The 72,089-nt window shown below is 37.5% G+C and overlaps 1 protein-coding gene across 1 annotated transcript; it reads right to left on the minus strand.

The window, feature by feature from the left end:
• Positions 1 to 30,832: 30,832 nt before the first annotated feature.
• LOC149783846 (uncharacterized) lies at positions 30,833 to 39,639 on the minus strand. Its single transcript, XM_089933171.1, has 3 exons — positions 37,995 to 39,639; positions 35,983 to 36,094; positions 30,833 to 31,792 (listed from the first exon to the last, which is right to left on the minus strand). The coding sequence occupies exons 1-3, from the start codon at positions 39,489 to 39,491 to the stop codon at positions 31,473 to 31,475; spliced, it is 1,929 nt and encodes a 642-aa protein (XP_089789297.1). The 5' UTR covers positions 39,492 to 39,639; the 3' UTR covers positions 30,833 to 31,472.
• Positions 39,640 to 72,089: the final 32,450 nt, after the last annotated feature.

A 72,089-nucleotide genomic window follows, 5' to 3' on the forward strand; every position in this document is an offset into this window, starting at 1 on the left:
CTTGTAAAGGCACCATATTCTTTGTTGGTTTTATAACTTTTTGTGATCATCACTGCAATAAAGCGGAGGCTTTAACGTCTCATAGTAACACGGAATCCAATTCTGGCAAACTAAAAACTGCTTTGGTAGAGGAGATGGTAAAGAGAGAATTAAGATGACGTTATGCATATGGAAAATTGCCCAATGCAGAATTTCTCTAAATGTTTCGTTAGCATGGAAACACCCTGATTGGAAGCTTATAAAGACAGGTAAAAATAACATATTTGGCATAGAATCACGACCAATATATACAATGTCTGCATATAATGTCATGCTTGTTTGGGAACTGGCACAGTCGGAATATGTAAAAGCCAAGTTTAATAGTACACAAAAACTGGTGCAAATCCAGCTTATCTGCGAATATAGTTCATAACAATCACAATTGAACTTATTCTTGTTAACACGAGAAATAAATTTGAATTCACACATGAAGCTGCATGACCATATATGCGACAGCGTCAAGGAACCTAAGTAACAATTATCTGTTAAGATGCGTCTAATGTACGTTGGTGAAGGAATTGTTTTCTCCTTATATAACTGAGAGAGAGAGAAGAAACGACAAAGAAAGATGAGCTTATAACGTAAGAGATCACTCGGTAGCAAACGAAATGACCACAAACATCCAATAATACAACAAACAATTTGCTTGATTTAGAGTTTTATTAATAGCGTATAAAAAATTCATTTTCGTCTTCATGAATGCATCAATTTGCATTTAAACGATTGCATCCAATCGTTACATCAGAAATAGTATTGTAATAATATACGTGAACGCTCTCGGTCGCTACATGCTATTTTCCCTCAGAATACTCACGGAGACGTCACGTGACCATGTTACTCATTGTCATGTTAAATTTTAGATAATGAAACTCTATGTATGTCTAACATTTCCCATTTCTAAAAGGCGTTTTGTTGCATTGGACAGAATCTTTATTGCATGATTTTTCGGAAATTTGAATCTGAAAAATAAAATTCAGATCAAAATTTTAAAACAAGCTATATAACAGTGTTCCTTAAAGTACAACGACTTATTTTATCTGTTGACATTAATAATAATGACAATTTGTGCAATTTTTTTTCGATCCTACCACATAATGTGACCGGTGTATTTGCGCAGATACTATATTATATATATGTAACTGAAGCAGTATATCTATAAAAACAAAATTGGTCAATATACTTGAAGTAAATTATTGTTGGGTTTCTTTGATAGCAATAGTCTGACTTTCAGTTTTTTTTTTTTTTCTACGTTTCCGCTGATCTCTCAGCTCTCATGTACGGGAAGCGGAAACGAGAAAAGATATCATAGATAAAAGCTGCTGATTCGCTTGGTGAGAGATGGGGATACTATTCTCGTATTTTAACATTCTTTTGACCTGCATAAGAGAGTGAAAGACAGTCCAGTAATGCGAGCATACCATTTGATTTAATTTGCCTCGGCTACTCAATTCTGTTATTATGCTCAACCTTTCTTTATGAAATTGAGAACGGAAGGCCAATAAGAAATAATCGGTTACTTCTGGAAATAAATAATCCCAAAATACCCATGTGGGCTCAGGTCCCAGTGATCCGTTTCGGGCCACAACTCGCAAATCCTTTTCATGGCGGTATTTATTATACATTACTTGTATATCCAGCTTTGTAGATCTTGATAATTTACTGGAAAATTAAATACCACGTACCGCAAAGTGAAGTGACCATCAGTCGTGGGTGTTTACTAGCAGTTATACTGCTTCTATTTTCATGCAAATCAGAACAACTTGTATTTGTATCAGTATTTGTTGATTGTTGTATAAACACTATTTTGATGCAATAAAACTTTTGACTTAATTTTTATTTTATTTTCCATAAGCCAGACTTAATTCCCAATTGTTATTTCCAAAGTTATATGTCAGTGCGCTTGGGATAAGTATAAGCAACAGGCACGTAAAGCAATACCCAATTGTCTTTTAATCGAGCAGCGAATTTAATACTTGTTCAGTGCCAAGCAGACGTATGCGGCTTTCTGTGCATGGTTGGCCTTAATCCATTAGCTTGTAAAGGCACCATACTCTTTGTTTTCCACACAAGTAACTTAAGTTGGTTATTGGAACTTTGGGTAATTATCTGTGGGAGTCATTTAATCTAGGGTATTATTGTCTGGGGTTGATTGTCCGGGGGTTATTGGTCTGATGTTACGGTATCATCAATAAAATATATTCTTATAGTGTGCACTGATTATATACTTAGTGCGAGTCGAGTACACTGTTTAATAAATAATTTGTCTTGTATCAAGATACAAAAGAAAGTCCTATATTGAATTTTAAATTATCGCTGAAATAAAAGCGGAGGCTCCGGCGTCTTAACACATAATTCAGTTCTGGCAAAGTGAAAACTGATTTGGTAGAGGAGATGGTAGAGAGAGAATTAAGATGACGTTATGCGTGTGGAAAATTTCCAAACACAGAATCCCTCTAAATGTTTCAGTAGCATGGAAACTTTAAATGAACATCCTTCTACCCGCCCTGAGATCAAGCTTTTAAAGAAAGATAAAATATTGCATATTCGACATTGCGTCATAACCAGTATGAACAAATGTCTGCTTTTAGTACCATGCTTGTTTGGGAATTAGCGCAGTCAGAATATGTGAAAGCCCAATCGAATAATATAATATAATAAAATTGGTGCCAAAGAAGACGCGAAATATTGAATGAAACATGAAATCAATTCAAAGGAAAGATTTCCTCTCTTCACACTTATAATTTAGTGCAAATTTAAATGTGTATTCTAATAATGAACGAGCATGATATTCTGTTTAACGATGTCGCGCCTGCTTCGCATGTAAAATAGATAAATTCAAAACCTTGGTGCAGCCAGTTTATCAAGAAATGTGGGTTATAACAATCACAATTCCACTTATTCGCATTGACACGAGAGATAAATTTGAATTCACACATGAAATTGCTTGACCATATATGCAACAGCTTCAAGGAAACTGAGCAACAATTATGTGTTAAGGACCACTCCGCTGGCCTAGTGGTTAGAGCGTCCGCCTCAGATGCGGGAGGTCGTGGGTTTGAACCCCCGCCGAGTCATACCAAAGACTTACAAAAATGGTACTAGCAGCTGCTTCGCGTGGCGCTCAGCATTAGGAAGTTAGTGTTAGGACTGGTCGGCCTGGTGTCAGGATAATGTGACTGGGTGGGACATCATGCTACATGTCTGCGGCATGATGCCCCAGTGCTAGACATCACTATAAACTGCCACACTGCAGACATCGTAGCAACATGGCTGAAAAATTGTTAAAGCTACGTTAAAAATCCAACTCACATCACAACACATAATGTGGTAAGAAGTGTCTGACGTATTTCGGCTAAGCAATTGTTATCTCTTGATAAATCTAACTGCGAGAGAGGGAAGAAAAGAAAAAGTGTGATAACGATTCAATTTAAATATTCGTTCCGTAACAAACTGAATGACCCATCATTCAATAATACAATAAAAACTTGCTTTTGTTTATAGTTTTAACAATAGTGTACAAAACTAATTTTCTCCTTGATGAATTCAGTCATTTTACATTAGAACTATTTCATCCATTCACAACAGCATTAGATAATTTCGTATTAATGAACGTGAAAGCCCTCTAGAGATAAGTGCTATTTTCCTTCAGAATACGCGTGAAGGCGTCACGTGACCATGTTACTCGTTGTCATATTCAGTTTTTAGATGGTGAAACCCCGTACGTGTCTAAAGTTTCCCATTTCCAAAGGCGTTTTGTAGCCGTTTTACACAGAACACAATCTTAATTGCTCGAATTTCCGAAAGTTTGAATCTGAGAAAACAAATTCAGATTAAAATTGTAAAACAAATTATAAAACAGTGTTCCTTAAAGAACAACGACTTTTTTTAACTGCTAACATTAATAATAACGACAATTTGTACAAAACCTGCTAGAGCCTACTACATAAAGTGACCGATGTGTTTGCGCAGATACTATATAATACAAATCTAACTGAAGCGGGATATCTGTGCAATAAAAACGGTCCATATACTTTTGAAGGAAATTGTGTTTGGTTTTCTTTGATAGCAATCAGTTTATTTTAATGTCTTTCCTTTCTAAACTTCCGCTAACCTCTCAGCCATCGTGTGCAGCAAACGGAAACGGGAAAAGATATCATAGATAAAAGCTGATAATTCGTGAGAGACGGGTACACTTTTCTCATATTATAATATAGTTTGACCTGCATGAAAGTGTGAAAGACATCCATTATTGCAGGCATACCATTTGATTTACATCGTATCTGCCTCAGCTACACCCTTCCGTTATTATTAAACCGCTCCGGTGGCCTGGTGGTTAGAGCGTCCGCGTCGGATGCGGGAGGTCGTGGGCTCGATCCCTGTCCGAGTCATACCAAAGACTTACAAAAATGGTTCTAACAGCTGCCTCGCTTGGCGCTCAGCATTAAGAGTTCAGTGTTAGGACTGGTCAGCCTGGTGTCAGGATAATGTGACTGGGTGGGACATCATGCTACGTGTCTGCGGCATGATGTCCCAGTGCTAGACATCACTATAAACTGCCACATTGCAGACATCGTAACAATATGACCGAAAAATTGTTAAAGTTACGTTAAAAATCTAAATCACATCACACCATTCGGTTATTATGGTAAGCCTTTCTTTATTAAATTGAGAACGACAGTCCAACAGCAGTAAAATTTTACTTCAGGAAATAAATACGTCCAAAAATGCTCATATGGACTCAGGGTGCAATGATCAGTTTCGGGCCAGTACTCACGAACTTAGCCCCAGTCTATTTGTATTGCAGTTAGTCCTCTTTCGTTTGGTGGTGATACCTGACTTTGATTTAGGCATTCGTGGTATTGACTTGTCTATGCTTTACAGACACGTGACAGGAAGCAAAATATATGACCTATTGCATGTTGAATTGTTTCTATTGCAGCTTCTCCAACATACCGGATAACCTTTGGTGCCAATTTCACAGTGAGCTCGTCATTGAAGATACTTTAGATTAGCGTGATTTAGTACAATTTCGACAACATGGACAGTTTAGTACTGATAAACAAATGTAGAGACCATATAGCAAAAATAATTCTGATCGAGTCCGCATTAATAAAAGCAAGCAAAACAATGTAATAAAAAAGTATGCAGTAGCATCCTCTAGAAATAAATTATGCGACTGGATTAGGACAACTCTGAATCCATAGAGCATTTCTGATATGTCTTGGCACTGACTAATCCGGCATACATGTGACTTACAAATGAACACTAGGAAGTAACAACAGGGTTTATCTAAGCGAAGAAGAATTTGAAAATAGTTTCATACAAGGGAACATTCAGAGTTATATAATGGTTTATTGTGTCAGTAAATATTAAACGTTCCGGCCAAGTAGATCTGTGATTTGGGGTTCCACAGGGTTTTGTTCTTGGACCAATTCTCTTTGTCATATAGACTCAGTCCCTCTCAAGTGTCATAGATCATCATCCATTGTCTCATGGACAAATCTATCTATGGCCACATGCAATAGTGATCTTAAAACTCCTCCAAAGACGGCTGCAAGAACATACTGAAAAAGATTTTTTTATCTTGATAATACTTTGCCATGGTTTTGCTTGTAATTTCACAGTGTTTGTTCTTGTTATCTTGTCAGTATTAATTTACTAAGTTTGTAAAGCGCTTAAAGCTTCTAAAGATTAAGAACTCTACCTCGTTAATATTAATATTAATGTTAGTATTATTATAGATTTTTGGTTTTGTTATTATTATTATTATTATTGATGTTGTTGTCGCTGATGATGTTGGATTTGTTGTTCCTATTATTGTGTAAGCCGATTTGGCATAGTTCCTAATCTGCCAATTATGTGCTGAAACATATGTGTCTATGCTGTTTGTTATTTGCTTAATTTTACATGGCTGCACAAGATCTTGGAAACAACCCTGTACTGGGACAAAAAAGTCTCCACATGACACAAATGTCCCTAACAGTATGATGTAATTGAAGTGAAAACTTCAACAAGGGCTATAACCCACTACGGCACAGCTAGAAACAATTCCAATTCAACCTGACCCAGGTAGTTTTGATGGGGAAAGACCATGATGATTTTCTCTCTTTATTACTTGATAGATATTAGCTTTGTATATATGGGAATGAACAAAGTTCTTAAAAACGTATCCTTACGGAAATGTTTACTTCAAACATTTTAAACCCGAGTGTATCACCATATTACAGAGGTAAAATATATAGAGCTAAAGTATAATGAATGATATGAAAACATCATGTCAGTGGTTTGTTACATAAAAAAGTCGGTTTCTCTTCACCGGAGGAAGGACGCTAAAACCACCGACACAAGGGAAGATACTGGCAAGAATACTCAAAAACGCATATTGGCCGAGCTCGAGACTCGAACCCACACGGACAAAAGTTAGATGTCAAAGATTTTGTACTGCGGAACGCTTTAGACAACTTGGCTACCATGATCTCCAAAGTACTGTGTGATTCATGGCATTGTATACATTGAAGCATTTCGTGAAAGGTGTTTTGCTTTGTATAACAGTGAGATCAAAGTATCTTGCCAAAGGACACAGCATGGCATAAAAGGCATTCCTCAGTTTAACATCAGTTTGCTATATTTCTCCACTCTTTGTACAGCGTTATAGTGTCCCATAGTAGTAAGGTGTCCTTGGTTTTACAAGCTGGATTTATAGCCAAATATATATTCTTTCAATGGTACTTGATTATTTCTAGTTCGTAATTTTTTTAATCATCATCTTTATTTTAATCTTATTGGAACATAATTGTATTCCTTATATATATATATATATATATATATATATATATATATATATATATATATATATATATATATATATATATATTGGTTTACATTTCGTCAAAGGGGAATAACTCGTTAAACTCAAACCTGTGATCTCACTAGTTATCATCATGGGTTAGTTCCCTTAGCTCACTTAGGCCATTGCAAACAAAAAACTGCATTCCGTATGAATTTACTGTCAGGGCCGCTTTAAATCAATAAGCGAATTAATTGGCCGTTTAGTGCGCCAGGATCCGGTGGGTCGGGTGGGGACAGCAGCAGAGGGGGCGAATCGGACATTTTGTCCAATCGTCATTTGGTTTAATTGATACTTTTCTGCACTCAGCGGATCCAGCGTCGTCAGCGCCTGGTAAAAAAAAAAAACGACGTCGTCGTCGGGGGGTGGGGTGGGTAAATCGAACGTCATTTACTTTAATATACTTTCTGCGCGCCGATCCCAGCGTCGTCAGCGTCCGGTAGAAAAGCGCGACGACCGCGTCGATGTCATCGCCCCCTCTGCTCCTAAGTGGCTATTTACAATGAGGATCCTTTATGATCTTACAAACAGAGTGATCACTAACTCCTCCTCTTGTAGATCAATTAGGTTATTTGACTGATCGGTAAGTCTGAAATTAATTCTTGTTAAAAACCGATTATGGCATCGCATATAGACCGGATTAATTGGACTCTCAACGATTAAAAATCCCGGAGGGGCTGTTGGTGAAAATGAATAAAGGATATACCCCTGTTGAGCCTGATTTGATTGCTTGGTATCCACCTGATAACTCCCTTCGATAACATCACACACTAAATTGATTGCTATCACCGATGCAATATTTACGTTGTATGGAGCAATATGCCTACCACCCTCTCCGTTATCGTGTCTGAGGATAGTTGATGGACCGAGAAAATCATTAAGAGATTTTCTTAGTTCTGGCGCATTGTATCCTGGAAGCTTGAAATCGGGTAAATCGGCTTCTGTGATATTATACTCGGTTAGGAATTTTTGTTTATTATCATCGCTGTTAGCGGATATTGTTTTAACGATTCATTCATTGATATATTCCATGTCTGATATAAGTTGGTTTAACACCTCAACGTGTTTTCGTGCTTTTGTTTTCCGTAGCTGTTCTAGTTGTGATCGGTAATAACGATTAATCTCGGCAAACGCACCAGTGATATCATTTAAATTAACTGTGACCACGGCGGACGATTCAGGAGTTTCCTTATATGGAAAATACCATTGCATGGTATTCCTGTCTTGAAATATAAACCTGTTGGGCAATAACGTGTTTTTTATAATAGACAAATCATCTCGATAACTGGGATTAATTTCATGATACGATTGCGCATTCGTGTGCAAGTCCGCGGGGGGTTCATGAGGTGGATTCTTAGGCCATCCTAGTATGGTTCTTATTGAACTGTTATAAATATCAACCATATACCCCGGTGTGCTTATTTCAATCGTCGACGATAACGTCGGTTCATGAACCGCAATATCTATTTTTGATTCTTTTCCTGTGATTGATTTTATCCTGCGTTGAAATTCTTTATTGATTTGTTCTATTTGGTATGACCCAGTTGGTATTGTAACCTCCTTCCAGTCTGGGGTCCCATTGGGTTTATTTGTCCATGCAAAAGCCAGCGAGTTATTAGGTTGTTGTCCGTTAAATGCTTCCGCTCAGATATTAGGCCAACTGTGATATACTCGCAATTTTGCCAGCGCTATTTCCTTTACTGGAACCGATGATGGGAAGTTCACACTGAATTCGGGTTTTGTTGACGTTATTGATATCATACTTGTTTGTACCGGAGTGGTGTTCTCCGCGATCCGTTGAAGTAATTGAAACCCTTCGGGGTTCAGCGACATTATTATTATTCGCTGTTTTTAGTGTTCAATTTCAACACCGAATATTAACAACCTGCTTGTTTTCAGGAGAATGTTTTAAGCCCATTGGAGTGGTTTCAGCAACGTGGTTTCCAGCTTCCAGTGGAAAATCCTCGATTTTTGACATCGCGGAGTCATACAACTGGACCATCGTGGAGAATTTAACATCGGATATGAACGAATTATCGATCGACAACGAGATCAACCCGGATAATTTCGAGTACGCGTCGGATACTATTTGATGCTTTACTGTATACTCGTTGAGTTTTTTCTGAGAACACGATGATATCTTTCTAGTGATTGCGTTGGCGACTCCAGCAATTGTTGTCGCCGCGGAGATAGCGATTGGAACAGCGATCGGGGCCATCATGGTCACCGTGGATAAAATGACACCGGTACCAGCTACTATACCTGACACCGAGTACACGGCCGCGTCGATGGCGGTTATTTTTCGACGGTATTTTTTTATTTTTACACGGTATTGTTCGGAAAGCGTTTTCAAGTTCGCGGAGAATTCTTTTGCGGTATCGAATCGATATTGATGTGACGTCGGTGATACCTCTGATTCAATTACCCTGGTGGTCATTTTATTTTAAAAGAGCTAGTGTTTTCAATTACTTACTTAGATCCACTACAAATTCCACATACCATGTAATGTTTGCCCTGGCTAAATTTCTATCAACGGCATAAATTGTAAACCGTTCAGTTGCGTCCTTGTCTATAATTGTTGATATTGTATTGTTAAACCCGGATGAACTCGACGATGATATATTAAACTGCATCATTGAAACCAGTGTCAATCGATAAATGCCCTTAACAGTTGCGGTAATATTTACTATATTCTGTGTAGAAGCTGTCCAAGTGAATGATCCATGCCGAATTGTGTATACCGTGTTGATGGTGTTTTCATGAGGGATTTTTATTTTTTCAAATTGCCCTGTCATCCCCGGTAGTCTGTCTTTGATATCTGTAACCTCAGCTCTAATTATTCCTATTCCCCGCCAACCCTAGTCTACATCCCTTCTGTTCGCTGCAACATCAGTTTTGATCGTTCCTATTTCCTGTGTATGCGCGTCTACATTTTTTTTGTTCGCTGCAATATCAGTTTTGATCGTTTCTATTTCCCGTGTATTCTCGGTCATACTTTTTTTGTTCGCTGCAACATCAAGTTTCATTGTCCCTATTTCATATGTATGCCCGTCTATACTTTTTTTGTTCGCTGCAACATCAGTTTTGATTATTCCTATTCCCCGCCAATACGAGTCTACATTTTTTTTGTTCGCTTCAACATCAGTTTTGATTGTTCCTATTTCCCCTGTATGCGCGTCTATATTTTTTTTGTTCTCTGCAACATTAGTAATGAGTATATTTATTTCCTGTGTAGACGCGTTTATACTCTTTCTGTTCGTTGCAACATCAGTTTTGATCGTTCTTATTTCCCCTGTATGCGCGTCTATATTCCCTTTGTTCGCTGCAACATCAGTTTTGATCGTTCTTATTTCCCCTGTATGCGCGTCTATATTCCCTTTGTTCGCTGCAACATCAGTTTTGATTGTTGTTCCTATTTCCTGTCCATACGCAGTGATATCATTTATAGTTGTTGTAATTTCATCCAGCTTGGTATTTTTTTTACCAAAGAATTTATCAAAGTTGTCATCGATCCTGTTAACATTTTTTCGTAACGCGTAAAATTGTCCCGACAGCGTTGTAAACTCCGAAATAGTATTTTTTATTCCTGCAAGATTTGGTTCGGTTACCGTCGGGGTCCCAAAAAAACTAGCGGTAGTGAGTTGTATACCTGTGACAGACTTTTCCACCTCGGCGAATTTGTTCACCTGCGTGTCAAGTTCGGTTACCAATCTATCTAACCTTATAAAACCGTCTTGGATTAATGTTACCCTATCCTTTATTGTCGATAGATGTTCACCCGGTTTGAGTCGTCCGTCGCTGGTATACAACGCGATAGTGTTCTCGGCGGCATCACGCTGTCGTATTAAAACGTCGTCAAGTGACACATTACTGGATTTTAATTTACCCTGGCAGTCTTGAAATACAACTATTTCGCCTGGGTCAACACTGGTTAGATTTAACGTCTCAGCGATTTCATCCTCGATTAGTTTTTTTATGTCATCGGTGGCGAGCGTTTCCGTGGGGTCTTTCAGCGCCGAAACCGGTCGTCCCCAGATATCAATCATTGTTATCTAATGTAATTGTCTCTAAATTTCCCACTAGTGTATTCGTTTACAACCACATGAGGTGGTTTCCGCGATGATGAAATCGCCGCAAGTACGTTCAATACCTCACGGCCGCATATCGGTGGGTCACTTAATCGCTGTGTTGGCAGCGTGGAATAAAAAACCGGGGCTGAACACGCCCGGATATACCGCATGAACTCGTTTGGCGGGGCTAGCCCGTATGAATCAAAATAGACGATCGCACGCGGATCAATCGCGTATGCAACCCAATGAGTTCCCGCTCCGGAGGATTTATCGAGGTTAATTATACCGGTTTCAATATTCCTTGGTTTTGTTGGTAATTGATCCCTCATAAAACACCTCTAAAGTTTTTTATCGCTAACGCGTCTGCTGCATCTATTAAATCAAAATTGGATAACGGAACCATAGACTCTTGCGTTAATAAACGGTTCCCGGTAGTCTTAGACCCTTCCCCGAGTACCATGAATACGGGGTTCCCGGTAGTCTTAGACCCTTTCCGGCTACGGGTCGTCCTCGTTTCTTTTTTTTATAGCCTCTCCCGGTTGCCTTCTTCAATGCCATTCCCGCCGCGGTACCAACGGCCCCCAACGCTGCCGCCTTCGCCACTGCTGGGACCGCCGCGGCAATCAACGCCGGAATCGCAGCTAACAGCGGAAATATCCCACCGGTCTTTTCCATGTTTTTGATTGCTGCGGCTGAGAAAGTTATTTGAATACCCTTTTTATTCCTCATTGCATCATTGAAATGTTTTATTTGACGTGTCGTCAACGATATCTTATGATTACCACCTGCCATCTGCGACGGCTTTAACGTTATTGTGGTCCCGCATTGTTAAGCCGACTTTGACTGTAATTTCTTGACTTGACCATCAGTCAGCGTAAAACCGACAACACCATACGACATTTTATTGTAAACGCGTTTGTGTTTTCAATTACATATTTTCCACTGGCGCATCAACGATTCTCATTCGTCCACCAACACCTTCCAACAGCATTGATTTATCGCTGAGAATGACAGCAACCGCTCTATAATCAGCACCACCCGGGGCTATACGAGCTCGGAAGTGTATATCAACGACGGACTGTCTCGTTAAATCAAGATGTTCCAACGAAAAGTAATAAATCGGATACAGGTTTTTAAAATCAAGTTGTGATATTTGCAAACCAGTGTCGACGTTTTGATCACGACCCATATATGACAGCAATCGATGGTACACACGTGCGATATGGTTGTCGCCGTAATTAAGCTGTATATCCTCGGATGGTTCCTGTTGTCCGTTTATTCTCAGCGAAACATCCCTGACTCCTAATTGATCAAATATCATATGGCTGCGTTCTTGATTACCCAATCGATCCCTATTCTGTAGCGCTATAAATATATGACGCGGGGCTGAAACACCTTGTTTTGATGCCAAGTGCCATGTAAATGTATCAGCGACATTATCCTCTTTAGCATCAGTTGTTACCGCTAGCCAACTCAACAACGATTTTCCCCCCTGTTCCATAAATGATAACAATCGTGCTTCCGTGGTAACTGATGGAGTCAACACCGGCATCCACAATGCTATTTTAGTTAAAACGACTTTACCGTTATCGACGCCAGCAGCACGCCATATTGCATTGTTATCATCGCCCCTTCGCACGAGTGCTACTGTATGCTTAGCCCCATAGATAACTTTTCTGACATTTCTACAAAATCCGAATATGTGATGGAGTGGAATCGCGCATGAAAACTGTCGGCGTTGTCCTTGCAACATCCCTACTCGTGTTGCAAATCCTAGATTAAAATTACCGTTAGTACTTTTTATAACAGTGAAATCAGCGCCTGGTCTTGCCCTGCGGTCTGGGTTGGCTGCTTCAGCCTGTGGGTCAACTGCGTTATCTCTTCCCGTCAGCACGTTAATGTACTGAAGGTGATCAGCGTTATTAGTGGTGTCCTTCGCGAACATCATAGATGGGCCCGCCGATCTTGTATAATCATCTGAGTATCTTGCTAGCCCAATTATCGTCGTTGCAACATCAACCTCGCGTTCTATTGATTCAATTTCTCGCCCGTCAATAAGATATCTGGCACTCTCAAATAACGCCATGATACCGTTGTTGACGAAGCCAACTCGAACAAGAGGGTCATCTGCGTATGGTGTATTAGCGGCAACATTTGTCACGAGTTCTCCCTCGATTTCGATAAACGCTTCACACGGCAAAAAGTATCTACTGGTATCTTGGACTTGAAGTTCAATTCGCGTTCGTAGGTTGGGTTGTGGTGATTGATAGGAATAAAATTGATAATCACGGACAGAATCGTCCTTGCGCACTGGGGCGTCCATATCAAACGCGGGATCAGCGGTTCGCGCAAACATTTTATTATTTATCATGTTGATGTTTTCAATTGCAAACTAATCTACGATTTTCAGCGTCGTCTTCGTTTCGGTTTAAGACCACTTCCCGCTATCGCGTTCATGATCGCGTTGGTTGTTGCATCAGTGGATGGCTCCGCCATCAACGACTCCGTCGTTGCCATCAACGACGACGGGGTCGTTGGCGAAGCCATCAATGGCGAAGCCATCATTGGCGGAGTCGCCAGCGATTGAGTCGCCAGCGGCGAAGCCATCGACGCTAGTTTTTTTTTCACCGCGTTATTTATTACCCTGCTGACATTTGCAGGCATCACTGTTGTAGAACGCAGCGGCGTTTGTTTTTTTCTTCTCACCAATGACATTAGTTTGTCCTTTGCTGCAGAAAACGCCTTTCCGGCAACATCTCCAATAGCGCTAATTCCCTTATCACGAATAACATCAGTGGCTTTCATAGATAATTGTTTAGCTAACGGCGCCACTTTTGGAGCCATTCTTATAAATAACCCCGCAATGGTGCTACCGAGACCATCTCCGTACCACGCGCGGTATACAGGCAATCGTGAGTTTACCACGTAGACGCTGACTGGTTTATCATGGTTGTAGTGTATAATCATCCTGTTATAAAAAACACCAGTTTTCCAATTAGTGATTGATCACCAGTGATTGATTGATCAATCATCCACGAGTTCGTCTATGAGCGTTCGATATACATTAATGTCCATGATACCGCCTGCAAATAAACGCCTGCAAATATCAGCGGCCTCATTGATTATTTCCGGAGAGTTATTTCCGGCTCGTTTTCCTCCGATTAGTACTTCCAGCCGTGATATATCACTGAGAACATTACCAGGACAAGTAACAAAACCGTAGGATTTTTTACCAGAAAAGTTTCCAACAGAGTATCCTTCCCCTCTTTTTGGTCTCTTATTTTTAACACTCTCGTGGAATGCTTTGTAATCGGTATCACCAAGTGGTATTATATCTTTATATTTACTTGCTAAATACACTATTCTTGTCCAATCCTTTAACGTCCTTATATTTCCCCAGCGACCGCTTTTGATATACATCTCTCGTAAACTCTTAGCAAAATTTATAGCAGTAAAATTAACTAATTCTTCATCGCTGTCGAAGGCTCTAATTGTATCTATTGTGCTCTTTTTAAGTACATTACGGGGTATATTTTCCCCTCTCTCTTCTTGTTCTTGTATTTCTTCCGGTATTTCTTTCGGTATTTCTTCTTCTGGTGCTTTTGCAGTAGCACCTAGTTCTTCTTCATCAGCCATTGTAACATAAGGTTCTTGTGGGTCTGTTATAGCGAGTGGTGGTGGTCTTCGCCGCTGGTGTGTTGTAGCGACTGCTATTTCCGCAGGAAGTGTTTCCAGAGACTTTTTTGTTTGTTCGGTCTGAGCTGCTATCTTTTCAAGCGCACCGAGGACGGGTACGGTTGCGCTTTTTACCGGGGCAAAGAGTTGTTCGCTTCCAACAGCAAAATCAGTTTGTAGTTGTTGCCGCGTTTGAAGTTGTTTTCGGACCCTGTCTCGTAACGGTATGAACTTTTTAAGCGCTGCTAGCCGCTCTCTGGCTAGCCGAGTAGTAAGTGATTCGCCTACCATTATTGCAAATCGCTCCGCAATTTCTAATTTCCCGCCAAGTCATCCTGTGGCAGGAATATACCCGAACACCTGTCGCGTCAGACGCAATCGTCTTACTATTTTAGTATTACAATTAAAACGTTACCACGACCTATCGGGGGGAAAAAAATGTATACAACGTAAAAATTCACTTCCGTTACGCTACCATTAAATTGGGGGCTCCACGGGGGTTTAGTCTATAATTTTTCTAATGCTTTTAATCTTACTAAAAATCTCCCGGCGTCGTTCATAGGCACGTCCAAGTTTTTTTCGTATTGTTTCAACGGCAGTGAATAGCCCAATGAATGCATTTACGTACAATACATGTTATGCATTGAGGTACAGGTTTTCATTAATCGTATGTTGTAATCGTTTTATAAAAGCGTACTCGCGGGCCAGGGTAAAACTTCCCCGTTTCGATTGTTCGTTAATAATTTCATAATCGGATAATATTCTTTCGCTGTTGAGACTATCAGATAATTCAGTTCCTTGATTTTTTAATTTTGAAATCTCGGTTAATATATTATTGATGTCTTCGATATTCATATTCTTATAAACATCTTATTTCTAATATCAAAAAAAATTATTTTTACAAAATGATCTCTAGGCACATAAAGGTGCTGTTAACATCTTTACTGCCTAGAGAAATATGTACTTAATTAAGGGACGGCACCAATACCGTTTGGTAACCCCGCTGGCGCCTTTTGACGTCAGAGAGGCCCATCGGTTACATATACGACAATACATCTTTGGAACTCCTTGATTGCCACCGCATTCAAGCAAAGCCCGAAGACACCCGAAGCATTAGATCCCCATAGGGAAGTCTAACTCGGCAAACACCGTGTTAGGCCTCCCAGAGGATATGCTTTGGGAGGTGACGATACAAGACAGACTTCGGAACTCCTTGGTTACCACCGTATCCAAGTAAGTCCAAAGGGTAATGGGACGGCACAAGATGGCACAGACATAAAACGGCGGGGCGGAACTCTACGGTCAATTCAACCAATCAAAAGCAACCCAATTAAATTAACCCGGTTGCATGATTGTGAACAAAAGACAACCACACGCCCGGGTCAAGAGCGTGGGTTAGTTTTGATTGGTTGAATTGGCTTTCGAAAGCCCCAGGCTTATAACGAGTCGGCTTATATATAAGGTGACTAATACAACCACGTCAGTCACAAGGTGTGTTATTGTACTTTGTTAAATTACTTAAAAAACGCTATCAATAGCGTTTAAACAACACTAAATACTTCGATGAAACTTAAAACAGAATATTACAGTTGTTTGTAAAGACAATTTATTCCATCAGTTTTCTTTAAAACAGACAATTTATTAATTGTAATAGACTGTAGCGTTCACACTGTCGGTAACTTCGTCACTCGGTGATATACCATCACGAGTTATTCCCCTTGATGTTACATATGAAAATCGAATTCTGTGTCCGGTCTTTTTTGAGATCGCTGTTTTAGTTATATTCTCTGCAACATCTCGAACTGAGGTTCTACAAATATCGAAGTACCTACCAGCCGCATTCATAGAGCGAAATATTTTTTCTTCGTGCGTTATTGTATCAAACGATTTGACACTTTTTGCTTTTTTCCGTGTTTCCCTGTTTTACCTTTTTTGATATTCTGACTTTGAGTAATGGATTGCAGGTTTATAAGAGAATTATTTAGACAATCAGAATCAATGTGATCAATAACGAAACCATCCTCGATTGGCCCCTTAAACATTTCATATACCATCCTGTGAACAAGATAATTTTTTTTCCAGCACCAAACATCAAATACCCCTGATTATTTTTCCATCCAACTGGATTTTTTAGTCTACGGTTTCGAACAACGCCGTCGCGAGATGCCTCGTAATTAACAAGCACAGGGTGAGGTCTGAACTCTTGGTTCATTTGTATAATAATACTACTTGTCTAATTCATTATTTGGTTTAATTATAAACCTTTCAATGTAGTCCTGAGGAGTTTTGATGATTTTGTCCTTGACGGAGTCAGCGGTGGGGTCAATGACGGCGTTTTTTATTCGTTTATCGTAATAACGTTTTAACTCTCAATATCGCTTTTCGCCACAATTGATACACAACTGCGATTTTCCTCTTACACCAACGAGGCAAATCAAGCACGGAAGGGGGCCAAGAGAACCATTACGAACGCTTTGTAAATGATGCCCGCAGAATTCACCTCTACATGATTTATTGCACGGGGTTGTCGACCCAATCATCAACCATTTGCATTTATTCATTATACTATAGTCTTTAATTTAAAAACTTGTTTTAATTATATGGAGGAGGAGTTCAAGAAATTAGCAGCAATTAAGCCCTGGAAAAATATTAAGTTCAATCTCGATAGAGCCCTCAAGGACGCACCAAAAGCGTTAATAAACGATAAAACCCTGTTAAATAAAATCCGTGATTGTATCAATGAATTCAAGCGTGATGGTGCATCTCATAGTTGGTCAACATTTCGAATTGATGGCGTTGTTGATGCTACCATGAACGACAAACGCGCAGCAACGATAATATCACAACTTGACGGTAAAAAGTATTTTTTCAGAGTAAAATTCATTGTCCGGGTGGAATCAGGTAATTGGATCATACGTGATACATTTGAACCAGTTCTCAGCGACAAGAAAACAGTCATTGTTAGCCGCGACTCCAAGCCGGGGCTGTTAACCGGAATTGACAAACTATACTATGAACGAGCGTATCCTGAAACAGCAGTTGTTTATGGAATATACCCGTTAAATAAGAAACCTGATATCGGAAAACTAGCGCCGATGAAACAGTCAACGGGGATAAATTGTGTAGCAGAACGAATAATAGAGCATTTTACAAATGCATGCCGAGGAAACAAATTGACTGATTTACGACGTAGCAAAATCAACCAATGGGGGGAGACAGTGCGCGAGCGAGGAGCAACCATCAGCGACATAGCGAGATTAGAAACATCGCTGAGATTTCCAATAACCGTTACAAAGATAACCGGTGAAGTATTATACGAATCAAAGTATAGATCAAAGGGAGCCCCAATCAAAATTATTGATCATAACGAACACGCATGGACGCCCGCGATCACAATATTTCCACGGGATAGAACAGTAAAGTATATCCCGGGGGAATTTATACAGGACGGTTTTCTCGCGGAAAGGAAACTATTTGATGCTATTGCTTGTTTGTGTAAAAACGACCCTGTGTCAGTGTGGTTACTTCGCAGCGCTGAAAACGATGCGGATACCTTTGATCAGTTTGTAAGACCAAATGGCGAGTTATATCGCACTGAAGCGTTTCACAACAAGATGAAAAAAACCGCCATGGAATTTGGAGAGCATAGTGAACAACTGCTAACAAATTGTTTTACAATTCCATCGGTTGCAGCTCATTTTGCAGCAAAGAAAAATGCGTGGAGACCAACACGCAAGGAATTTCTACCGGATGTACAATCCAGTTGTTTGGAATACTATCACGGTGGACTATGGAACACTAGATACAACCGCGACGCTATGATTTCCGTTGATATGGTTGCTTGTTATCCAGCGAGTTTTCTCGGGTATGGATCCGCCGCTGAGTACTTTAAACGATTTGGACACCCCAGACATGAAATGACTCGTGTTGCTATTAATGGACCACTGCCTGCTTTTGATTTAACCGGATTCGCTCGCATAGTATCATTTGAATTCGCGGCAGGACTCCATCGCTGTTGCTATATTTGGATCGGTAGACACATGACTGAAAAGAAGTGGTTGCCAATAGCGCTGCTACGGTATATGATTGATTGTAAAATGCTAGTTTCGTTGATTGTCAGTGACGCGATTATATCATACCGGGCGCAGACTGAAGTCTGGTTACCAGAACCGGAGCGTCTAGAATGCATAATTGACGAGTCCAGAAAACACATTGATGCCGACGAGGAATATATCATCGAATGGTCCAAAAAGATATTCAACCAACGAAACAGAGAGGCAAAAGATCTCGGTAGAAGAATAATTGGCAAGTTCACACAAGGTGGAAAAAACTGCGATTACAAACGATATTGCTCACGGCTGATTATAGATGACGCAGAATATGATTTCGTAATCAAGGACGCAGTGGCGAAAAATAGAAACGTGAACTGCAAAACAGCTTTCTTGTCCAATGGAACAAGGTTGGGTACAGTTGTTACTTACAGCGACGGAGACAGCCCAGCATATCCACATTTGAGGGCGTCTATGCTGGGTTATGCAGCTATCAATTTATTCTCGATGATAAATAGATTTCCCGACACCGCAGTTAGAGTTGCGATTGATTAATTTTATATTGACGTAAAGTATAAGGGAAACGTAGCCGAGTTTACTAGTCCGGACGAGAGTTGGGGTACATGGAGAATTAAAAATGAAATACGACGCGATTATTCGCCATCAGCAGATGTCACCGTTGAGAACAATTACTTACGCGGTGATAAATTGTCAGAATGGTCTAATGCACCACCGTGTTCTGATCCAATTTGTAGATACAAAACAGTTTATTTAAGCGGCTGTGGCGGGTCAGGAAAGACGACTCGGGCAATTGAATTATTTCGAACGCGGGCAAGTATGATCGTGCTTACACCGACCCATAGACTAGCACGAGAGATAAAACAACGAAATGTTGACGCCGTTACTTATCACAGCTTTTTTCGATACAGCGGCGGTGAGTGGACTCCTGATCGAATGGGTGAAAAATTTATTCCTGAGGTTATCATCTGGGATGAGATATGTACTGTTTCGTTAGATGTTTTACAAATGTTTCTTGAGTGGTTGCTGCGCGCGAATACAGCGGTGATAATGTGCGGAGATCATGGCCAACCACCGCCATTTGTCGGCGAGGGTCCACATGATTGGTTAAAGGGTTTTGTGGACTATTATGAAGAAACCGATACTGATTACCGAGCACTTGATGAACAACTGCGCGAGGTTAAGAAATTAATCAGATTACAGCCGGATAGAGTTCAATGTGAAATAATCCGCGAGGTGATTCCGGAAACGCCGTTAAATGAATTCTGGGAAACATGGAGACCAAATGATTTGATTGTAGCGAGTAGAAAGATAGTCAGAGACACACTTCAGCAAAAGTTGTTTACGTTGCATAAGGAAAAGTTTCCAACGCGCCCAGTGCCGTTATGTTATAGATCCGCGGATACACGGCGGCAGAACATTGAAGTTGAAATTCCAGGCCCGTTGATATCGTTGATATCGTTGATATCAGCGTCGTCGAGGACGCGCTACGTGCTGATAAATCCCCGTGGACGCTAGGATACGCAACAACAATACATTCCTCGCAGGGACTAACCATCACGGACACAATTGTTTGGATAGTTGATAATCGCATCGAATGGTCAAATCTAGTCTATCTTGCAGTGTCCCGAGTACGGAGGATAAATTAGCTTCGAAGAATTGTTATTGACGAAGCCGGTGACAAAGTCACCGACAAAGTCACCGACAACGACATCATCGATGCAAGCGTCATTGATAGAAAACTCTCGGGTTGCCGCCAACAGGATAAAAAAAACAGCGGCGTTTTGATATTGATGCCGAATTAATAATTGCGTTACGACAACAACAGAATAATCACTGCGCGAGTTGTAATTGCGTAATGCGCTGACGTTATTCGGATAAAGACGCTCGCCAATTTACCGTGGACAGGATCGATAACAGTCTCGGTCATGTCAAAAATAATGTGAGGTTGACCTGTCTTGAGTGCAATAGACGCAACGGCGCTAGTTAAGACCACGCGGGGGTAATTGAGTATCGTCAGGTATCACTTGTAGTTGCTCGCGTGTAAACCCCCGCTGTGGGGCAGTTGAATCCAGTCTATAGATCGGTGGTCTATCAGTTGATCGTGTTATCGTTGATATGTTATGTGTGGTAACACTCCAGATAGGATCAGTAGCTCTTTTTTTACCGCCTTCAAGCTCTCCTGGTTCATATAGATATCTAACAGTGACATCGCCGAGAATCGGCTTGGAAACGCTATTTATTTTTGATCTTCCGGGTATATACTTTTTTTTCAACGCGTCGCTGGGCTTCATGTTGATTGCTCGGGTAATCTCGTTATTTAACGCTGCAATTACGCCTGGCAACCTTTTGACCCATTCACGAGATCGTTTTTCTTGGATAAATTCTTTTGGGTACTGATATCCAAATAACCGTTCAGCAAGAGTCCGATTGAATCGTTCAACAATTGCCTGATCACGATGTAGCGCAGTATGACCTCGTCGTACCGCGACGCTATGACGTTTCAGCGTTGATAGAACAGCGCCGCGAAATTCACTACCAGGATCAACTTGTAATAGATTTGGCCAGCGCAGAGGACCTCTTCGATAAATTCGCCCAAACGCATCGGCTACTTCAGTTGCTGACTTTGTTTTTAACGGTTCCGCTTGTTTGTATCGACTCGCAACATCAACTACGGTTAGCGCGTATTTGTAACCGTTGTCATGCGGCAGAAATAGTATATCAGCCTGATGAACTTCATTGGGTACGCTGACATCAAAGCGCGAGAAGTTGATTTGTTTAGGCGGTGGTAGATAAATTTGCCATATAGCCTGTTTGGATAACCAATTAGCCGCAGTGGCCCTCGTTACCTTTGCAGCGCTTGCAAGCTTACCAATTGCGGCCTTCCCCTTCCAGTATCCTCTCGGAGAATAATAGATGGATTCCATGTTGTTATTAATTACCAGCGCCCATCATTAATTTACCTTTCATAGCCGATTTTACCAACCATGAGGCCAATTTTTCTTTGAAGGATTTATCAGGAATAGCATTTAACGCGTGAATTAATTTTACATCCGCGATATGACGCTGTTGCAGATCGCTACTTTTGTAGTAAGCAACATCATGAGCATGACACGCCTTATCGATAGCGTTTATTGGATACTCACCGGGTTTGGGCTGATTTTGATCATCGAGTCTGATATCTAATCGTGTTCCGGGGCCACAGTAGTTATATCCTGGGAGGTGCTTTTCTCCTGGATACTTTGCCCACGGGGTTCCGGGGAGTTTTGATAACTTGGCTGCAATATCACCTCCTCGTTTTTTTTTAAAACATCCCCGGGTCTAATAGAAATAAATCTAAACTTCTTTGTACCGCATTGTACACACTTACCAGTAAGTGCCGATCTGTTATTTCTTGTTGTAACGGTTGTCATATCATTTGTGCCAGTACGCACTCTACACTTTACACAATATAGATCCATAATTTATGTATAGAGATATGAATATAATTGATTTTTCGGCGACTAAAACAAGAGAACCAGTGAAGCATGTTGCAGCGTTACCAAACTCGATCCGGATGATTATCATCGGACCATCTGGATCCGGCAAGACGCAATTGTTACTTAATTTAATAATGAGATGGATGAAGTGGGATAAGTTGTATTTAATCGCCCCTAGCGTAGATGATCAACGATGCTACGAGGTGTTGAAAGATTTTAATGAGAATGCATCAGCGATCGCTGAAAAAAATGTTATTGAGTTTATTGCAGATATCAATGATGCACCAGGTATTGATGATATTGATGGCGACGTTAACAATTTAGTCGTGTACGATGATGTAATGTTAGACAATCAAAAAAACCCAGCTAGGATATTTTCCAGAGGCAGGCATAAAAACACTGACGTGATATATGTCACTCAACGATACACTCAGATTCCAAAAGTAATCAGAGATAACTGTAATATTCTTGCTGTATTCAACGGCGTTGATACACACACGCTACGAAATATTTGGCAGACATGGTGCGGCGGTGACATGGACTTTAATGTTTTTCGAAACTTTTTTAGTCATGCTCAGTCGACCCCACATGGATTTGTAACGATAAATTTACATGACCCTCGGACACGATATCGTATCGGACTTGACCAAATATTCGGTTAAATTGTAAATAATTTTCATCGTAAATAACTCCTTAGCAGCAGAGGGGGCGATGACATCGACGCGGTCGTCGCGCTTTTTTACCGGACGCTGACGACGCTGGGATCGGCGCGCAGAAAGTATATTAAACTAAATGACGTTCGATTTACCCCCCCCCACCCCCCGACGACGACGTCGTTTTTTTTTTACCAGGCGCTGACGACGCTGGATCCGCTGAGTGCAGAAAAGTATCAATTAAACCAAATGACGATTGGACAAAATGTCCGATTCGCCCCCTCTGCTGCTGGGACTGGGAGCCAAAATCGAAATGCACTGTCAGGTCATTCATTTATTATCATTACAAATGTTGACACAATAACGAAATTAATCAATTATCAAGTCGAACGTGTATTAATACTAATTAACAGTTTATAATAAGCAATCCCCCGGAAGGGGAGGAGGCGCAAGGTGGAAGGTTCACCGTGGGCGCCAAATGCCCTCATCCAGGCCCAAAGTGCTAACAAGCTCAGCCAATCAGATCCAAGATTACGACATCAATATGTGTTGATCCAACTCAAAATTTTTTTGATCCAGCTCACCTCTGTGTTGATCCATCAAACTGTGTTGATCCAGCTCAGAATTAAACTCATCTCAGAGCTTGATAATCAGTTTTACTGAATTTTCTAAACGTTTAATCAGACATTGCAACATCTAACGTGGCAGCAAGCTAATACATTGAAATCGAAAGTCAACTCATTAATATGTATGGGTCTAGTTTACTTAGTTCAGGCGAGATCTTGACACTTTCTTAATCGTTGTCAGCTTTAATTTGTTATGTAATTCCACTGTATTTGTTTTTGTAATCTTGTCATTGTATACGGTTTTATGTGTTATCTATTATTGCAAAACGCGTGGAGCTCCTACATGATGATGATGATGATGATGATGATGATGATGACGATTTGTATTATTATTGTTATTACGATCACCATCGTTAGCATCATCATCATCATCATCATCATCGCAAGACTGATCAAAATTGGGTGAGAACTTTTGCTTCCAGTGTTTTATCAATTATAGCCACTCAGATGCAGGATCACCTCATCATTAATCTGCATGGTTCTTACTCTCTGGCAAGCAGGTCATAAATATTGCTTCCAGAATCGTAACATGCTCATAGAAAATATAATCTCGCTGCGTGTAGATATGGCCTCTTATTTAACTTGTCTAAGATCTTGATGATATAAGCATATGTTCCATGTTGGATCAAAGACGGATCAAAAATGTGTCTTCCACTGAGGTAACAAGAGTCCCAAGTTTGCATGATATTATTCACGTGACTTACCTAACTTGACAGTTGACTATTACACCAAACAGAACTTGAATTAGTACTGGTAGAACGCGCCTTATATGACAACACGTCATAGGATGCAAGATTGTCTCGTGTTCCAACCTGGGTGTCTTTGATTTCTTTAAACACATTAGATATTTCAGAAAAATATCCATGCCAAATTTCATTGAAATAACTCCTTCACAAAGTTCTTGCATTATGACACTTGTTTTGAAGCACTCCACATGAATCTTTTTCGTGTGTGTGTGTGTGTGTGTGTGTGTGTGTATCAATGTCTGCTTGATAATCAGTTGGGTAATTGCAATGTTATCCGAACAAAAAGCTTATTGTTTGTCCAGACACAAAACATAATTTTGTAATGTTCACAGATTATCAAAATCAGATGCTAGTGCTCTGTGTTATATATGCTGACTTTCAGGCACCAATTTAAAACCTGAAAACCAAGAAAAGCGGGCAACAAATCAATAACACTTGAGAATCTTATCACGTGCGGGTATTCTTATGTTGTTCTTATGTATAATTGGAAAATAATTCTCGATGACATTAAGACTTACCAAGGACAAATTTAATCATTCACTTCATGGGAAATATAAGTCATACTGTGCATGAAGTAAATAATGTTTTAAACTAAAACGCTACAATTAATTCAACCTGCAACTTTTCATAATTTCTGAAGATAATGCAGTGTATTGCTCAGTCTACCCATAAAGGAATAATTGATCAATCCTAATAAACAGCATACACGCAGATATACCAAAACATTATGCAGCGGTATATATGTGCTTCAGTACTGTAGAGTCGGACTAGACTTATAAGCGAGTATAGACGAGTATAGTATAGTATCATCCTCGTCTTGGCAGATGTAGTTTATTGCTGTTTTCAGTTCATTTCTAGGCCATTGGATAATATAGCAAAGGCTTGAATCTGACCAATTCAAAAATAATTATTTTATTTATTGCATAGATAGGGTATATATCCCATATTAGTTGAAGAAGCTTAACAACGGCAACAAAATATATTTATTCGAGTTTTCAAAATTAATATAAAACTGGTGATGAATATAGTCCCATGATAAGACCATTATGGAGTCAATGTCGTTGTTCAAACCTGATTCACTGTCATGATTTATATATTAAAATACTTGTTTTAGTATTGGCCAACAATGACCTTGACAAACCATCATCATACATAGTGTTAATAGTTTTTATTTATGTGTTATGAAACTATTGCCGAATACCAGTCTCAACTGTATTGGTATGGTTAATATTTAGGAAGAAGATATTTACGTCCAAAAAGGTTTGGTCATAACTTTACCAAATAAATGAAAGTAGTAAAATGTCACAAACGTTTGCAAAGTTAATTTTAAAAAAAAATGATACTGTCAATTACAGAAAATTAAATTTGTGTTTCTTGCTAGGTCTTAAAGTAAACTATTTGCACCAACTTAATATTTTCTTATATGCCGTGCATTAAGTCCTAATTTTTAGTAAATAGTCTTAAATTAAGTCCTAATATTGAATCAAAAGTCGTGCATTAAGTCCTAATTTTTAGTAAATAGTCTTAAATTAAGTCCTAATATTGAATCTAAACTCGTGCATTAAGTCCTAATTTTTAGTAAATAGTCTTAAATTAAGTCCTAATATTGAATCAAAAGTCATGCATTAAGTCCTAATTTTTAGTAAATAGTCTTAAATTAAGTCCTAATATTGAATCAAAAGTCGTGTATTAAGTCCTAATATTTAAACAAATGTCGTGCATTAAGTCTTTGAGAACATTCTTAAACTGAGAGCTGCATCAAAGGCAAATAAGAACGTTCGCAAAACTAACTGTGTTACCAAGAACAATATTAAAACAAACTGATATCTCTAGCTGTATTAAAATTGTCTGTTTTGGGGCACAGAGGGCATGTATGAAATGAATATAATTCGATATAAATGTCACAACCTTGACATGTACAGTATGAAGAAGACAACGATAAATATCAGCAATGCCATCATTAAATTTACACAGTATAAAACCTAGGCGTCATTCTCGACAGTACGCTCTCATTACACCAACATGCAATGCACATATGCAAGGCTGCATGTATGGAGCTGAGACGCATCAGCTCTATTCGCAGTTTTCTTTCAGTTGATGCATTAAAACACTTGTGTGGGGCCCCGAGTGGCCGAGTGGTCTAAAGCGCTCACCGTTACGAATCACTGCCATCTCACCTCTGTCTGCGTGAGTTCGAGTCTCGGGCTCGGCTAACGTGGGTACGTGAGAAAGCCTGCCAGTAGCTTCTCGTGGGTCGGTGGTTCTTCCCGGGGTTTTCCAGGGTTCTTCCTCCACCAATTATACTGGCCGCCATGAATAGCCTATCTTGTGCTGAAAAATGGCGTTAAACCATACAACAACAAAACACTTGTGTGTTCCTTCGTACTTGTAAGGCTTGACTACTGTAATTCACTTCTATCTCGTTCGTCTCAGTATATGGTGCAGAAACTTTAACAGGTTCAAAACATGGCTACTCGGATCATCCTTAGAGTACGAAGAACTGAGTACACCTGCCCTCCACTCTAACTTTCATTGGCACACCGTTCGATGTAGATTCAAACACAAATTATGTTTACTATCGTACAATTTGTTGGCTGGCTGAAATCCAAATCAAAAAAGCCTGTTGGACATCTCCCATTTGTATCCCTGTATAAACACTTAATCTCTTCTTCTGACACATGTATTCTCTTTAAACCCACTGTTAAAACCAAGTTATACGGACAACGTTCTTTTGGCGTACCAGGGTCTACCTAGTGTAAACGAATTGCCCATAGGCACAAGGACACTGTGATTTTATTCAAATGTGCTCTTAAAACTCCATTATTTCGACTTTACAAAAAGACATAAAGACTTAATAATGTTAACTCCTTCGTTATTGTCATTATTTTTTGGTTTTGTAATTTCATATTTCTTGCTTTGTAATCTTGTCGTTGTCTATGTATTTGTGTTATCTATATTTATAAAGTTCTTAGGGATTCTAAAGATCAGGCGCTGTACTAAATCCACGTTTTGTTTTCTTCTGTTCTGCGATTTTTTTATATCTTTTTTTGTGGGGGGGGGATAAAATATGTGCTTGTCACCTTGCTATTGATTATTAGGATTTGGATCATGACATAATCATCTTTCATACATATTTTGTGTAACTTATCCACTAGTCAGCCATTATCTAATGGGTTGCCAAGGCCGTAATGGTCATATGCCTGAAATATTAAACCTTTCTGTGGTAATAATGCCACGAGTTTTGATCGAATATTTATTGTATCGCCTTTTCTGATAGCCAGAAATTTAGTTTCATTAGTATTGCATATTGTTCAATTACCTTTCATGACATTTCTACCATTTCTTTTGTCTGTGTCTGTTTATTTTCTGTATGTCAAACAGTATGATTTCATATTACATATTTTATATTGCATAGGTTTCTGTATTTCAAACAATATATTTCATAGTGTATAATTATATTGCATAGATTTATGTATGTCAAACAACAGATTTCATAGTGCATAATTATATTGCATAGTTGTTCTATATCTTACATAATGTATTTTATTAACCTGATTAGCTTCTTGCTTCTTGTTTTTGTTTGAAATGTAAAAAAATCCATGCCTTGGAAGATGCACAGTTGCATTCGTTTTGTTTCTCTAGTTGAATCACATTCTATAATATCATATCGCTCCCGATATTTCATAATTTCTTTCAGATCTATAGCATTCTTCAACTTGGCATGACCTGCAGCCGGGTCCGCTTTGACATATATGTATATATTGTTCTTGTGGCTTTCGGTCTAGAATGATTGTATGTTGAACGCAGCCAAGCATCATAGTTACATGCAGGGCTCATGTCAAATATGGTTGATAATTAAATGAAGATAGAAATTTCACGGTTTCATGCTGTCAGTATTTCCCTTTTCGTCCAACCTTTAATGTCATGAGACGTGAAGTCTTTGTCGATTAATGCAAGGAATGCTGCTCCAGTTACAGTGCGGTCATCTGTAGTATTTGCTTCATTTAAGAATCCAATACCACTCTTCCCTAATTTGAATGACCATCATCAGTTCCATTATCTTTACACCATAATATATGGGTGCCCATGCTTTATGAAATCAACAAACGTTGCTCCTAAATTTCGCTTTCAGACATGATTATGAAGACAGTTTGAAGGATCTTCTCGCTAGTGACAGACTCGATGATGAACATGACAGCTCACCAACCACGAGGAATCAAGTGGACCTTGACCCAAAAACTGGAAGATCTGGACTTTTTTCAGATGCTATTAGATTGTTATCACACACGCACACACAAACACACACACTCACGCACACACGCACAAATATACAAACACACACACACGCACACACACACACAAACACACACACACAAACACACGCACACACACACACACACAAACATACACAAACATACAAACACACACACACGCACACACACAAACACACACGCACGCGCACACACATACACACACACAAACACACACACACACGCACACACACAAACACACACACACACACTCCAGCACATGCAAGAGAGCATACATACCATATCCTGAACAACAGGCACGGAGATCAATGCCGACAAGACAAAATGTCTGCGAATCAATACAAATCAGGATACACATGTTCTCTTAGAGGGACAAACCATTGAGAACACAGACAAGTTCACATACCTAGGCAACATTGTGAACAAGTCAGGAAAAGCAGATACTGGTGTCAGTGTGAGGATTGCCAGGCACGTAATGGATTTAAATATATCCTATCAGTCATAAGCAATGATAACATCCGCCTGAAACTAACGCTTTGATTACTCAACTCGAATGTCTGACCTTGTAATAGGGTCCATGTCTGACTTTGTCATATAGTCCTTGTCTGATGTTGTCGTATGGTCCTTTTCTGACATTGTCTTAGGGTCGTTACCTAACCTTGTCAAAGGGTTCTTACCTGACCTTTACCCACCAATGCCATATCACCTCTATCCACGTGGGTTTCAAGTCTCGTACTCGGCTTGTGTACGTACCTGAGAAGGCTTGCTAGCAGCATCCCGTGCGTCAATGTTTCTTCCGGGTTTCCCAGAGTTCTTTCTCTACTAGTTATACTGGACGTCATATATAACCTAACCTGTGTTGAAACATACCTTTAAGCCCACAACAACAACGTTCACGTATTTTTTAGATAGTGAATCCATGAACTAGGTCCTGATAACAAATTACGTAGAATCTGCATCAAATAGATGTTTCATGCGGTTACAGGCAACAAGAGACCAATCAGAATTAGTGAAGCATATAATAAGCGCCCTGGTGTTGTTGTTGTTGTTTTTGTTGTTGTCATTGTGGGGTGTAACGCCGTTTTTCAGCACAAGATAGGCTATACATGGCGGCCAGTATTAATGGTGAAACATAACTCTGTGACGTTGATATAAAGCAAGCTCAAACAAGAGACAAAAGTAGCTCCTTCGTGTCATCGATTACTTGAATTATAGCTTGATATTATTTGAAGATGATGTCCCGTTTTGACATTTTAACTTTTGTGAGCATGTGGTGTTTATTTCAACATGAATGTTAGTACATTTGTGTAGCATCGACGTTCATTTCAGGTGTAAAATATGCGCCTAAGGCGCAATCACTAATACAGTCGTCAAGAGGCAAATTTGAAAGCAATGCGTAGTCCTGGAATTAAGTTAATACTTAGCTGGTTCCCTAATCTGAGGCAGCAATGATGCAAAGAGAGTGTGTCAATATCTACACACTGTGTGTCAAAGAGAGTGTGTCAGTATCTACGTACCGTTGTAACAAGCGATTACATGTAGCAATGATGCAAAGAGAGTGTGTCAGTATCTACACATTGTGTGTCAAAGAGAGTGTGTCAGTATTTGTGTACCAGTTGTAAAATGATTACATGTAATACGTCAATATTAAAAGATTACATGCAATATTTAAAGCTTAACTCTATTTTAAGGTCTTTGTATTTCCCCCAATTTTCAATTATCCAACACCGAAACATAAATGTATATATTGGAACACGATACTGGGCATGGGTATATGGAGATAATCTGCAATCTGTGTCTGTAAATATTGTTGTAAAAATAATATATAGTATTGTCCAAGTTTAGGGAGACGATGTTGTTTTATTTTATTTTAAGTACAAGATTGCATAGTTCCTATTTTGGGAGTGGTGGTTATATCAGTTTATTCTGAGTTACAAACAAGTCACAAATTAATAATCATTTAATGTATATGTAAGATTGAAGACACCTCTTCCATCTGCTTCAGTTCCTACAGCACAGCAAGGATAGAGTTTCCAGTACTTATCGGAAATTCATTCAGATATCTTGCTTATAATCAACACGAAAGATTCTTTGTTTGTTATGAAAGATTTATCTCCCATAATTTATTGACTATGAGACTATGGTTTCCTTTTTTAGTGGCAGATTTTCGTTTTGCTTTCAGATGAGTTGTTGATCATATACAGTTAATGAATGGGTTTTTTCTGTATGCATTCTAACTCATTATACTTGCTAATAATCTTTTTATGGCTTTGCTCTGACCAATCGATTTCAGTTCGTAGAGAACAATACAACGAGATCTGCATCTCATTTTCAATAAATAAAAATATTTACTCTGATCTGGTTTTGTTTTAAATACAGTTTTATTTATTTGTTTGTTAAGAAAACAATAACTGTACCGTACATGTATTGATAGCAGGGCTTCAAATGTATTCATTATGAAATACAACAAAGGCAAATATTCCATATTCCTGTGGAAGGCCATTATTTGGACGCGCCGAGAGGTGCATACGGCAAAATCAATGTTAAAGTACGTAGACATTTGTGGACGACATGAACCTAAAGGTGTGATCCAGCACAATCCAGCATATTGATAAACGAATTTGTACTACCCTGTATTGCGACGATTCCACTCGACACGCTCTTGTTTTAACCTAAGTTTAGTATATGGCCACCATTGTAAACGTCCATAGCGATAGATACTTTTTGTCCGGAAGTTTCTTGGTGACAGTTAAGGTGCAGAGCATTCAATAATCATGATTAAATAGAGTTTTGTTAAAGAAAATTAGTGTCAAAATTTAAAGAACAAGTTATATTTAATTTAAAATGAGCTAATGCCCATACCTGACCCATGTGACTTGTACTATAAGCTTTATCACTCAATCGAAGTATGTCCGAGATTAGAATCTGTAAAAGACTTGCAAAATGTTTTGATTGGAGTTACAAAAGAAATGGAAGACAAGAAGCACAAGTTAACCAATCTATTCCACTTCCGTCAGATAGTGCCACTTGGTAAAAGTTTTTTCCGGATTCGTGATGACGTTATCCCAATGGTGCAATAAGGTTTCTTCTGTGGAAGTACACCCTATGATTAGTTGCCCTATGATGTCATCGCTGAGCAGTCTTTTGTAATCAAACACTGATATGGTTAAGGTGGTAAAGCGGAGATCGTCCATCTTGGGCGAGACCGTGAATGAGAAGGATTCAGAAAAGACCGGAAAGCAGGTGTTTTTCTTCGTTTTCGTGTGCTTTGTCGATACCGACCTATTTGGTTGGGACAGCTCCACCTTAACGTATGGGTCTGAAATGAAATATATGGACACGAGTGGTAGCAAAAGAATGCCACACAAATTTGGACAATATTTGAATATATCTAGTTGACTTAATGTAAGTGGATAAACAAACAGACTGTTAGATGGACATTGTGACAGATTTGTCTTACTCGATGCAACGAACGTTATAAGTCCTAAAGTAACCAGTAGTATGCATCCGATATCAGGCCACATTTACACCTTTTACCGTTTCGCCATTCGTTTCAGTTAGTGTTCTTGTGCCGGCGTTGACGTGTTTCATCAACTTAGATGTCCTAGTTTTACGGAATTGTAGATTAACTAAAATAGTTGACATGCTAAATATATATAAATCAGCGCCACGCTGGAAAAAAGTAAATAAATTGCCAACGGCTGACCATTGGCAGACAGTCATTGACAGATTTATAAGTAAAGTAAACTTGTCAGAGGGAAACTATATTTTCTATTCCAGTATCCATTTGCACCTACATACAAATCTGACCTAACTTTAGAGTCATGATTTGAGCGCAACATGTGTATTTTAACAGGAAGAAAACGAGCTAGTTCTCAATGTCGTTGAGTGGTGTGTTCGAGATAGCATGATTCCCACATAGTGTTATAAGCTATTGTCGACGTTAACGTTTGTAAAAAGACAATGAAGTGCTAGTGCAGAGTTGATTGACCGATATTATCACTGAATTACACGCCTTATCAGAGAGAAATCAATAATATCGACAAATGCCGACAGCGATTTTTGCATTATATGCCTATTTCACCTTTTCACGAATTTCGTAATGCATATTTCTTTGCCAATGGTATCCAAATAATAAAAAACTAAAATAAAAATTTATAGAACTGTCATTGACCTATTGTCCTTTTAGAAGTGTGTGTGTGTGTGTGTGTGATCTGGATTCTTAAGCATTAACACTTTTTCAGTCGGATCGCTACGATGTCTGCAGCGTGACAGTTTATGGTCATGTCTAGCACAGGGACATGACGCAGCAAACATTTAGCATCATGTCCCTTGCAGTCATATTATCCTGAAAGAGGCTGACCAGTCCTAACACTGACCTCTTAATGCTGAATGCCTAGCGAAGCAGCTGCTAGATTTATTTTTATAAGTCTTTAGGATTACTATGCCGGAGTTCGAACCCGCGACCTCCCACATCCGAAGCGGATGCTCTACCTACTTAGGACACAGGAGCGGTCGTCATTTTAGAAGAGAATTACGTTTATGCGCATTGTGTCGTCTGAATCCTCTATTATGACAGGAGTCTTTTCTGTAAACACATAAACGTATAATGTCATTTACATTTAGCCAAAACTCGTGGGTCGGTGGTTCTTTCCGGGGTTTTCCGGGTTCTTCCTCCACCATTAATACTGGCCGCCATGTATAGCCTATCGTGCTGAAAAATGGCGTTAAACCCCACAACAACAACAACATTTAGCCAAAAAGATCAACTGTGGCAACTACGGTAAAGACCGTGTCCCAGATAGACTCTACTCACTGACAAGTTTTGCGAAGTTCATGAAAAATAGTTTACATTCAGGGGCGCCCACATCATTATTTTTAGAGGGAGCGGGGTTGGGCGCAAACATGTAGTATTCATCTATTACTGTCTCACTGGATAGTATTGTATTCTGACACACCTTAATTTTTAAGGTAGAAGGCGTGAGCCTCATTATCAGTAAGCCTAGCGTTTATAAATTCGCACATGAGCTAAATCTGTAATGTGGTTTAAATTGACTTTGAGTTAGGTGTGAAAATGGTTTGACTTATTTTGTGACTACCTGTTACAGTTAGACTAGCATTGGAGATCAAATGCGTAACTTGGGCTGCAAATAAACCGCCGACTTTGGCTTAGGTATTGACGTATATGTCTTCTATAGAGGTAAATATCTCAAAATCGAAGTGGTTGATGGGTAATGAGACGTTTGATAAGTAGTTATGTTGCTAGTGAACTTTAATCATGCATAATGTACGTGCTGCCTCTTTATGCCACCTAGACACAGGGAAATATTCAAAAGAGCTCTTTTCTGTCAAAAATTAATGTAAATAAGAGGGTTGGCGGCAGTCTGGATTCAGCATAAAAGCCAATAATTGTATAAGGATTTAACGTGAATACCCTAATGAAAATATTACAAGCATGCTTTGTACAAAATTCGTTAGTGACTTTTTATTTGCATCTTCAATGTAATATTATTCTCATTTTTTCTGCAATAGGTAATTATCGGATGAAAATTCACCAAAACAGCTCTGTAGTGAAATTTTAAGAACTGCTGTCATTTTTTTTTTCACCACATTTCAAATGTTATTCGCTGCGCCATAAATCATTTCTTTATTACCTCCATATCTATAATCTGACATAGTAAGGAATTCCAAACATACACGTCTATAGATTTTATTGTACTAAATCATAGTACAATAAGGTAATTAGCTGTCAGAGTAAACAAGTATTGCTTATTTCTAATGAACAATAATAACCTTGTAAGTTTCATACAAGGTAGTGTAATTGCATTATTTCATTTATTTATACAGTTTACCACCTATTTAAATAAATGTTTTGATGATTGCAAGTTTACTCATTAGGAATTTGCATATTGCTTTTCTTTTTGTTTGGGGTGTGGGGTGTTTCGTTTTTATTTAAATAGTCTGATTAAATTCAGATCTTCTTTGTCCTTCGTGAAGTTCTGACGACGACCGCTTAAGGGCCATGTTCAGGTGAATTAGCCAATGAAAACGCAGCTTTCAAAAATCTGAACGTGAATCAAATCGTTCGGTACATATTCATGCTCTTTATCCACACTGCTCAGTCTCCAAACGCAAAAATATTAGACTTTATCTGATTGGTTGATAAAATTAGAAATTATAGTAATGACATAGGTAACCAAAACATGACCCCTAAGTGATCACTGTCAGATCTTCATGTATAACAGCGAAGATCTGAATTTAATCAGGTGGGTAAATTAACAGACGCCACAACCAAATTTCGACCTTCAGAATTCTCCATAGTTTTCAAGCATAGTTATGAGTGTAAATAAAATCGCCAGTTAAACTAGCTGTAGCATCAATATTAATCCACATTTTAGCCCTCAAGCTTTCACGCAAAATCATACAGTTTATATTACATGACTCAATAATAATAATAATAATAATAATAATGAGGACTTTGTATAGCGCTTAATCTTTAGAAGCTCTAAGCGCTTTACAACATTAGACAACACCTATAAGATAAAAATCATATAATAATATTATTAAAAAAACAAACACCATGAAATTAGAAAAACATTAAAAAATAAAAAAATAAATGGCTGGGAATATTTCAGGTAGGAAACATTATTAGGTCTTTAAGTTTGTTCTTGCAGTCGAAATAAGTGAGTTTTTTGTACACGCAGTAGACCAACATATTAGTATTTTTCAAGTATAATTTGTAATTTCACCAGGCCTTGTAGGTCAGTCAATGACAACTATGTTAGAAATAATTTAAATAAACTAATATTTTAAGAGTATCTTTATTTTTAAGCATTTATTTTAGAGACTCCCTGCATAATTACATAAACGTACAGTGTTTGTTTATTTTGAGATCTGCTTCTACTGATTCAGAGAGAGTTATTCTTTTGGGGGTATAACGTCACTTCTCAGTGCAAGATGGGCTATTAATGGAGGTCAGTACAAATGGTGCAGAATGAATCAGGGAAAACCCTTGTAAGAATCACCGATATACGGGAAGCAAATGGCAACCTTTCTCACATACCCACATTGGCGGAGCTCAAGATTCAAACCCGCTAAGGTGAGATGACAGGAATCGGTAAAGGTGGGTGATTTAGACCCCTCGGTCACCTGGTGCCCGTGCGAAGAGAGAGAGAGAGAGAGAGAGAGAGAGAGGAATATATATATATATATATATATATATATATATATATATATATATATATATATATATATATATATATATATATAAAATCGCACTTATCATTTTATTCGCGAAGCTGCTATATAAAATATAAATTGTAAAGATATGTGAATAGAGAGTACTGATTAGCAATTAAATAATATATTAAAGCACAATGTATGCAAGAGATTTGTAGTTATAAAGATACAAGCTTTGTAAATTATGGGGAGATAATAGACGAGTGAGGTGGAAGTATTTGCATCGAGAGTTTATACAGATATATGGGAGGCTGTGGCCCTATCACTTACATGGGGCCCCTGTCAACCGGTGATATGGGAGAGACTTCGCTTGGTGGATAGTTACTTTCAGCAAGCCCTCTCGGGGTCGGAACTGGAGTGCGAATTCCAAAAAGCCAGAATCCTGTTGAATAACAATACACAAGTCATGTTAAATATTAATAAAAGAATTTAGTGTTGCATGATACCTAACTGAAATACATGTTCAGATCATGTTTTCAAATAAATCACTCTCAACGGAGATATCATATACATTACAATATCTGTAGTGGGCGCATAAAAATGATTTGTATTTCTTTGCTCGATATGCTCAAACTTTCAAATGCTATAAACTGTATTTGCTTTGTTGTTTTCTTTCCTCATTCACGTGGATTGTCCTTGCGAGTCACATAAGTGTTTTATATTGATTGCGTGGATAGAAACATAGTTTTGTTTTCTTCTGATGGTACATTGATTGACTGGTACTTTGCAGTTAACATAATTTAGGCTGGTTTATTATATGTTCTTAGTGGGAGTGGGTCCGGTGGGGATGGCAGGTTTTAGTGGAACTACCATCTATGAACCGACTATTATCTTGAAGAAAGAAGTCTGAAATGCCTCCAAAATGTGGTCCTTTCTTACCATGAGCATATACGTTAAGATCTGTGTGTAATTTCACCAGCCCTTCGTAAAACTTAAGGTCTGATAACAAGATTTAGTAGATCAAGACTTCAGTCTTGTTGAGTTAGATTGCTGGATTCCCGAGTCTCGCCTTGAGAAATCCTGGTGTGTGTGTGTGTGTGTGTGTGTGTGTGTGTGTGTGGCGAAAGAAAAAGAAACGTTTTCAGAAAGGAGTAAGCTTAGCAAAGCGAGGTAATCAAAAGTGTGTGTACGTGCTTTTGTGTGTATGTGTGTGTGTAATAACATAGTTTTAACATTTTTTAAAGTTATACGATGTCCACAGTGTGGCAGTCAGTTGATAGTGATGTCTTGCACTAGGGCATCATGCCGCAGACATGTGGCATGATGTCCTACCCAATCACATTATACTGACACCAGGCCGGCCAGTCCTAACTCTAACCTCGTAATGCTGAGCGCCTAGCGAGGCAGCTGCTTATGCTATTTTTTAAATAAGTCTTTGGTATAATTCGGCCGGGGTTCGAACCCGCGACCTCCTGTATCTAACCACTTAGGCCTCCGAAGCGGTCTAACCAAATTTGTACAAAGACAAAAGTTGCTTAACAGTACATCACTATTTGTAAAGATAGTCAACGACTCATGGGGATCTTATGGCAAACGTGTAAGGACTTTCATAAGACAGATCATTCGTACGTTCGTGAGGATCATACGATACCATGGTTGGCGCACGAATCTACTTAGTAGACACCAAATTATACTTGAAAAATACTAATACGCTCGCCTACTGCGTGTACAAAAAAAATGACTGCACTTTGGAATTTTCTGTGCTGAATCTGGTGTCTATTCAACTTAGTAATTACCCATTGTTAGTGAATATTTTCTCTCAGAATCCCACACTTTCTCTGAAATGTTTCATCTAAAACTAATCATATTTTGATTGTATTGTTCAATCATGCATTCTGCCTATTTCTTCGTCAAGAGATTAAATCCCTTTCATCATTTCTGCCATCTAAAAAATGTGTCATACTAGCGGACTTGGCGACTAAAACATTTGCCATTTTAGCAATAGCTAGCGCTAAAATGCAGATGCGGGATGGCGAGAGAAAAAGAAACAAAGGGACGTTTTCAAAGCAAAACGTGGTAAATATGTTTTGTAAATATAACGTGGAGTCGAATTTTCCTTTGTTTATTTACGCATTTATATGAAGGCAGCTGGCTAATTATGTGATCAATATATATCAATAAGTAACTTTTACCTCATATTAATTCCAGTTAATGTAGAATAATGTAAACTGCTTCATGTTTACATTTTATCTGCAAAGTTATTACAAGCCTCAGTTCAGAAGACATTTTACCTTTCTTCTACAATCAAAGAAATAGATAATGTAGTTAAATTGACAGCTAACCTCTCTGTCTTCCTTTGTCTCTAGGTCTTTCCACATTCGACTTTCCTGTAGAAGGTCATAATTCTCAAGGGGTATTCTCACCTCACCGATAAACTCTGCCAGTTTGAGGTTATGACATTTGTTGAAAAGTTTGATACGAAGCACCATGTTGTGTAACTCGTCCAGAGTAAGTTGCTGAAAGTAAAATGCTTGATTGAAATAAGGATTTTTCGTACGCTTGACTACGATACCACTTTGCTTCTTCAACTTTGCAGGCATCAAATATAACGTTGCGAAAGAGTTCATACTAATGTCTGTTTTGCTTTCGCTGCCCAAGTTCTCCGCTCTGATGAGACACACCTTGAACTGTTTTGATGCAGCAAGATATTGAAAGCTGAATTTCAACTCCCCGTGTGGTGCATACAAACTGTCCACTTGCGGTGTTTTTCCGATAGTGAAACACGAAGAGGACAGAATCTTGTCCTGATTAGCTAATGGATTTGGGTCCGATACGCTTGCGGAGACATTCGGCGCGAAGTGACTGTTATAAGTTTGCCCTTGGATTGGGGGAGCATGAAGTTCCCCCGAGCTCTTCCACTGATGGTCTTGGTTAGCTGCGATGGAGCTGTGGGTAAGTGAAGAATTCTCCTCGGAGGAATTTTCCATTTCGCTGTCTTCCCCATACACTTGATCTACCAAAGAGGAACGTTGTCTGTTGTACACACGATGACGCTTGAAGGGATGTGACTTTTTGAGGGACTGTAGAAGTTCATTAGAGACAGTTGTTGAACGGAGTATTGAATCCTTAGAAAACACCAGTGATTCATCCGTCTTCGCAATGACACGCGGATTGCTGGAATTCGGAATGACACGGCTCTCTAGCTGATCCAGCTGAGTTGTAAAAGACTGTCCCCTAATATTATATTCTGACTTGGAGGACGAGTTTTGTTTTGTTAGCTTTATAAAACGTTTTTGTAGACTGCCTCTGCATGAATGAAATAGGGATTCTTTTCTCAGAGTTTTCGGACTTTCGGAGAGTGTTGTAAACCCAAATGAGGTCTTTGTCCTAAGATGTTGCAGAGACATCGCAACGATAGATAAAGGGTCATCATTTGTAAATCCATCCTGGTCATTACAATTATCGATACATGAAATAATATCATCCCATTTGTTTTGGGGAGTAACTGGGGCTACGGACACGGCCATATCTCCTCGGGAATACATAAATATCTTCGTTTGAGTGGGAGCATCGGTTGGAGTTACTGCAATAGACGAAGTTTGGCTTATTCTCCCAAGACTATTCCACTTTGAAATATTGGATGCATCGTCATCCACAGTAAAATAACTTGTCCTTTTTGAGGAGTTCTCAGATCCGGGAATAACAAATTCTGGAATATCATGCGGAGTTATTGCCTTGAAAAGTCTACAATGTGCTCCTCTCGGTACATAAGTCTGCCTCGTGGAAAATGTTTTGAATTTTTGCATTAACCAGTCATTTAGATCCTTAAAGAAATCCATATTATTTCATTCCGAATGTATTCGCTTAGGTCATACACGTATACGATGGAGTCTTTCGCATTTCAGAGACCAGCTGCAAAAGAAAATATGCCCTAAGTAATCGATCCTTCCCCGGAGTCGTAGCAAGCTGCGAACAGCTGTCCTGTTTTGTCGACAAATTTCCACGTACAACCAATCATAGACGGAGTACACGAGCAGGCAGGTAGGTATCAGCCTACAGTCTAATATGAGTTCGTACTATATGTGTAAAATAATCTACGGTATGAAGTCCACAGTCATGACAATGATGCAAAGCTATCGATTAATGAAAAATAATACGTACCTCTCAAATGACTGCTAATGACTTTTGTGCAGAATAGATTTATCAACAACGTGAGTAAAAGTTATTATTTGTCTTTTAAAAGAACCTGACAATGTAAAACCGTTGGGGAAACCGTTTCTTGCATCCGTATGTATGTATGTATGTATGTATGCGCGTGTGTCTGTGTGTGTATATATATTGTTCTCTATCTCTCTCTCTCTCTCTCTCTCTCTCTCTCTCTCTCTCTCTGTAAAACATGAGATAATTAAAATATTTGAAAGAAGTTAAGTAAGAAGACTCATAAATAACGTTTTATGGACTGATACATCTAGAGATCAATCTGGCATAAATGGAGACCGACAAACACAAGTTATTGCTCACTCGTGTTTCAACTAGCATTCGAAAAAAATGTTTTCTTTGTTTTTTTAAATCACTTCCTTGAAGTTATAATGCAAATTATGATAGATTATTAACCTTGATAGCAACTGTATTTGAACGTGTATGTATAACAAGGAAAATGGATACATGAGAGAGAGAGAGAGAGAGAGAGAGAGAGAGAGATCTGCGTGAGTTACCAATTTGCACTGGAATCTCCTCTGATAGACATGCGTACTTCTGAAACAGAGGTTACCATTATGAACTGCAGGAAACGAAGTCTATTTTTAGGATGCATTGCATTAATCAAATCTTGTTAGACCTGTCTATAAATTATAGTATTAGGATATAGATTTCTATCACAATCAATAGTTAGGGATTTGATTAAATATACATATAATGCTGATTGCACTGTGCTTTAGATGTCGAGAACGAAACTTGGTGTAAAACCTGCAGTCAATATTTGAACTATGGTTCAAGTTCTAATACGGTTAATCTTTATCACATATAGCATATGGTATAAGTTGTAATACGGCTATTCTTTATTAAATACAGTTTTGGTTTACGTTCTAATACAGTAATTTATTATTACATATAGTTTATGGTTTATTTTCTAATACAGCTGTTTTTATTACATATAGTTTATGGTTTACTTTCTAATACAGTAATTTATTATTACATATAGTTTATGGTTTATTTTCTAATACAGCTGTTTTTATTACATATAGTTTATGGTTTACTTTCTAATACAGTAATTTATTATTACATATAGTTTATGGTTTACTTTCTAATACAGCTGTTTTTATTACATATAGTTTATGGTTTACTTTCTAATACAGCTATTTTATTACATATAGTTTATGGTTTACTTTCTAATACAGTTATTTTTTATTACATATAGTTTATGGTTTACTTTCTAATACAGTTATTTTTATTACATATAGTTTACGGTTTATTTTCTAATACAGTAATTTATTATTACTTATTAGTTCTTAGTCAAGCAAACTAAAACAAACCAGGCATAAGGGGAATCTAGAGTATAGCCTTAAGTTGTACGATTTGAAAACCTCCTATAAAGGGAACCTAATGGGATAGTCTTAAGTTGTCCGACTTGAACACTTCTTGTAAGGGAATCTAAAGGATAGTATTAAGTTTACCTATCTTAGCACTTCATATAATATAGAAGATAGATTTAAGTTGCCCGATATGAACACTTTAATTATATTTTTATGAAAGCTTTAAAACAGGAAAGTATACAATACCATAAATTATTAAACAGTTTTGTCGATGATAGCAAATAGTGGCAATTAAAACTTAACAGAATCAAGGTAATAAGTATTAATTAGTTTTTTTTATTTTTATCAGTATGCACTGATAAGGTTCCGAGTTAAATTGGTGCAAAGAAACCACGATAGGCTTTCGAAGTGTGGAATCACGTGTGTGTGGATTTTTAACAAAGCTTTAACAATTTTCAGTCATATCGCTACGATGTCTGCAGTGTGACAGTTTATAGTGATATCTAGCACTACGGCATCAAGTCGCAGACACGTAGCAGGGATGACCAACCCAGTCACATTATCCAGACACCAAGCTGACGAGTCCTAACACTAACCTATTAATGCTGAGCGCCTAGAGAAGCAGCTGTTAGTACCATTTTTATATGCCTTTGGCATGACTCGGCCTGGGTTCGAACCCGCGACCTCCCGCATCCGAGGCGGACGCTCCAATCACTGGGCCACCGGAGTGGGAATCACGTAACATGCCATATGGTTCGTTTAGCATTTCGAGTCATTTATTGATTATGATGATGATGATGATGATCATCATCATCATCATCATCATCATCATCATTAGTAGTAGTAGTAGTAGTATTAAAGGCCTGTCTTCCATGTTTTCAAACCAACATGATTGTTGCTCTTTTTCTCTTGTCTATGTTGTTTGCTGTACTGAATACTCCCAACAAACTGCATAGGCGCAGATCTGCAAACGCATTATGCGACGACAGATCTGGGTCTTATATGACTTTTATGCGAGTATATACGGTATGTATGCTTATAACTTAACTCTATATGAAATTACCTCATTTAATCGCAAACTGCCAAACCCATATCCGCGGTCGTGTTATGCGTCAGTAGATTAGGGTATTTCGATATTTGCTTGAAACAAGCAAAAGAAACAATGTAAATCCTAGATATAACAGAACGTGTAGCTAACTATATGACTTTAATATTGTTCCAAATAACAGCTGTTAGTATTGAGCTGGCGAAAGTTTAAATTTTTTGTAGAAATATAAGCTTTGCATGAAATGGTTGACGAAGAGTATCATTTCATCTGCTATACCGAGGACCGAGGTCAATCCCTTGCATGCCGGTGTGCGACGATTACGTCATGTATTATAAATGTGATACAACTTTGACTTGGGCATACTATAAATCAATTGTTGTTGTTGTTGTAGGGTTTAACGCCATTTTTCAGCACAATATAGGCTATACATGGCGGCCAGTATAAATGGTGGAGGAAGAACCCGGGAAACCCCCGGAAAGAACCACCGACCCAAAAGAAGCTACTGGCAAGCTTTCTCACATAACCACATTAGCCGAATCCGAGACTCGAACTCACGCAGCCAGAGGTGAGATGGCAGTGGTCCGTGACGGTGAGCGCTTTAGACCACTCGGCCACTCGGGGCCCCCTATAAATCAGTTATGTATATTTTGTATATCCGTTAAGATATATACTTATATTCTATTTTTAGGGACCTGTTTGTGAAAATTACTATAAATGGTCTATCGCGAGCCAGTCGCAGTGAAATCCGGCGAAATGTGTATATTTGTGTTAATTACTTTTAAATTGTATCGATTTCGCGAAGGATGGGGTCATAAAGTAAAGACTGAGAAACTTATCTTCTTCCTTGAGGGTAATCCCGGAGGGATTAAAAACAATTAAGGATGTGTTTGTCTTTTGTTGGGTAATTTTGGTGGAGTGAGGGTTGGGGGATTGTTTTGGGGGGTTTTGTTTGTATTTTGTTGTTTTTTTTGGGGGGGGGGGGTTGGGGTGGTAATCAAATAATGTGGAGCAGGGCTATGCCAATAATAGTGTTCCTATGAATGATATAAAACGCACCAGCCTTCGTAATTATTCACCTATCTTTTTGGAACATCTGGCTGCCGTAGGCTGAACAGTACGTGTTAAGCCTCCGAGTATCATTCTTCGTGTAGTGCACTTTTCCCATCGCGACATTATTTACGGTCAAAATTTAACCGAGAAATTCTTGGCATTCGAGCACACATATATTATATCTTTACAAAGGACACCAACATCATTTACAATATCCGTGGCTGTTGCATTTTACGAGTAAGGTTTATCCTGTACAGTTTTTCGACCAGTATCTTAGACTAGTCTACTTGTAAACATTAATGTTTTATATAGAAGAGAGAGAGAGAGAGAGAGAGAGAGAGAGTAATCTCCTTCAAATGTTTGTTACGATGCGTACGTTGTATTTGTTTTAAAAGGTGTGGCACGGATTACAACAATGTGTAGGAAAATGCTGTCTCTGTTTAAGAACTGAGCTTTTTTAATTTTAATTTTAAACACCATACCAACTGAAGGAATGCGAATAACGACTGTTAGCAAGTTACACAAGAATACATAAATAAAAAGAAATGTATGATTGCCTGCACTAAATTAAAAATTTAATAAAGGAATATAATATTTCACGAATGCTGACTTAATGTTTAAATATGGAACTGAAAATTGCTCATATCAGGATGCATACGCATGACCAGTAGAAGTAACAGTAGAAAATGAGTCGAAAATAATTGTCATAGCTACCGTTTATACTCGCTTGTAATTCAAACTGCAACCTACATAACCATGATTTGTCGTAGCTATGTGATTGGGCAAATCAGGATACAAGTTGTTTGTTCTACATATTCAATATGCGACGGCAGAGTTGGGTTTGTGAAGTTTGAAGTCTTATAAGTGAGTGTAAAGGGTATTACCCTGTTAAAGTTTTTGCTAGTCTTCGAATGCATTTTGAAATTGTTAAAAACATACGATTTTTAAAAACAATGACAAAATATATTCAAGTTAAAAAGTATATATCTTTGCGGAGATGTGAGAATTTAAACTTTTAAAGAATACTTTTAATATTTCTCTGGCCCCGTTTTACATAAACACACTAGCTTAAAAAAGTTAACACGTACGCATCCAATATGAATAACCATATAAGGTATTTTAATGAAAATTAAAATATTACGTACCACCATAAACTTACAAAATAAAACTATCAGAAGAGAGTGGGGGACATTAATATGTGTTTTTATTTCATTTATTTAGTACATAAAGCTTTTAAAGAGGCAAAATTCTTAACAACAACATTTCAGTCTTCTATTTCTTAACGTGTGTATATATATATATATATATATATATATATATATATATATATATATATATATATATATATATATATATATATATATATATGTTGTAGTTTTATTAATGCTAAATCTAATAAATAAATAAACGCATATTGTTCACAACAGAGAGAGAGAGAGAGAGAGAGAGAGAGAGAGAGATCATAAATCTTTTTCATCAGAACCCATCGACCATAAACGTAGATGGTCGCTCTGGCTTCTAGCCCATTGGTACTTTCATTTCTGTTCCCTTTGTGGAATAGTGCTAGGTGCCAATGAGCTGATCACTGGAACAGTTATTTTTTGTATTCAAGGGGAATTGCTGTAATGTTGCAGCTCTCATTTTCCCATATCGGACAAGAATTTGAGATGGTTTGGTGTTTTGCGACACAGCAACAGAAGATAGAACACAAGCATACTCACGAAAACCTCCGTATATAATTACCTAGGTATCCCCTTTAGTTTTCTCCTTATCCCTGTGTTTTATGTTGATGTCAGCAAAACCTGAAATGTTTCCGAAATTTATTGAAGACACCTCTCACATGAATACCCATCTCTAAGGTGATCCCAACATGAATACCCATCTCTAAGGTGACTCAAACATGAATACGCATCTCTAAGGTGACTCCAACATTAATACCCTTCTCTCAGGTGACTCTTACATCTCCGCCTTGGTGTTATTTTGCTTTGTTTTGGTTACTGCTACTAAAACTGGAGCAATGCCAAAGAAAAAGTGCAGGACAGAACGGGTATGTCACAGTGAAATCTAGCAGATTTTCCAACCTCTCAGTCATGCAGAGGCTTGTTTTCTGTTGTACCTGACTGTGTTGTTTCCAAATCAAATATCCCCCTGATTGTTTATGTAAATATGCGAGAAATAATTTTAATTTAATAGAATGATTAAAAAAGCGTGAATTACAAAGGATAAGACAGAGAAAATTGACTTTAAGTTAGAGAACATCGTGACCCTAAAACAAAAAGAGCAAATGTTTTATGTTTACCATCCACTCAGCATATATTGCATATTAAGAGTGCGGTCATTGGATGGCGGAACTTTTCACAATTTGCAAAACACGAACTTGAAAGTTGCCAAAATTCAGCAAAGTACGAGAAGAATACGTTTCCTTTTTCTCAATGATTGCGATGCCAGTGAAATACACGTGTAACTGAAACCCTGGCAAATTATATCTATTCAAAGAAAAATGCAGGAGAAATAAAAACGTGAACCGTTGATAGAGATCAGATTTATTTAAGTTGCCCAAAGAATTTATTGCAAATGCTGGTAATGAAAATGTAAATACCAAACGTTAAACGTTGACACGTACATTTTCTCATAGAATATCAGCTGAAAACAATGATGGATGCCATATACACGCAGTGCCAGCACCGGTTGTCAACAATATTCTCTCAAGAAGAGTTCTTTCAATTGGTCAGAATGATTTAAGCGAATTAGAGTCAACAACCTTTAAGATATAGAAAGGCCTTTATATTTACTTAAGTTGCAAATATCAAAATAAAATAATAATATATTAGAAAATAAAATGATGAATAAAGCATATTTGATGATTTAACAGTTTGTTAAAAAGGAAATTAATTTGTAAAGTAGTAAATGAATGAATAGAATAATTAATTATTGACATGAATTATCCATAACATAAGCATATCGCAAAGAAGAAGACTCCTAGTCTCAGAACTTTAAAAACGTAGTTTCGTTATAGATTGAAGAACTCAAACATTAACCTAAGGCCATTCCAACGTGAAAACAGATAATAAAAATATCGCGCGCGCGCGTGTGTGTGTATGTGTGAGTGAGTGTATGTGTGCATATGTGTGTGTGTGTGTGTGTGTGTGTGAGAGAGAGAGAGAGAGAGAGAGAGAGGGAATCAAAATATTTTGCAACTTATTATAAAGGAAGGTTTATCATTTAATAATCTTTTTTACTGTATGTGAGGACAATTACCGATAGGTACAAGACCTTTACTGTATATGAGGACAATTATCCATAGGTACAAGACTGTTACTGTATATTAGGATAATTACCGATTTGTACAAGATTTTTACCGAATCTATGGACAATTATCCATAGGTACAAGACCTTTACTGTATGTGAGGATAATTATCCATAGGTACAAGACCTTTACTGTATGTGAGGACAATTATCCATAGGTACAAGACCGTTACTGTATGTGAGGACAGTTGTCCATAGGTACAAGACCTTTACTGTATGTGAGGACAATTATCCATAGGTACAAGACCTTTACTGCATGTGAGGACAATTATCCATAGGTACAAGAGCGTTACTGTATGTGAGGACACTTATCCATAGGTACATGACCGTTACTGCATGTGAGGACAATTATCTATAGGTACAAGACCTTTACACTATGTGAGGACAATTATCCATAGGTACAAGACTGTTACTGTATGTTAGGATAATTACCGATTTGTACAAGATTTTTACCGAATCTGTGGACAATTATCCATAGGTACAAAACCTTTACTGTATGTGAGGACAATTATCCATAGATACAAGACTGTTACTGTATGTTAGGACAGTTGTCCATAGGTACAAGACCTTTACTGTATGTGAGGACAATTATCCATAGCTACAAGACCTTTACTGTATGTGAGGACAATTATCCATAGCTACAATAGCGTTACTGTATGTGAGGACACTTATCCATAGGTACATGACCGTTACTGTATGTGAGGACAATTATCTATAGGTACAAGACCTTTACTGTATGTGAGGACAATTATCCATAGGTACAAGACTGTTACTGTATGTTAGGATAATTACCGATTTGTACAAGATTTTTACCGAATCTGTGGACAATTATCCATAGGTACAAGACCTTTACTGTATGTGAGGATAATTATCCATAGGTACAAAACCTTTACTGCATGTGAGGTCAATTATCCATGGGTACAAGAACGTTACTGTATGTGAGGACAGTTGTCCATAGGTACAAGACCTTTACTGTATGTGAGGACAATTATCCATAGGTACAAGACCGTTACTGTATGTGAGGACAGTTGTCCATAGGTACAAGACCTTTACTGTATGTGAGGACAATTATCCATAGGTACAAGACCTTTACTGCATGTGAGGACAATTATCCATAGGTACAAGAGCGTTACTGTATGTGAGGACACTTATCCATAGGTACATGACCGTTACTGCATGTGAGGACAATTATATATAGGTACAAGACCTTTATTGTATGTGAGGACAATTATCCATAGGTACAAGACTGTTACTGTATGTTAGGATAATTACCGATTTGTACAAGATTTTTACCGAATCTATGGACAATTATCCATAGGTACAAGACCTTTACTGTATGTGAGGATAATTATCCATAGGTACAAGACCTTTACTGTATGTGAGGACAATTATCCATAGGTACAAGACCGTTACTGTATGTGAGGACAGTTGTCCATAGGTACAAGACCTTTACTGTATGTGAGGACAATTATCCATAGGTACAAGACCTTTACTGCATGTGAGGACAATTATCCATAGGTACAAGAGCGTTACTGTATGTGAGGACACTTATCCATAGGTACATGACCGTTACTGCATGTGAGGACAATTATCTATAGGTACAAGACCTTTACACTATGTGAGGACAATTATCCATAGGTACAAGACTGTTACTGTATGTTAGGATAATTACCGATTTGTACAAGATTTTTACCGAATCTGTGGACAATTATCCATAGGTACAAAACCTTTACTGTATGTGAGGACAATTATCCATAGATACAAGACTGTTACTGTATGTTAGGACAGTTGTCCATAGGTACAAGACCTTTACTGTATGTGAGGACAATTATCCATAGCTACAAGACCTTTACTGTATGTGAGGACAATTATCCATAGCTACAATAGCGTTACTGTATGTGAGGACACTTATCCATAGGTACATGACCGTTACTGTATGTGAGGACAATTATCTATAGGTACAAGACCTTTACTGTATGTGAGGACAATTATCCATAGGTACAAGACTGTTACTGTATGTTAGGATAATTACCGATTTGTACAAGATTTTTACCGAATCTGTGGACAATTATCCATAGGTACAAGACCTTTACTGTATGTGAGGATAATTATCCATAGGTACAAAACCTTTACTGCATGTGAGGTCAATTATCCATGGGTACAAGAACGTTACTGTATGTGAGGACAGTTGTCCATAGGTACAAGACCTTTACTGTATGTGAGGACAATTATCCATAGGTACAAGACCGTTACTGTATGTGAGGACAGTTGTCCATAGGTACAAGACCTTTACTGTATGTGAGGACAATTATCCATAGGTACAAGACCTTTACTGCATGTGAGGACAATTATCCATAGGTACAAGAGCGTTACTGTATGTGAGGACACTTATCCATAGGTACATGACCGTTACTGCATGTGAGGACAATTATATATAGGTACAAGACCTTTATTGTATGTGAGGACAATTATCCATAGGTACAAGACTGTTACTGTATGTTAGGATAATTACCGATTTGTACAAGATTTTTACCGAATCTGTGGACAATTATCCATAGGTACAAGACCTTTACTGTATGTGAGGATAATTATCCATAGGTACAAAACCTTTATTGTATGTGAGGTCAATTATCCATAGGTACAAGACCGTTACTGTATGTGAGGACAGTTGTCCATAGGTACAAGACCTTTACTGTATGTGAGGACAATTATCCATAGGTACAAGACCGTTACTGTATGTGAGGACAGTTGTCCATAGGTACAAGACCTTTACTGTATGTGAGGACAATTATCCATAGGTACAAGACCTTTACTGCATGTGAGGACAATTATCCATAGGTACAAGAGCGTTACTGTATGTGAGGACACTTATCCATAGGTACATGACCGTTACTGCATGTGAGGACAATTATCTATAGGTACAAGACCTTTACTGTATGTGAGGACAATTATCCATAGGTACAAGACTGTTACTGTATGTTAGGATAATTACCGATTTGTACAAGATTTTTACCGAATCTGTGGACAATTATCCATAGGTACAAGACCTTTACTGTATGTGAGGATAATTATCCATAGGTACAAAACCTTTACTGCATGTGAGGTCAATTATCCATGGGTACAAGAACGTTACTGTATGTGAGGACAGTTGTCCATAGGTACAAGACCTTTACTGTATGTGAGGACAATTATCCATAGGTACAAGACCGTTACTGTATGTGAGGACAGTTGTCCATAGGTACAAGACCTTTACTGTATGTGAGGACAATTATCCATAGGTACAAGACCTTTACTGCATGTGAGGACAATTATCCATAGGTACAAGAGCGTTACTGTATGTGAGGACACTTATCCATAGGTACATGACCGTTACTGCATGTGAGGACAATTATCTATAGGTACAAGACCTTTACTGTATGTGAGGACAATTATCCATAGGTACAAGACTGTTACTGTATGTTAGGATAATTACCGATTTGTACAAGATTTTTACCGAATCTGTGGACAATTATCCATAGGTACAAAACCTTTACTGTATGTGAGGACAATTATCCATAGGTACAAGACTGTTACTGTATGTTAGGACAGTTGTCCATAGGTACAAGACCTTTACTGTATGTGAGGACAATTATCCATAGCTACAAGACCTTTACTGTATGTGAGGACAATTATCCATAGCTACAAGAGCGTTACTATATGTGAGGACACTTATCCATAGGTACATGACCGTTACTGTATGTGAGGACAATTATCTATAGGTACAAGACCTTTACTGTATGTTAGGACAATTATCCATGAGTACAAGACCTATACGTCACTATTTCTATCAGGTATGATCGGGCGTTTTGAACAATAACTGGTTGGAAACTGGTACAACTGTAGCTGGCTCTAATATGTACGAATCAAGAGAAAGAGGAAGACCAAACAAGAAAGGGAAAGGACACAAACCCAAAACTGCTGAGGCTATTAGTGATGGTGACATGAATATACTGTTTGAATCCACGCTGTGCGCCCTAACACACCCATGTTTGTTAAGCACTATGACATAACAAGTTATTGCACTTTGTGGAGATTGCAGAAGGTAAGGAACAAAGAAACATCAAGTAGGGAGACACAACCAATCATATAATTATAACATACTGCAAAACATTGTGTTATACCTTGCCGTTTTATTTGTGCTTCCAATACATGCTAAGCTGTCCATATATAAACTGTCATGTTTATAAGCTGTCATATGTATATATAATCTGTTCATATATAAGATGCCCCGTATATATGCTGTCCATATGTAAGCTGTCCTGTTTAAAAGCTGTCCATATACAAGCTGTCCTGGATACAAGTTATCCATAGGTAAGCTGCATTGTATATAAAGGATATATCTACCTATCTATCTTCACTACCTAATGATAATGAGATTACTTATAGACTACAAAATATTAACGCCATTACAAATTTTTCAGCACTAGCAAAGTGTTGGGAACGACAAAAGTACCATCGTGCATTGAATAGAGGTTTCCATGACTACAGTCTAATTGGTATGGTGTAATAACAGATGGATATAGTTGGGGTTTTTTATTACTGTTTTTTTTTTTTTTTTTTTTTTTTTTTTTTTTTGTTTTAGTGGTACTGGTTAACATTAATAGGGTTTATTGAAAAGGTTTCAAGAAGAATTTGATCATAGACTCATGATCAAATATTAACATCTACCATTCGACGGCATCAAGGAAAACCAATATGTGATAATGAAGTTGACCTGGAGGACTTCAACATCAGCTAGTACAACAGGTAGCGGTAATACTGCAATTAAAAAACCGCAGTCAGAAAGAAAACAAGCAAAGCGGAGTCATGACGTCAGACACTAAGCAAAGCTGGACAGCGAAGAAGAAAGGGAGAAAAGAATTGTTAAGAGGAAGGGAATATTTTGAAGGGAAAATAAATGTGGGAAGATAAATTCGGAAAGAGTTGGAAAGAAACTTCTTTATGGAAAAGCTTACAAAAAAGGGTAGCAGGCTGAGCAAAGAGAAAATATTTAATTGGTGATGCCCATGCCTTCGATACAGGTCTCCACTATTTATATTTGTACTATACAGGTGTGTCCAATAAACTAACCTTTATAGCTAGATATATGGAGACCTATGTGACAGTAATCTTTATAGCTAGATAAATGGATAGCTGGAGAGCTATATGACTAATCTTTATAGCTAGATAAATGGAGAACTCAATGACAGTAATCTGTATAACTAGATATATGGAGACCTATATGACAGTAATCTTTAACGATAGATAAATGGATAGCTAAATGACGGTAATCTTTATAGCTAAATACATGGAGAGCTGTGTGACAGTAATCTTTATAGCTAGATATATGGAGAGCTATATGACAGTAATCTTTATAGCTAGATAAATGAAGAGCTAAATGACAGTAGTCTTTATAGCTAGATAAAGGGAGAGCTATGTGACAGTAATCTTTATAGCTATATAAAAGGAGAGCTATGTGACAATAATCTGTACAGCTAGATAAATGGAGAGATCTATGACATATAGCTAAATAAATGGAGAGCTATATGACAGTAATATTATAGGTAGATAAATGGAGAGTAATATGACAGTAATCTGTATAGCTAGATAAATGGAGAGCTATATGACTAATCTTTATAGCTAGACAAATGGAGAACTATATGACAGCAATCTTATAGGCAGATATATGGAGAGCTATATGACATTAATCTTATAGTAGATAAATGGAGAACTATATGACAGCAATCTTATAGGTAGATATATGGAGAGCTATATGACATTAATCTTATAGTAGATAAATGGAGAACTATATGACAGCAATGTTATAGGTAGATATATGGAGAGCTATATGACATTAATCTTATAGTAGATAAATGGAGAACTATATGACAGCAATCTTATAGGTAGATATATGGAGAGCTATATGACATTAATCTTATAGTAGATAAATGGAGAACTACATGACAGCAATCTTATAGGTAGATATATGGAGAGCTATATGACAGTAATCTTATAGGTAGATATATGGAGAGCTATATGACAGTAATATTATAGGTAGATAAATGGAAAACTATATGACAGCAATCGTATAGGTAGATATATGGAGAGCTATATGACAGTAATCTTATAGCTAGATAAATGGAGAGCTATATGACAGTAATCTTATAGATATATATATGGAGAGCTATATGACAGTAATCTTATAGGTAGATAAATGCAGAGCTATATGACAGTAATCCTATAGGTAGATAAATGGAGAGCTATATGACAGTAATCTTATATGTAGATAAATGGAGAGATCTATGACATATAGCTAAATAAATGGAGAGCTATATGGCAGTAATCTTATAGGTAGATATATGGAGAGCTATATGACATTAATCTTATAGTAGATAAATGGAGGGCTATATGACAGTAATCTTATAGGTATATAAATGGAGAGATCTGCCATATAGCTAAATAAATGGAGAGATATATGACAGTAATCTTATAGGTATATAAATGGAGAGCTATATGACAGTAATCATATAGTAGATAAATGGAGAGCTATATGACTAATCTTTATAGCTAGATAAATGGAGAGCTATATGACAGTAATCTTTATAGCTAGATAAATGGAGAGCTATCCAACAGAATATCAGCTGATGAGTTATGTTTCATTTTGACGCATTCGGTCGAAGTACCAGACCATCATAAGATTAATACTATTTTGACTATCAACAACTAATCTACGAACCAAAATGGTATGGTTTCCACTACTTTACCTTAAAGAAAACAAATCTCTGATGGTAAAACTTAAACCGTTGCTATTAGCATTTACACATTTTCTCTCCATGTACATGAGTGTGTCCTTGTACAAACAACTCAACACGCTAGCTCAGAAACAAAACAATTAGGGTAATGTTCTAACATACGCAATGTCTCTTAGACTCAGATACTTTCTTTCAATTGAATTATTTTAGTAGTAAGGAATAACTATTATCTTGTTCGCAAAGATTATTTATTATTTCCTTAGGAGGCTACAGGAATAGTTTGAAACATATGTTCATCTATCCATCTGCCCTCCATTTTGCCGTTGCGTTCGTCCATCATGCCTTCATTTCCAACATTATCACATAGAATATCAGAAACATATATTTTCTCACGTTCTGTTATGGTATAGAGATCATGCATTTTTGAAACCCTTGATCAACTTTCATCCCTCCCTCCCAATTTGTATCCCCTCCATTTCGTCGGTCACAAAATTACACCAGAAAGTATGATGACTCAATCAATGCAATCATTTTCATAATGTCTTTTGAAAAAGGTTTAGTTACACGAGTAATTGCTGTACGTCACAAATTCCATACCAAATAGAGGCGCCTCGTCCGAAACCACGGGGTATAATCCGCTACGCTCCTTTATCACCCGTGGCCGCCTGTTCTGAAATTTCCTGTTCTTTCATGAGTAAGCATAAACAAGACTATGTCATAAAAAAAACATTGTTACAACCTCCTATATATTATTGAGAGTGCCCGTTTTATCGATCGTTAAGTGACTATGCATTTAAGAGAAACTTGAATGGTATTCAAACGGCATGAAAGGTCACGTTAGATCATTTTGTCGAGAAACATGTCCTTGCGCTTGCAGTGGTTGGTTAAGTAGGTCCATCCATATTCATGAGAAAGGAGAAATTCTCTGCACATGTCGCCAGGGGTGATAAATTATCGTAGCGTATTATCATTCTTTCCTTGCGATGATGACAAAAAACATGTATCCCTTGATCAAATCGAAGAAAACAAATTAGTGTGACGTGAAGCAACAAAGAAAATCTTGGTTATCTATATGAAACATAATTAATAGTTGTTATTTGTCGCCCACGCCCAATCCCGAAGTTATAATACCATCTCTCTCTCTCTCTCTCTCTCTCTCTCTCTCTCTCTCTCGTGCACACATTTATGATGTTGATCTTCTGTATGATCAATTTATCAAGGGTTTAACTATACAGATTTCATGGTATAAGTGACTCGGATAGTCACGTCTTCTAAATATATTTTTATTTGTTCCTAGTCTTGCAATAGTTCCCTCACACAGACATGCGATGTATCTATTAATTTACAATTGAAGCACGTACAGCAATACTGCCAATCGAAGCAATACTGTCTAAAATGACAATGATAAATGTTGTAGTGTTAGAAATACATATTAATATTTTATATTAGATACTTTTTAAACTAATATAGTTTCAAAGAAGAAAATGCAAATAGGAAAGTTGTTGACTGTGAAATTGCATCAGACGGTGAAATTACATTAGACTGTTTTAAATACTGCATCATATTTTAAAATCTTTTTTTATAATCTGAAATTATTTTCATGTATCTTTGGAAGAAAACTCGTTATCAATGTGAAATATGTTAAAAGGTTATAATTTGTCGCGCACCGGATTTACACGTAAGAGCCCAAAATCATAAACACCCCCCCCCCCGTCTCTCTCTCTCACACACACACACACACGCGCGCGCGCGCAACATTTCAATTCGAGGCAAATGTACAATGAAAACAGATCCTAGAGTGAAATTACGCACTCTGAGATACTTTTTCATCCGTGCTAGAATCACAGACGAAAATGCACCCAAGAAACTTGTTGACTGTGAAATGAAACTCATACATACACATTAGACGGTTATGTAACAACATCAGTTTTAATAGCTTTCACAATCAGAAATCTTTGTCATCTACCGTAACCAAAAAACTCAACCTACTGTGTTTTATTGTCCTTTGTTATGGAACTTGTAGTCACGGGATGTTCTTTAAACCTTTTGCATTATTCATTACGAGAGAAACTATTAGGCAGCCATGATTGTGACGTGTTGTGAGTAGTTCAGCAAAATTAAGTCTCTTTAAAAATGCTTATATCAAAATGATGCATGAACACCTGCTCTTAACTTTCTACCACATCAGTCACCCACTATAACGGTCGACCCACATGAAACACAAGAATTAAATGCTTCATAGACAGCAGTACCCGCACTCACTTGAAGAGTAACATTCATTTCGCCCTCAGAGGTATGAATTTCGATTAAAGAGTAGGTTTATATACTAGTTACATGTTTCGTTTGAACACACTTAAGCTGAAACTTCTTTGAATGGTTATCGCTTTCATTCATTATCATCCTACATCCATCATCTCCACCACAAATACAATATCTGACCATACTAATTAAATTGGTTAGTCAGCTGTCTCTGGCACAAACACCTGTAGACGCGAAAAGTAGTTGTACATAAAAGTTATGGCATAAAACACATGCTATGAAATTTTAATTCGTAACTGATATTGTATCCCGAAAATCATTGTCCGGAAATACTCTTTCAAGATGACAAGCTTAGGGATATGATACGAAACACTTTAAAAATGTAAATATTGTCTGTTTGTAAACAAAAATAACTGCATTTCTATTTTATAGCAATATGCACCATCTCGGTTCAACTTCACTGTTCTGTCTTTCGATATAAGCAAGGGAACTTCCAGCTTTAGTTTTATTTTCGTGTTATAGGGCACTTAATTTTAAGTATAATTTATGCATCGTTTCGATGAAGTAAATGTCCTTATCGACAGTTAAATCAGATTATTATCTTGAATATACATGATGACTAATGTTGACAAAGGTTTGTTAGGAACTCAAGATGGTGGCGCAAGGTGCGCGCGCGTTGCATTGTGGGTATTTGCGTACTCAAACGTGACGTCTGTGAAAACAATCCATAAGAGCGAGCGGAAAACCAGTCATATCGTAGCGTTGGATATTAGTACTAAATAGTGGACTCTTTAGCTGTCGAGGTTTCTCTGCCAATATACCCTTTGAGTCCTCCACCATACGATGTCACTAGTATTACACGAAAGAATATTCTCTGATTTATTTTATGACCGTGGCTTTCTTTCCTATTTCTATTCAATCAACTCACTTTCTTTAACTCATATCATACGCTGATTTATATGGCGTGTCAAAGGTAGCGAAATACGATTAAATATATTTAAATGAAATAAAAGTCACTTATTTTCACTATTTTCCATGTATAAGTAATAAATTAAAATGTATGAAATGATTTCCGTTTATATTTGTACATTTTGTTTTTATATGAAATAAATGTAATTAATAATCAATGTATTTTCATTTAAATTTAATCTACATCTTCATTGTACGTACTCAGTGTATTCATATGAGATATTTTATACCATGTATGACACGCCACATTTACCATTTGGGGACAAATGAACATTCGTTGCTTTAAATCACATGCAAACAGGCAATCACTGTTCTCACGAGTCTAAACTATACACGAGATGGCCTAGGGTCATATAGTATGCATGAAGGATGCTCGCTCAAGCTATCTGCCAATCAACCAAATTAAATCTTGACCGTCTCAGTGATACAGTTGTCAACTTCAATTCACTAACTGTACACCTATTTATTTCGTGGATATGTCCGGTCGACCAAACGATCGAGATTCTTCATATAATGCATTATATATATATATATATATATATATATATATATATATATATATATATATATATATATATATATATATATATATATATATTTCAGATCTAATCAATGAATAGTCGTAGAAAACTATAGATCTTTTAAGGGGGTATAATCAAACATGTCTGCAAAGACTACTCTGGGTTAGTCTGGTAGTGTCTTTTCAAGGAGTTCGTCATTATACACATATTTTGATTTACGTATACATGGGACCTATGGACGTTTTCCCCTATAGGCAAACGGACCTTATATAATGGTTTCTATAAAGATTTTCTGTTTTATTTATTGTATTGTATTGAATTTACTAGTTATATAATTTATTGCATCATGACAATCTAAATCTCACATTGCTTTCTGATTACTAGCATGGAAGCCTATGTTCCGGTTCAGTTTTAAATACGAAATTTATTTAGGTGCAGCTGGTAATTACATATTTTGATCAATATTAGACAATACATAGACCAAAACACAATTTGAATACAACCCATGTAATGAGATGTTAAATACACCCTAGGTTTTATGTTTACGTAAATATAAAATAATACGTTGTCGAGTACGGTCTGTAACAGTATACGCCATACATGATAAACGTGCAAAGTTACACAACGCTCTTTACCTTAAACATACACCAGTGCCTGATTAAGCTAGTGCGGAGCCTGTAGCATATGTTATAAAGGGGCCCTAAATTTGAATTTTAAAAAAAAAAAAAACACAAATATTAAAACACATAAATTTTTAACTTGCATAGTAAAGTAATTTAATTTTTTCATTTGCTATACAGCTAGATAATACGTCAAATATGTCTGACATTTCAGTAATACTATTATTTACATGTAGGTAATCGATAGCGTGAAAGCGGGGCCCTCAGCATATGCTATGTTTGCTACTAGGATAATCTGGCACTGACCTACACTATTGTATTCAAAAATTGTGTTTTGATCCATGTATTTAGGGTTAGGGTTAGGGTTTAGGGATACAACTGTAACAACTGAGGAGTTTTATTAAAGTAATTATGCACTTGTTTAAAAATGCATCTTTCAAAGATGTTTTGCGACTCGGCGAAATAGCGAGATTGGTCTATAACTAGCAACGTCGTGTGGATCAGTTTTCTTTAGGAATGGGAAAAACGTGCGCAAGCTCCATTTATCTGTCAATTTATTTGCCTTCAATGATCGATTAAAAAGCATTGCTAGGTAGCTAGCATGGTATGACTTACGTCATTAGGCCCAGTGTCGTTATTGACATAAATGATATTATTGACATAAATGGCATTATTGACATAAATGACATTATTGACATAAATGGCATTATTGACATAAATAGCATTAATAATATATATATATATATATATATATATATATATATATATATATATATATATATATATATATATATATATATATAATGTCTATAATGGTAATTTCATTTAGGGTATCAGAGAATCTTGTCTGAAATATCGGAAGATAACCATTATTACCATCATTGGTTGAAACTGAAGTAAAATAAACATATAATAAGTTAATATTTTCTTGTCATCATAGATGCAAACCGACTCAGTGTGTTTTGTATCTATAAGTGGTGGAATAGAATGTGAGGAATTTATCTATTTTAAAATGAATTTTGTAACTTTTCATAATCTGTAGGATAATTTTTTCAGAATCTGAAAGATGTGGGTCAGTATTATCCGTATATTGCTTTTTAGCACATGTTTTCATGTTGTTTACTTTGTTTCTGATTTGTCTGAATTTATTCCAGTCGAATGGTCTATGGCAAATATGTGTGCTCTATTCATTTTCCTTATTTTCGTCTTAATTAGCAATCAAACCACGGTTTATTGGTTCGGCGAATTGTTACAGTTTTACAGGGAATACACAAATCTGAGAATTAATAAAGATTTGGTTGTCACCATATTAATTACCATATCAATATCCCTTGTGTAGGCAGTGGATCTGCCCAGTTAGTTCCTGTTACCAAAACTTTTAAGTTGTCAGCAATGCTGTATATCCAGATACGTTGAATGTGATTTGCTTGTAGAGGTGCACGTTAACGTTGATTCCTATATGATATGATCACTAAATTCTCTATCAATTTTTAAGATCCCTGTCTTTAGATTTCTACCAAAACTTACAAGATTGGATCAAACAAGGTTTTGTTAGTAAAAGTAACTCGTGTATGATTTGTTATTAAATTTCGATGACTATATATTGCTATTAAATTAACTAAATTTGTGGGCCCCGAGTGGTCAAGTGGTCTAAAGCGCTCTCCGTTACCGATCACTGCCATCTCACCTCTGTCTGCGTGGGTTCGAGTCTCAGATTCGGCCAATGTGGAAATGTCAGAAAGCTTTGCCAGTAGCTTCTCGAGGGTCGCTGGTTCTTTCCGGTGATGTCCCGGGTTCTTCCTCCACCATTAATACTGGCCGCCATGTATAGCCTATCGTGTGCTGAAAAATGGCGTTAAACCCTACAACAACAACAACAACTAAATTTGTAGAAGTAGAAGGTACACGTAAATTAGTGTTACAAACCCCCAAAATAATAGTATATCACTAACAATATCACCTGAAGCTCCAAAACTTTCCCGGAAATTGGTTGGAATGTAATTTGATCTGCACGCTACCCCTAAAGCTAATTTATGATGTGGTAACGTAATCTCAAGCAACATTAGTTCAATGTCGTGACAGCAAAAGTTCGAATCGCTTGCAAAGTAGCTTATTAGAAACACAGACCATTACGCCGCCTTCGTGACAGTTTCTATCTTTTCTAAAAGGTTCTATAAATCACCGAGTTTTAAGCAATCCATATGGATGCTAGAATTCAAATGTTTCACTAAAGCATAGTATTGGAAATTCCTCCTCTATACATTCTAGATAATCACGTTTTTGTCCGATGCTCCTAATACTTAAACGAAGTAAAGAAATTTCATTACACTGGATAGATGCCGGGTTTGTGTCAATGTCCACAAAACGAGTTCGTAAAAGTGTAATCGTTAACACAAAACGAGTTCGTAAAAGTGTAATCATTAACACGAAATGAATATTATTGATAAGTGGCAATATAACAACTGCATTTAATTGCTTATAAAACATATTTCGAGACTTATTTGAGATTTCGATTTTCATGGCCTTACCGCAAAACATTGAACGGTTGTTGAATACTCCGATGGACGTTCAATACGGCGTTACAGAGTTATCCATTATTATTAGGGATTTTGTTATACTATATGTGTGCTCCATTCGGGTATACTCTGCGAAGACAAGCTGTGGGTAAAATCATAGAAAAGAGACCGAATGTACAACACTTTGTTACGGATAGTGTGTATTGAGGGAGAGAAAAGAATAATAGTGTGAAAAGATAAAGAAAACAGTAGATGAGATCCTGTTTACAAGTTCTCGAAATTAACATAATTTGCTGGTTAATTTGGCATACAACTGGAGAAAAGATGTCTGACACCAAGCCGCAACGTCCTATCACTAACATCTTAATGCTGAGCGCCTAGCGAGGCAGCTGTTAGTAAAAATTGTATAAGTCTTTGGTATAACTAGGCCTGGGATCTAAACTGCGACCTCCCGCATCCGAGACGGATGCTCTAACCACTGGGCCACCGGAGCAGTGGGTGTTGCTATGAAGTTGGATGGTGGTGGTGGAGGCTGCGGGGGTGGGGGGAGATGTTAAAACAATTCCAATGATTCACTGATATTCACTGATTTCTGGAAAAGGGCATTTGTTAATTAATATTTTATGTAACAAGCCTTAGATTTTGATGACTGGAAAGTCGAACAGAAAGCTTGAATCTTTGACAGACTAAATGGGTTTCTGTGTAAGTGTTCCTCATCGTCTGGCAATAAAAATAATAATCAATACTTTATATCAAATAGGAGGTGATGAAAACCTTGGTGGGTATTATTATCGAGACATGAGTTATTTTGTTATATAGAGGGCTGTTATAGAATTATAATGGCAGATTAAAAAAAAAAACACGCTGGCTTAGTCACAAACCAGTCACGGTAAGACTTTGAAAAAATATGCAGTTTTATTAGAATCAGATATTTTCGCTTACTGTGGCATATATTATCTGTACGTAAGGCTGGCTGTGAAAATGAGCTTATACATATATATTAGAATATAAGATTTCAACCGGGATATAGTCAAAGAAGGAAATGCATTAAAGAATATCGTTGCATATGAAATTGAGCTCGTATTCAGCAGACGGTGATTAGATTTAATACATTTTAATAGCTTTGGTTCTTTTAAATATTGGTCTTCTTTACTTATCTGAAGTATGTTAGAGAGTTATGATTTTGTCACCGATTTTACGTAAAACCCCTATCCCCAAATTATGTTACCTCTCTCTCTCTCTCTCTCTCTCGTGCAAACACATGTGTTTGCCTTCAGTACGATTAATTTGGGATGGGTATAAATAAGTAAAATAAAAAGATTTTCATTGTATAGGTGCCTCAGAGAAACCCCCATCTTAATATGTTGGTGTTGTTCTTGTTCGTATGGGTGTTTCATTAAGAAGTGATACGGTATATATATCTTACAACTTATGCGCGTCTAACAAAACTCTAATCTATGTATCTCTGTTTATAATTTGTGAAATGAAACAGGCACAGGGGTGGAAATAAAATTATAATAGTCGTGAGATAGAATCTTTCAACCTAGTGAAGAGAATGCATTAAGGAAAATCGTTGACTATAAAATTGAGCTCGCAAACACACATTAGACACTTATGTAAATGCTGTACATCAAATCTGAATAACTTTTACAAACTGAAATCTTTTTCAGCTATCTTAAAACAAGACCTCAGAATTATGTGTACTAGCACATGGAATACTACAAATAACAAAGCCGAGACAATGTAACTTAAAAAAGAAGAAAAATAAGAGAACCAATCTAAATCAATACGTCAGTACAACAGAATTAATGGAAAGAAACATAACAAAACAGACAACAACAAAAACACAACAATAAATCAGAAAGCAACCGCCAAGAAACCAAGCAGCTAAGAGATGCAGAAGATTGAACTAACAATATTTTCCACACAGTTCAACTATAGGAACATTATGGAAATTTTCGTATATATTCGGTTTAGGATTACCTCGTTTCAAAACTATCGCCTTACCGTTAAAAAGTAATCCTTTTAAATAAGTAATATCAACGCATTACGTTTATCATATCCGTGTTTCCTTTCGACCATTAAAAAATAATATTGCAAAACTATACTTCGATTCCGTTTTTCTTAATATGTTGGTTCTAAAAAGAGATCCCTAAGTATAGTATGTTAGGGCAGCATACTTGTAATCCAAAGGTCGCGGGTTCGATACCCGCCCATGCAAGTCTCAGTCATATGTGTTCTTGTTAAAGGCAATTATCTTCTATTTTCAATTTCCTATTTCATATGCATGATACAGTCAATAACAAAAAGAAAACATTTCAAAATTAAACATTTCCGAGAGTGTGATGACCAAGTATTGTTTTCTGAAGTTGTTATTAAAGTCTGTTTAGCGGCTTCTCTGAGGTCTTTCGAAGGTTATTCTATTTTTAGCAATGACAGCCATACTTGATGGTGAACCAGCATCATTTGCCACACATATTGCGATTACAGCCATACGATCAAATACGTCAGGAAATCCACACACACGAAAAAAAAATCCTTGAAGGAATGTATGCTATATTCTCCAAAACAAAATCGTGGGAATCCATATTAAGTCTGAAGTTTCATTCTTTGTATTCTGTTTGAACACTGAAGCTAACCATGACTTACTCCAGAAACTCTAACATGCGTAATCTAATTTTAGAAGATGTTTTCTAATACAGTCAAATTAACAACTTCACGAATTAAGTGCAGTATACCTTCTTAGTCTTGGCCGTTGATACATACAAAGTGACAACATACTATTTCCTCAATTCTAATAACTAACGTATTATAAATATGAGTACAGTACCAAAATCAAGGTTAATAAAGTTAACAAGGTATGCATTATCCGTATTTATATCCACAAAATAAGATTTAAATTTTTTTAAATAGAAAACATATTCATGCGCGCATCTGTGGTTACACATAAGACCATTAAATATATATTGATGGGATTAGGATAACGAACACTCACAGTCTGTACTGATATCTGATACGAAGAAATAGTCCAAAAGGATTTAAGAGTGCCACTATGTGGCCATGCTCGCGATCAGTTTGGCCCCATGGGCATTTTAGAAGGAGTATTTCAGAGAAAACTTCTTGTCAGTAGGGACAACCATTCAGTTTTGGTTTGGTATTTTACAGATCACAGTACAAGTTGGTTATTTTAGTGCCAGGGAGATCGGATTAAAGTAAGTTTTCCAAGAACACGCCAGGGTATTCGAGTTGGGGCGATCTGATTGGCAAGAGTTGCACCCGAATCCTTCCGGTTGCACGCTAGAAACGCTAACTACTGTGCCACCGCAAGTAACCCCACTTACAGTAGCCTCTTACGACATGAGTGACATGTAGCTATAACAAGATCTCAAGCCTGTCAGCAGGGTTGTCATGTATGCTCAGCTACATATAATACGAATTTAAGGAGAATCCCGACTCACACACCCAACCCCATCGATATAACAATCCACTGAAGATAAAAAGAGACAAAACAATTTTCATTTGGGAAAATTACATATCGTTGGGAGCTGTTTGCTGACAACCCCATGTCAATACATCTAACCACTAAGCGATAACAAGATATTAAACATGGCCACATTTGCGCCTATATTGAATGTCAGATGGGGAATATTGTCAAGCAGATTCAACTACGTACCGTAAAAAGATGCTTTAGTAAAAATCCAAAGACTATTCTTTCGTGATGAGAAGCAACAAAAAATATTTTCATGATGGGCACTATGACGTCATATCGAACGTCGGATAGGGACTATTAACAACACTTTCAAGCATATACGTTTTTTAATTGATTTCTCAATGATGAGAGATTGATTTGGGTTCGATATTACCCAACTTGGCATTACGTCTTACATGAATCCAATAAATGATTAGAAGACGGCTAGCACTGGATATCTATTTTCTCGTTCCGAACTTCAGCAGTAAATTATTAAAAGAAAGAAAAACATGACTTGCCGATAGATTTTCTAGTTTTCTTACATTTTCAAATTTCTAAGTGTATTTCGGAAATCAGTAATACCTAACCGTGAATATGCTATTCCGTATTGTAAAGACAAAGTATGTGTACTTTGTATTATTTCAAGTACATTTCCCAGTTACAGCACACAGTTTTCGTAATAACATCCATACGTGCATGTAGGATTCTAGCAGGCATAACTACTGTGCAGTCACATATAGCTGAGTGCAGGATTGAGTCTTGAAATACAATATAAATAGGCATATTCTATATGCTTGGCAAAACATGCTGAAGGAAAACTCCACAAATATGTTTCAGAAAATTTAAGCCATTATAAGTGGCATCCATCATGCAAGACATTGGAGAGTTACATATCATATTGTGCTACCTGCATAAGAAACACACTTGACCAATGCATACCTCCTGAATGATGGAATGCCCAGTGTGTATGCCTTGCTAATGTCCACTTGAAGAGAAACATTTTTTAATAAGCGTGTTGACTGCCACCCTGTGAAACAAGTATTTCAGTGTGAAATCAATTGAAAAGATATTTTAAATTGTAAAATATTGGACAGTTTACCTTTATCTTTCAGAACTTCAGGTCAATGTCTCATTACAGCAATTTTTCAGTCTGTTTTAAATATTTTTTTAATCATTACAGCAATTTACCAACATACATACATACATACATACATACATACTGCAACTTTAAGAGATTACTTGTCATATTAAGTAATGGGTGTATAACACAAAGGTGTTTACTATCTGTCAAATATATGACTTTTGTGTATTACGTGTAACTGTAAAAGCTAGCGTGGGTGATATCCTCTTGTCTTTGACCTGTGATGATAGAAGGGATCGCGTATAAACACTGATGGAGTTTCCTTATATCAGTAAAACCCTTTTTCTTTAAAATTGTCAACAATAAGTAGTTAACTGTATGAAATAGGTATCTACTCTTGAGTTCCATGATGACTGCAATATAGGAAAGAATTCTATAATCTAAATACACATTTATGCACAAATAAACATTCCATTTTTAACTTGTAGAATATTTTCCAAAACGCAATGAGATCTTCATTATGAGCCAAATAATTTGTAAGTACAAAGTAACTACTTAAGTATAATTTAGCACTTTGCAACTATTGAAAGAGCTGCAAATTCCATAACAGTCACAACACAAAATGTTTAGCTACAAATAAGAACCTGCTATCAGTGAATTACTGTAAGTATACAAACACGCCATTACCATCAAGAATGAGTTTCCTCGTTTCACTGAGTTACAGAGGGTGGCATCGTAACATACCAACTTGAGGCCACTGTGGACTAAGGACAACACCACATTTAACAAGTACACCATTAAATTGGAATGTACACCTACATCATAGACAAATATCAGACAAGAACAAACAACTAAATTTGTCATGGGAGTTTTAGCAAATTATATTAAAATGTATATTTTCATCACAGGTATAGCTGACTATCATAATGACCTGAAAATAAGATGTGGCACTTCAGTAATGACATCAGATTATGATGCACATGTTTCCTTCTTTTCTAATTATAACCATTATCGTCAAAATATGAATAAAGTGTTTATGTTTTTGAATTTGCTTGATTTGTTTACTGTGTAAAAACCGGCATGGTGTTTAATGTTAAAAGTTCTACTGAGTGCGGTCACCACAATCACCAATTACCAAAGAACAAAGGAACAGGAAAACAAGAACAAAGGAACAGGAAAACAAGAACAAAGAAATAATATTAACAAGAGGAAAAGAATAGCAGTCCGCCAAGCCGTGAACAAAGGAAGTACACAGAACAAAGGAACTCTAGAACAAAGGAACGATAGGAACACACAATAAGATAGTACTATAGTAATATAATTTAAGCCTGCGGGCATTTTGCATTATCTGTGCTGTTTTGAAGTATTTAAACTCATTACTGTTAATACTACCTTTATATATTTATATTTTCTCTTAATTAACAATAACAGTCTGATTCTATTGGCGCTATTATCCTAAAACAAGTCCACCTTTTCTCATCTGCAATAAGCGAAAATAAACTATTTAATTAAGAGTTAAGATCTAATTAAATAAACCAATTTCAATCAATACCTACAGCATATTACTGATAGCTCTAAATTGCTAAAATATTAATAAGCAATCCAACTTACATAGGAAATTAAATAAGACAAAACCATAAAACCAAAATTTACAATTAAAACCCTCAATTGAAATCAATCTATACACAAAGTTAGCTGAACCTAAAATTATAACTATCCAAAACCTAAGGAATTTACAAAATAAAGGTCTCAACTTAATAGTAACAAATCATTATTCCCACTTAGTCAAACAACTAGACAATATGACTCAAAACAAGTATACAGCAAAACGTCGCTCAGAGCCAGAAATAAACAAATATAGGCAACTTAACAATATCAGACAAATGTCACTCACCAACCAAACAGAAAACAATTCCCCAATACAAAAAGGACAACTAGACACTAGCTTAAGCCCTTCAATAAAACAAATCCAACAAAAACATCTAACATTCACTACCAGCTCCCCACACAATCCGTTAATCGCAGCAATAAACGACATGACCCGACCTCACCTATAGAATGCATGTGCCCTGAATATGAGGAATTATATGACACCCACACTATATCTGGAACACATAATCGCAAACACCCCCGAATTGGACCAACACTTAGAAGTCAAAATGACACTACCAGGATACAAACTACTCGAAATTCCCCATTCCAAACCACCAATTGGCATCCTGACAAGCAAAGAACCAAAAACCACTATTACCCCACCCGAACTACAGCTAAACCAACCTAATGTAAACAACCCAGCAACCAGTCTAAACGTAACAGCTCCAACTACAACTATGCAGCAAACTTTTACCCACCCACCCTCAGCACAGGAAAATCCAGCAATAATGGAAAACAGGATGCCTCAAATAATAAACAAACAAAATAAAAGAGAAAAAAATCCACAACAGCCAAACCTCAGGTCCCTTCGGGATCAATCAAGATAATAAAACTAACAGCCAACCACCTAAAAATAAACACCCTAAACCCAACTACCCCTCTATTATAGACAGCACCAGGGAACAAGTAACCTATTAGGTAAAGGAAAGCTTCCTATGGACACAAAACCCACCACCACCACTCCAACCCAAAATGGGAAACAGGATACAAGTACTAACAAACCCTCTCCCCCAGGCAACAACCAGGAAGTAAAACCAAGATTTCATTCACTGGAACATTCGTTATATATAAGTAGTAGCGACAAGCAACTGCTGCACCTAAGCAACGAAAGCATTATCGACGCCCTTTCCCGAGCACACCGTGGGTAATTTAGGTTAATAAGACCAACCAGTTACTACCTAATTGTTCACTTCAACACGCTCAACCAAGTGGAAAAATTCCTGCAACTGGAAAACCTATGCCACATTAGAGTTAAAATCGAAAGGCACCACAACATAAAATATAAACCTACTGAACCTGACAGCAAAAACCCCTCTTAATCCAAAACGGACAGCAAAACTACCAAATCACCCCTAAATACGAACTTAAAGCAGTACTAACACTCAAAGGATACAATAAGGATCTAAACGACCAAACACTGCTTAAAAGCACAACGAAAATGGTACAAAAATAGAAAAAGCATACCGACTTAAAAAGTATAAAGGACTACCCACCACAAAAGCATTTATATTATCAAAAGAACCCCTTACAACCTTGATAAAATTAGGTCCCTCCGGAGTCAGACACAGACTGGAACCTTTTGTCAACAAACCCCGATTCTGACCAACTGTCAACATTGGGGACACTACGCCAATAAATGTTGATACAAATATAGATGCAGGCACTGCGGGGGCCAACATAGAGAGGCATGTAAAAGGAGAATTATCAAATGTCCCCACTGCAGCGAACCACACCACCCCAGAGCATGAATGCCTCTATGCTATCAAAAAGAAAATCAAATACTTAAGCTCATGAATGTTAAACGTTTCACATATCAGGCAGCAAAAAAACCCAATTGATAACAGCAACACAACTTTCCATCAAACTGGAACATATGAAGTCACCTAACCTCTCAACTCCAACCACAAAAAAATCCACCTGCACAAAAAAACTAATCAGCCACAAACTGCACCAAAATCTCAAACCAAATCAGCAGGAATGCAATCAGGAAAAAATCAAAGCCATAACAATACAAAAACCCAGTCATGCACACCCCAACCAAGGTTATCAAAACATTATCGCATGGCAGATGGGGATTGAACTGTTCAGAGAGATAATTAAATCTAACAGCACCAGACCCCCCACTTTAGAAAACATAATATAACACCTAAACTCACGTGTTACCAAACATTATCATGCTAAGCTCACAATTGTTGCTCCTCAGTCTACCATCATAACCACAACCACCACCAATCTCAATGGATAACACAACTAAAAACAACCTTGCTATCTGGCAATGGAATTGCAGGGGGCCCATCCAAAAACCTATCTGAATTAATATACAAAATCCATAACGCAATCAATAAACCTGACATAATCTGCCTCCAAGAAACACACTTACCAGAGAATCCGAAACATATAGCTCCGGTGGCCTGGTGGTTAGAGCGTCCACCTCAGATGCGGGAGGTCGTGGGTTCGATCCCCGGCCGAGTCATACCAAAGACTTACAAAAATGGTACTAACAGCTGCCTCGCTTGGCGCTCAGCATTAAGAGGTTAGTGTTAGGACTGGTCGGCTTGGTGTCAGGATAATGTGACTGGGTGGGACATCATGCTACATGTCTGCGACATGATGCCCCAGTGCTAGGCATCACTATAAACTGCCACACTGCAGACATCGTAGCGAAATGACTGCAAAATTGTTAAAGCTACGTTAAAAATCCAAATCACACACACACACACACACACCGAAACATATAGCCGAAATCTCCGAATACTCACAATGGGAAAAAGGGAGGAGGACATGCGACATTTCTAATTGACTTCCTGCCCTACTCTGAAACATTAACGATCCCAATGCCAATAGACATCAATAACAAAATTGAAATTCAAACTGTATTAGTCAGCATTGGTTCGAATAATATAATAACAACCAATATATATATATATATATATAACCCAGGGGGCAATGACAACCCAATCAACTTAGAATCTTATCGACAAATCTCCAGTCTGGAAACCTAATGATCTGTGGCGACTTCAATGCTCACAATGAACTATGAAGAGAAAGTAGAAAGGATAAAAGAGGCAAATTAACTGAAGAATGGATTGCGGAGTCCAACCGAACCATATTCAATGATGGGTCTATAACTCGACTTAATCCTGGGGATGGCTCCCTATCAACAATCTATCTTTCTATATGCGAACCCAAACTAGCCCAACTTATATACTGGTGGGTAGAACAAGATAACACATTAGGTAGCGACCATTTCCCCATCATAATCTCCCTCCAAATATCAGCTCAGCACAACACCCTAGCCGCTATTAATACCAAAGAGCTCGAAGACCCAGATATAACAATATTCCATGACAAAGTAATACTATACTTAATGCAGCTACCCTAAATATTCCCCAAAAACAAACACTCAGACTAAACAATCAGTACCATGGTGGGATGATCATTGTCAAAACGCACTTAGAGATAAAAAAAAGCACTTAACAAATATAAGCGAACAAGAGACTCAATAGATTTTATCCAATATAAAGACAAAAAAATTAAAGGGATAATAAAACAAGCAAAATGAAAACATATGGCAACACATCTGTTCCAAATTGAACCTCAAATCCTACGCTATCCAACATCATGTTTAACGACCTTGACCTCAGCCTAGCGACAAAACGGGTTAACATATCCCAATTCGCTGATGACAACGGCATCTGGAGGCCAGGAAACCCCACTAGCAATCAAGTAGTCAAAGAAATCCAGAAAAGCCTATATAGCATAAGGAGATGGGCAGATAAATGGGGTTTTAAGATCTCACATGAAAAAACCGTAGCAATAATCTTCTCCCCTAAACGCAATAACCAGATAATTTACCCCAACTTCTATATTCAAAACCAGTTAATCAAATATGCTAAGGTAGTAAAATTCTTAGGTATGTTCATCGATAATCATCTAACTTGGAAACACCAGATTGAACAACTAATTCAAAACTGCAATAAAGATATTATATCTTAAGAAATATTAAAGGGATCACCTGGGGATCCAATCAAGATACCTTATTAACCATCTATAGATCCCTTATAAGGTTGAAGCTAGATTATGGATGCCAAGTGTACAACTCAGCGACACAAACATTACTGAACAAACTGGATACAGTCCAAAGGAAAGCATTATCTGTTTGCACTGGCACTCTACCATCGACATCACTGGAAGAACTTCAAGTCCTCACCGGCGAACTCCCATTAAAAATAAGAAGGCAGGAAATGCTCCTCCGATACTCCAATCGATTAACAAGTCACCCCGACTCGCATCCTACAAACGTAACCATTAGCAATCAATCTACCACTTCTAAATTTCAAACCTTTTATGACCTAACAGTGACCAAACTTTTTATATGTCGCTCAGACATATTAGTTATTAAAAATTTGTAGGGCATCTACAACGTACACTATGTACTAGAATTTGTCCGATTGTTAGGACGTAGCAAAATTTTACAACTTGTTCTGATTTGATCCAATTGCACAGGTGGCTAACACGTTATTGGCAAAAAATGTATTGTCCATTGGTACAACTAGACTAAATTTGACTAAGTACGGGCTGCCGTTCTTGGGAGTGAGCAATATCCATGGCTAGCTTGCCGGGTTCCTTGCCCTCTTGCCTCTCTTGGACATCGTATAACGTCGAAGATGTGGAACAATTTCCACCCGCCTAAAGCTAGGTGTCCCGATGTGACGTCATCGTTGCGGCCAATTGCAACGGGCCTTACATACTGCTTAGTGTCAACACCAGATATAGTCAATAACGGACTGAAATCAACTCTTTGTTAACATGAGTGTGTGTTGGGATTCCCACTCATGAAAGCCCTTCATTCAGGCCGTTAGGGACATATAGTCCTACGACCTGACGGCTAAATTAGCAGTGCTCCTCAAGCACATAAACGCCTGGGGGATGTGACACTATTACTGGGGAAAGGTAGCTTCTTCACAGAAAGGGAAATAACACACGTGATGCTAACATATTTATTGTCAGGCAATACCTTCTGTCTGCGTCTGGTTTGTGGTGTCAGACGGAACCTCCAACAACAGTTGAGGTAGAGAATCCAAACCATTGGGATTGCAATAGTCGGCAGATATGTAAACTGTTTTAAGACTTTGATTTGAAGACCCTTTGTGTAGATTTACAGACCCTATTGCCCTCACAGAAAGTATGACTCTTGCATGTCCATCACACTCATGTTATTTTTGTATTCATTTAAGAACATACAAGATCCTTGATTGATCCCATTTTTTTTAAAATTTCTCAATCAATATATTGATGTACATGTCTAGGCAAGGCATACTTCTATTTCTGTATGTATCCATGGTAACAGTACTTCATTTAACTGTCTGCACCTTTGTGCCTCTTGTGTTTAATGATCAAACTAATTCCCTCTGTGCATTGTATTAGTTACCTCTGTTATGTATATGTTATTTAATTAATATTTGATTTAATTTATTTGTTTGTAAGTTTTTAAATCTTTTCAATTTTAATTTCATTACATGTCAGAGTAATGTGATAAAGTGATCAAATCAGTATAAGGCATCACACACACCTGACTCGCTGAATCATATGATCAAATGCGATAAAGTGATCAAATCAGTATAAGGCATCACACACTTGACTC

This window comes from Sinohyriopsis cumingii, chromosome 14 (genome assembly GCF_028554795.1).
Source record: "Sinohyriopsis cumingii isolate HCF-2022 chromosome 14, ASM2855479v2, whole genome shotgun sequence".
Lineage (NCBI taxonomy): Eukaryota > Metazoa > Mollusca > Bivalvia > Unionida > Unionidae > Sinohyriopsis > Sinohyriopsis cumingii.

Bases quoted from the DNA above. Each gene is read 5' to 3' on its own strand.
- LOC149783846 (XM_089933171.1), bottom strand. From the start codon at position 39,491: ATGGATTTCTTTAAGGATCTAAATGACTGGTTAATGCAAAAATTCAAA. The intron at 36,095-37,994 runs GTTAGCTGTCAA...GTTATTCAACAG, and splicing joins AGACAAAGGAAGACAGAGAG to GATTCTGGCTTTTTGGAATT. The intron at 31,793-35,982 runs GTAAGTGATAGG...ATTTCATTTCAG, and splicing joins CCGGTTGACAGGGGCCCCAT to ACCCATACGTTAAGGTGGAG.